The 56,842-nt window shown below is 39.9% G+C and overlaps 2 protein-coding genes across 5 annotated transcripts in view; both read left to right on the top strand.

Annotated features, from left to right (window-relative positions):
• Nucleotides 1-8,837, top strand: part of SGMS2 (sphingomyelin synthase 2) — a 173,020-nt gene extending 164,183 nt beyond the window's left edge. For all 3 annotated transcript variants that reach the window (XM_040476701.1, XM_040476692.1, XM_040476710.1), the window contains 2 exons: nt 2,128-2,294; nt 4,080-8,837. In XM_040476701.1, the coding sequence (XP_040332635.1) occupies nt 2,128-2,294; nt 4,080-4,283 (371 nt within the window). In that variant the 3' untranslated portion in view covers nt 4,284-8,837. The remainder of the gene's footprint in view (nt 1-2,127; nt 2,295-4,079) is intronic.
• A 20,653-nt stretch (nt 8,838-29,490) lies between these two features.
• On the top strand, nt 29,491-54,596 carry CYP2U1 (cytochrome P450 family 2 subfamily U member 1). 2 transcript variants are annotated; one of them, XM_040476648.1, is made up of 6 exons: nt 29,491-30,094; nt 47,656-48,291; nt 50,506-50,667; nt 52,698-52,865; nt 53,311-53,337; nt 53,626-53,741. In XM_040476648.1, exons 1-5 carry the CDS (start codon nt 29,605-29,607, stop codon nt 53,331-53,333), a joined length of 1,479 nt encoding a protein of 492 aa, XP_040332582.1. In that variant the 5' UTR covers nt 29,491-29,604; the 3' UTR covers nt 53,334-53,337; nt 53,626-53,741. The 2 variants fall into 2 exon arrangements, with proteins under 2 accessions (XP_040332582.1, XP_040332576.1); XM_040476642.1 differs by lacking the exon at nt 53,311-53,337 and having other exon boundaries at nt 29,499-30,094; nt 53,626-54,596.
• The last annotated feature ends 2,246 nt before the right edge of the window (nt 54,597-56,842 follow it).

Here is a 56,842-nt window from a genome sequence, read left to right as displayed (position 1 = left end):
CTTCTTTCCTTCCTTCCTTCCTTCCTTCCTTCCTTCCTTCCTTCCTTCCTTCCTTCCTACCATGCTACCACACAAAGTCCATTGTCTGTATGATTCAATGTCTGTAGGGCTTGGGTCCCACACAGGCAGTGGGGGGAATTAATATTTGTGTCATCCTCTTTCAGCCTGATGTTATTAATCCCTATGGTAGAATGGGAAAGCAGAAAAGTTACCATTTTCCCATTTCTGTTTCAAAATTTATATTAAATCTTTTCTTTGGCTCAGCCAGCCAGTGTTCTTAGTTAGTGAGCCGTGGTCCCAATGTGGTAGCATAATTGGGAATACATTTTTATGGAAGAGCAGTGTTAGTATTTCCAGACATTCTTAAAACTTCATTTTCAATTCCACAAGTACTAAATGACCACTCGGCCCATCTCTTTACTCCTTTTATATTTCAGCTTTGCTTCTTGTGGATAAACAAATACAAAATTGTTCTGGTTTGCCCAAACATTTTTAACTTCTAAGGTAATAAGTACCAGATGACCTTATAAGCAAAGGGAACTGAGCTGCTGTGAAGCTTCAGAGAAGGGTGGAGTCTGTGGTTCTGCAGAACGCATATTTCGTGAAATCTCCAGATTTCTAAGAGTTGGTTCAATTTTGAGTACTCTCCACCTAATGGAACAGTTATGGGGCCTGGATGTGGCCACCAGGCTGTAAAGGGTAAGGCTTCTTCCAGCTTTAAAATTCTAGGAGTCTATCCATTGTCTGCTAGAAGTCTGTGCCAGGATGAACCAACTGAGAAGCGATAAGGCGTGCATGCAAAAATTAAACAGCAGACTTCCAAATGCAAACAGGTTTGGGGCGCCTGGGTGGCGCAGTCGGTTAAGCGTCCGACTTCAGCCAGGTCACGATCTCGCGGTCCGTGAGTTCGAGCCCCGTGTCAGGCTCTGGGCTGATGGCTCGGAGCCTGGAGCCTGTTTCCGATTCTGTGTCTCCCTGTCTCTCTGCCCCTCCCCCATTCATGCTCTGTCTCTCTCTGTCCCAAAAATAAATTTAAAAAAACGTGGAAAAAAAATTAAAAAAAAAAACAAAAAACAAATGCAAACAGGTTTATAAACTTCCTGTTATACTTGAAACCAAAAGAGCAACAGCTATTTCACCAAAAAATATTCTTCATTTGAATGATACCTGATTTCATATTTATTTCATCTGGATTTCTGGAAATGGATTCTCTTGGCATTCTACCATTGTGCTGTACTTAGAAATAAATGTCACTATGAATGTAAACACAGTTAAATATGAAATAAATTTGTTAGATTATTAACTTTGTGAGTTAATAAGGCTTTAAAATAGAAAAAAAAAAGACACAGCTATTAAAGAAGAAGAAAAAAGGGAAAGTTATTAGAGATGAACCAGAGGTTGCCGCCTGTGTCCTCATCACTTGTGTGCACAGGCTGTGGGGTGTATGATCGCATTTCACCTGATGAGTGCTCTGGTTCTCTCCTCTAGCTAATCAATATAATGACCTTTTTATTGGACCCACTAGGAGAAGGTTAAAATCCACAAGTGAATGAGCCAGAACCCTAAGCTTTACATCAGGAGTGTTTCATAGTCACGATTAGCAATAACAATATGAAACTGCTGAGAAGCAAAATACTGTTGGCCACAATGCCATTTTTCTCCCCCTGGAGAAATCAAAATATGTTTCTGTAAGACCTGAAATTACTCCTGCTTTCTTACTTTTGCCTACATTTTCATTGACAACTACCCTTTCTTTTGACCCCTACTGCTTTTCTTTCCAGTGGGATCTCTTCTGTGAGCCAATATGAGCCAATTCCAACCAACCTGATAAACAATTCTGTTCTCTTCCTTATTGAACAACTTAGCAGCAGACAAGGCCTAGAATACCTAGGGAGTGACTGTTCCCCGATGAATGACTATGAGAGCTGCCCCCGGTGGGCCCCTCCTTCTCTCTTTGTACCTGAGCAAATCCCGGACTGTTCACAGTGACTCATTTTGGGTTAATCGGTTTTCTTCTTCCAGTGACTTCCTGACCTCAGATTATTCTACTTAAGGTCATTAACATAGACTGTAATCATTAAATTCTTCTCTGGGAATCTTACTAACTATACTTTTCCTCCCGTCTAGATTCGCCTCGTCACTTCTGGTGGTATCATTTAATCTGCTGGCTGCTGAGTGCCGCCGGGATCATCTGCATTCTTGTAGCACATGAACACTACACTGTCGACGTGATCATTGCTTATTATATTACAACACGGCTGTTTTGGTGGTACCATTCAATGGCCAATGAAAAGGTGAGAGCAGTGAAATTATCCTGGGATGATTCTCTTTTCTTTAAATGCAGTGGCCCGGGGCGCCTGGGTGGCGCAGTCGGTTAAGCGTCCGACTTCAGCCAGGTCACGATCTCGCGGTCTGTGAGTTCGAGCCCCGCGTCAGGCTCTGGGCTGAAGGCTCGGAGCCTGGAGCCTGTTTCCGATTCTGTGTCTCCCTCTCTCTCTCTGCCCCTCCCCCGTTCATGCTCTGTCTCTCTCTGTCCCAAAAATAAATAAACGTTGAAAAAAAAAAAAATTAAATGCAGTGGCCCCCTTTTCATGCAGCGGGGGTTCAGGTGGCTTAGTGGGAATAGCTGCTGTCGCCACCCACTTGTGGGGTCTGGGTCAGTTCACTGAAACGTATACCCATTACTGCTTCTTAAATGATGTCACCAATATAAATGACATTTAAGGATAAAAGTGCTGTATAATTATAGAGCATGGTGTTTTACTAACTCAACTAGTCAATACCAGAATTGAAGAACTATAAATGCTAAATTAAAATGCAGGAACCTTCTCTGTAGAAGCGTCATGGGGCAGCCAGGTAAGACATGCTCCCTGCCTTCAAAGAACTGAAATTTTGAGGCAAAGACAGAATCTATTTTAAAAAGGCAAAATAAGCAGTCCATGAATTCCTAGATTTGGTCCGTCTTTCGGTGATACTGTGCTCTCTGGCTTCCCTTCTTGTCCCTTCCTTATTTGTTGCTTGTGCCTTCCATTCCCAGATGACCTTTTCTTCTTCTCCTGTTCATGTCGAAGAGCTAGCTCAAATGCCACGTCTTCTGGGAAGCCTTCCTAACTCCTGCTCTCTTCCTGTCATCCCAAGATGGGAAGACTCCTCCCCTTCTATGTGTTTTCCTAGTCTAGGTGTGTGTGCTTGGTGTAGGAGAGTGAGTCTGCAGGGGCGCCTGGGTGGCTCGGTTGGTTGAGCGTCCGACTTCAGCTCAGGTCATGATCTCACGGTCTGTGGGTTCGCGCCCCATGTTGGGGTCTGTGCTGACAGCTCAGAGCCTGGAGCCTGCTTCGGATTCTGTGTCTCCCTTTCTCTGCCCACCCCCCCCCCTTGCTCTCACTCTGTCTCTCTCAAAAATAAATAAAACATTTTTAAAATTTTTAAAAAAGGAAAGAGCATGCATCTGTGTAGTCTAACTGACCTTTGGATAGTCTTGCCGTATTGTCCAATGCATGTAATTTGTGAGCAGTTGAAATATGCCATTCCCAAAGGGTCTAAATCAATTCTCGTTTAGTGCTGTCCACTGATAGATGCCTCTTTTGGGGTTATTTTGTCTCTAGTTCTACTTCCCATTTTATGAACTTTAATTTCCCCCTTCCTTATACTTCCGTCTAAATGTCTCCTGACAGCACCCCACCAAAACCTTCACCTTTCCTCTTAAATGTGTTCCACCCTGCGAGCTTGCCCTGCACTCTTCCGTCTTCCTCCAGCCTACATCCACCTGCTCACACATCTTTACAACTCTTCCTCCTGGCCCACTCTCACATCCGTTCCTGAATCTGCACTCTTACTGGGACTGCAGGCAGAAGAATTTGCATGAGCTGGAGCAAGGGGGGAAGGGGGCTGGGACCAGAAACATGTCAGAATCAGGGAAAAGGCGCAAAGACAATTACTGCCTTGTGATCCTGATTCTGCTGCTTTCTCTGTTATGGTACAATGAATGACAATTTAATTAAGAAAAAAAAATGGGATGCAAACCATGAAAAATTGGTCTCATTTTCTTTTTTTTTTTTTTTTTCTTTACCTTTTTACAGAACTTGAAGGTCTCTTCACAGACTAATTTCTTGTCTCGAGCATGGTGGTTCCCCATCTTTTATTTTTTCGAGAAAAACGTACAAGGCTCAATTCCTTGCTGCTTCTCGTGGCCACTCTCCTGGCCCCCTGGCTGCTTTAAATCCTCATGCAAAAAGTATTCACGGGTTCAGAAAATCGGTGAAGATAATGAGAAATCTACCTGAGGAGCAAAACAAAGGCATCAGCTCTTACACCAAAAGAGTTAACGCTGTAACCAAAGGTATAGTTTTGGGTTTTTATTTTAGAAGAACTGACTGGTAAAGGAAGAAGTGGACCAAATTTTGTGTAAATGATTAGAAAGATGAACGAAGTATTACCCTTTGACTGCTTTTCTGATTCATCCTGAGAAAGGTATATTCTCCTGCAGCCCTTCATTCATTGGTGACAAGCCCCCCCACTGGGATTTTACTAATGAGCTTCTTAAAGAGGTGCCAAAGAACATACTATTCCTATCCTTATTCTTTCTCCACTAAAGCCCTCTACAGAATTTTTCAGGATTTTTTTTTTCTCCAAGGTCAGAAGAATTTGTTAATGTTTTAAATAAACTATCTGGATATATACAGCTACTGTGTAAATAGAATTACCCGATGTTGAGAGTGGTTTTAGTATTAGGCTTATTAATGAGGGGGAGATCCATGGTTAGGAGTAAACTGGAGGTGAACTTTGTTTCCACTTTGTCATGGGGAAGGTCAGGGTCAGGTCTGGGAATGTGCACTGCTGCTACCACCCCATGCACTATGTATCACTTTTACTTTTTTTAACTGATACTTATACATACACACACACACACGCATGTGTGTGTGTGTGTGTGTGTGTGTATAGATATATATAGATATATATATAGATATATATATAGATATATATATATATAGGAAAGGTGATCTAAGTAAATATGGAAGTATTTGACACATCTCACAGATTTTATGTGTGTGTAAATATTTCCCCTTAGAATCTCTATGGCAGATATACAGGACGCCTGGAGCTGTTTCTGCTAAACAGGTGGTCCTTGAGTACACATGTATATGCTATCTGCCGGGTAGATACGCATCTGGTATCCCTAGGGCAGTCAGCTGCTCCAGCACAGGCTAGAAACACATAGGTGTGTGAGCGGATGGTCATGCCACTTGGGGAACAAGGCTGCATTTCTGTCCTGTCCTACCCTGTGGGAGATCTGTTTTAGAGCTGCTGGTTGGAACTCAAAAATGCAGTTGGCCACATTTCACTGCAGATGATTTCTTCGTAGTTACATTGTACTTTGTGGAAAAACCAAGGAGGAGTCCAAAAGTGTAATGTATCCTTGCCTTTTAGCAAGAGACTCAGCTTCTTATAAACTGGTCCTAAGGACATATGCCACAATTGAGTAATTTTACTTTGATCCTGGACTTACACCACGGTGCTGCACTATAACCTACTGTTGAGATCGGCCTGTTAGACAGTTACAGCTACTCAGTAAAAGGGGGATCATCGTTTCTAAAGTTCTTTGAGGTGGTGCAAAAAGAAGATGGATTTTTAAAAATCGGATCAGATCAATGCTGTCCGAGTTAATCTCTTAAAACTTCTAGTAAGTTTAAAAAAAGATTTATGGTTACAAAATCATCAACACTAGGTCAGAAGACAGAGAGGCCAATGACGCCAGTGAGCGAGCAGTTACATTTATATCAAACGTGAAAATTTCCCTCCACTTAAGAATGAGAAATATCCCGAAATTTATCATTATAAACTGGTTTGCCTTGATTTGATACACAAAATTGACCTTCAGATTGCTTGAGAGAAGCACAGCACACATTTTTCAGAAGAGTCCTTATTTTTGGTGCTAAAATTCTGTTTGTGTATTCAGTATGGCTCTTTCTCAATGTAACAGAAGAATCACTAAAGGAAAGGTAGTCGAATTCAAAGGGAGGAAGAAAGACATTCTTCATCCGATCATTTAAAACAAGAATTGAAATCCTAAATATCCTTGACAGGCTTTGAAATGCAAGGAGTTTTCAGGTGTTTGTTATTAAATGAACCGATAAGAAATATATCTGTAGCTTCCCCGATGTGCTTAGCCATAATTCTGTATAACTTTCTCTTATTAAATATTGACACTTGTGATATATAAGGGGTTGTGCTTGAAAACACAGAGTTTAAATTCCTGCTCCCTGATTATGAGCAAAAGCATGTGACACTGAAGCCTGGGTTTTATGCTCCTTACATTGGAATAGTCCTTGAGCATCTGATTCATAACCTGATATACCTGAGAGCCTTATTTAACAGTGTGTTGGAAAACCTAATTTTCTGCAAATTAAAAAGGGAAAAGTATTTAAGATTTAAAAATCATGGTGTGTGGATTGCCAGAGACCCTTGAAACAGTAAAGCTTGCATTTTAGTCAAGTAATACAGTTTTAAAAAAACACATCACCTTTTAAAGAACTTTAAAAACCTCTCTGACCTCACATGTGGACACTATTGCTCACATGTTCTTTACGTGTATGTCTCATAGATGTCTAGGAGACACTAAGCATGAGGTTTGAAAATAAGGAGGGCAAATAACCAAAGTTTCAAGATGCGAAAAGAAAAGCAGTGAAACTCCATTACATGTAGGAAAGCAAACTTGAGGCTTAACCTAACATGCCACTTAGAAAACTTAAACAATTATGATCCTGCTTTTGAAACAATAAATTTTGGGAGCTCCTTTTCCTTGCTAATTACAGTACAAGATCTTATCCATTATCTTTGTTTTTGTAAACCAGTGCTCCTGTTTGAAGCTTTCCTTGTAATTTGGTCCTTCTGCACAATATCTATAATATATCATTCCTGTAAATTACTCCATATTTTTTCTAAATTCTTTCAAGTCGAAATGGATTCCTCTCAGGTTCGATTTTTTTTTTTTTTTTTTTTTTTTTAGCTCCTCCACAGCTCTGAAAATGAAGCATTGTTCCCAGCTCCACCCAAACTAATTTTAAATTTGTTATTTAATTTTACTGGCATCTTAGGAAACAAGCTTTGCTGAGGAAAGAAGGCTATTTTGAGTGAGCCCAAGCCCCTGGTCTGGTGGAATGATGACATTGTGTAAGGTTCTTTACTGTATACCAGTGCCCCCTTGTGGAAATATGTTATATGACTTGGAACACAAACTTGCCACTTTTTAAAAGTAGATTTTCATGTTTTTAAAAGGCATTTGGTTGGTTGGTTGGTTGGTTTTTTGTTTTGTTTTATTTTTTGCCAATAATCTGAAAACATCATGCAAAAGGAACTTCAAGGTATGTTAAACCTTTCCCCAAGGGAAAATGTGCTGAGATCGCAGAGAGTTGCAGTTCTAATCTTTCATCCATTTGATCAAAGAAAATTTGAACACCATTTTACCTCTCATTGTCACAATCATTAATGTCTCCCTTTATAACTACCTATATACTTTGTTTACTTTGAAACACCAGGTTGGCTTTCTTATTTTTTATTATTATTTTTTACATGCTAGAGCTCATGCAGTTTCTGTTTTAATTAAAAAGTTCACATCTTGTTTCTTTAATATTTTGAACATTTCTTTTTAATTATTTGTTTTTTGTTTTACACTGTAAGACCGATTAAAAATTTAAGCTGGTCTTAACACACTTACTTCTGTAGGAAGTGTGAGAAGGAATTTCTTAATAAATGAGTTTACAAGTTTTAAATGAGCATATGATAAGTAATATGCCATGTGTTGAAGGCTTTTCTATTTGTATGTATAAAGATTTCTGGTATTTTTTTTAATGTCATTGTGTTGCAATAATTTAACTCCTTTGACTTACTTGCTAAAAATATTTCTTCTATTAAGAAGTGCTCTTGACTTCAGTACCTAAACACTGAAAATCATGTCAAAGGTACCCAAAGATAAGTTTTTATACCGATATACACCTTATAAGTTCTCATTTATTTTATTACTCATTAACTATACTGTGTTCTAAATGAATCATGAGTGAGAATAGCTCTTTATCATGGAATTATTTAAAACTGTCCTTTAAAAGAAAAAGAAGAAACTGTAAACATAAGCTAATCTAGTTGCCAAGTTGGAATTCATTATTTAATTTACCTCCTATGCAATGATTAATGCTGCAAAATGTATGGTTATGTTACAGTATATTCACAAAAGATATATTATTACAAGATTTGAGAGGTAGCCAATTGCATTCTTTCGGAAATTTACTGTACTGTTTCAATGTGTTAAGTGCCTTGTTGTAAAGTAAAATTTTAAGTCTAGAATTCATTATTTTCCTGACATATTTTTCATTACGATATATACTGTATGCTATTGTAATAGTTTTATTAAATGCTTATATTTTAATCAAACATGTAAATTTCAGAAGCTCTTTTCTCCTACCCACCAGTACCTTAATCATTGGTCTATCATTTGGGATTTGCATTCAAGTTTTGTTTTGTTTTGTTTTGTCTTTTTAAGAGGAAATTATCTTCGTTTAGAAATGTTTTCCATGCTTGTGCTTTTGTGTCTGTAAAAGACATTTCAGAAGGAACTTAGGAGTGGAACTATAGTTTATACTTCTAAAAATGCCATTTTACATTTACATTTTAAGTGCCTAATTGTTAGTTAAAACTAATTTATGTTTCTATTTTAAAGAGGATATGTGTACTTGGTTTCTAATCTCCTTGGCTTTGCTTTAAAAAAAAAATAGCAAAAAAAAAAAAAAAAGAGCAAGAGCCTACACTTTGTATTTACCCAATAAACCACAGTGACATCAACAGTCTTTTGAAAATTAGTATTACTGTTTCTTTTGGTTTAAAAAAAATTATTTTCTGTAAAGATTTTAAATTTTTGTTTGGTTTTAAGTGCTTATTAAAACCACAAGAGGATTATTTTCTTCAAGCACTATTATTAAAATAAGGTGATAACCTTCAATTAATAGAACTGTAAGTAAACTGGAATGTGTTATTTTTCCCCTGCCCTTGGATTTAAGGTGAAAAATAATTCCAAACAATATAAGGTCATTTATGGGAAGTAAAAAAATCAGCTACACACTCCATGATTCTGATTTACATTGTTCACAAAGGGACAGAATCATTAATTCGTCAAAGAAAACAGTCCTTTCTGTCACTCAATCCTGAAAGAAATGTCATCCTCATGCCTTCACTAATGGGACACTGAGGTGATGTCCTCTAGCAGACTTCAACAGTCACTGCTACCGTTGATTCCATAAGTTGGTTTTGGACCCCCTGATGAAAGATAAAGGCATGACGTCCCAGAACAGATTTAGTAAAAGCAGTTGAGTGGGGCAAGGGGAGTAAGATAATATGGTTCAAAGGTTAAGTTGTCAGATGTAGTTCAGGTTTTTTCTTTAGATTTTCCAGACACAATAGAGTACAGATCGGAATAGTCTTTCTGCCACGTGCACCCAAGCCTTGGATGGAAAGCTTATTTCACTGATGATGCCATCCTCCTGCGTGAAACACTGTGGTCTGCTGGTTGCACTGGGCATATGTTCTAAGACTACCCTCATCTAGAATGCATTACACAAGGAATTGATGTGATACTCGGTAGGCCTTGACATCCAACATTTCCTTTTCTTCTAATAGATAAGATTATCAGAAGCAGGATACTGGATTACTCACTAATGTAAGTTAGAATAGGAATGGATTACGGACAACTCTGTGTCTGTGTAAAGCATATTTAATTCCTGTGTGGCACCTGTAAGGAGGCATAGCATTTTACAGTTTTTATGCTTGACATACATTCTTTAATCTTCATAAAACCCTGTGAAGTAGGTAAGGAAAGATGTGGTGACCCCATTTTGTGAGATGAAAAAGAGTTCGTAAGTGTTAGAGCTGGAACTTGAGTTTTGTTTTCTGTTTTGCTGTCTTCCTGTCATAATTACTGTGGCCGCCATCACCATTTGTGAGAGATTTTGTTGTTTGTTTGTTTGTTTTGAGGGGGAGTTTATTCCCTTATCACTTTATCAGCCAGTTACTTTATTAAGAGGGAAACTGATCCTTGAACAGTTTGGGTTTTTTGTTTGTTTTGTTTTGTTTTGTTTTTTGGTCAAATGCTACTACTTTTTCTTATACTTGCAACACACTACATTTTGGAGGGGACAAAAGTTCATGCTTCTTGTGCAAAATGGCCTTGAATGCAAAAGAATCCCCAAGTGTGTTTGAGCTCACAAATTTGTTAGACTAAAGCAAACTCATTACAAGTGTCACTTCTAGGATAGCGCATTATTATGCACTTCTGTCTGAAACAGGTTAACATAGGGGACAACAAAGTGCATAAGGCTATATCTCCACAAGTGACTGTCTCAGGAATTACTCCCAAAGGAATGCCAAAAGGAGGAGAGAGAGGATGACCTGTTTTCAAAGGACAGCAAAGGTCTGAGGAAATGGAACAGGGTTCTTGGGAGTCATTGTAGTCTGGGTTGAGTTAGGCTCCCCAAAGGACCAAAGTGAAGCCATAGGAATTGCTGGTCCTGCCATCAACTGGCAAGTTCTCTGTACTAAAAATGTGCCCAAGCCAACATGTGTGCTTGCTTCTGGACAAGTTTCTGGGCGCAATTACTTCAGCATTAAGTTGAAACATTCATCTCTTTTTCCAAGTTCCTTAAATGATGTATTTCTTTGGGTAAAGAGGAAAGAAGCCACTACTTACCGGTTAGCTATACCATGTGTCAGGCACCACTAATTGCTTTTACTCGTATTTGACACAACACTCCTTTTATAATCGAGGGAACTCAGAGATAAATATGGGGTAAGGAGCATGGCGATACCAATCCCAGGAATGCGAAAACCCGCAATTTTCCTGTTGCACCAGTGTGACAGGAGACCCATGTGTGAGCAAGCAATTCAGGAGAAGAAGAAAAGCCTCTTCTGGAAATATTTCGACAACCAGATGTTGTGTTGTTGAGAGGAAAGTTGAGGAGTACTTGAGAGTGAGCCGTGTAAGGGTCTTTGACCCACATTTTGACCATTGATGTGGTGATTGGGGCAAAACCCTGTTGCTTCCGTTCCTCTCCTTCCATCGCACACCTGCTTAAGGCAGGGGGGCTCTGGACCTGTATGGAGACACCCCCAGAGCACGCCTGAGACCGCCGGGCACACAGCTCTTTGCTGCGAGGAGATGGCACTTTTGAACATGTTTTGTATTACATCCAGTTTCCTGGCCCGTGTTTGAAGGGAATGTTTGACATCTGGCACTGGGAGAAAGACATTTATTTCCCTGTTGTCTTAGTCTGCTTGGGGTGCTGTAACAAAATACCGTAAACTAGGTGCCTTAAACCATAGACATTTATTTCTGACAGTTCTGGAGGTTGGGAAGTCCAAGATTAGGGTACCAGCATGGTCAGGTTCTGGTGAAGTCCCTCTTCTGGTTTCCCCACATGTTAGGAGTGGGGGAGAGTGTGGAGAGAGAGCACGGTCTCTGTCACCTCTTCTTATAACAACACTAATCCCATCGTGGGGCCCCCACTCTCATGACCTCCTCTAAGCCGAATTACGTCCCAAAGACCTTACCTTCTACCACCATCCTATTGGGGTTAGGGTTTCAACATAAGGATTTGGGGGACATGAACATGTAGTCTGTGGCACCTGGGTTTCTTAAATATATAAACCTATTTTTTTTTTTAATTTTTTTTTCAACATTTATTTATTTTTGGGACAGAGAGAGACAGAGCATGAACGGGGGAGGGGCAGAGAGAGAGGGAGACACAGAATCGGAAACAGGCTCCAGGCTCCGAGCCATCAGCCCAGAGCCCGACGCGGGGCTCGAACTCACGGACCGCGAGATCGTGACCTGGCTGAAGTCGGACGCTTAACCGACTGCGCCACCCAGGCGCCCCTAAACCTATCTTTTTAAAGCAAAATGCACTGCTTAGAGTACAAGGCCTTAAGCGTTTTGGGTCCCGTGGCTTTTCTATCCTGTGAGCCCAGTCCGTGGGTAGCACTTTCCCACACTGTTTCAACAAACAATGCCCTCTGACTGGTTGGGTGCTCCTCCAGTCATCCCCATCCTCTGCTCTGCAGTGCTCAGTCCTACCACGCAATGTGCTCCCCCACCCAGAATATCACCTGCCTTTCACAGAAGGCAGCATGATATGGTGGCCCTCTGCCACCTGGGTTCAAATCTGTTTTTCCAGAACTGGCTGTATGTGGAAGAAGTTAAACAAGTTGCTTACTCTCTGTGCCTCAGTTTATCTGTAGGATGAAAATAGTAATAGTCCAGGTCTCTCTCTCAGAGCTGTTGGAAGGACTCAATGAAAAATAGTTTTGTTAGAAGATGCACATTTAGTAAGTGTTAACGATATTCACTTAACGAGTGTTTTAGGTACCATGACTCTAGCACTAAAATTATTAATGTATATTCAGATCTTGCCTGCCTGAAACTTCAGCTTTATCTTATGTTTCCTTCCTTTAATTTCTCCCTAAAATGCAATACAAGCTAATTGCCAAAATCACTGCTGTAAGGTTTCTTTTTTTTAATATATCTCATTTCTATACCAAATTAAAGTTCCTTGAAAGAAAGGAGTCTTAGTATTCATTTCAATACCTAATAAAGTTCTTATCACAAACCAGATAGTCAGCAAATATTTGTTGAATGAATTTTTTAAAATGTCTTCTTGTGTATTCAGATTATTAACAGAATTCATGAAGATTCATTGAAAAGGAAATTGCCCTTCATGCCACCAAATAATTTGCTATTAAAATAAAAGGGTCATTTACCAAACCACCAAATGTTTCTAACCTGAAAATGTTTCAGTACTATCATATGTATTTTTGTAATATTTTGGCCAAAAATATGGATTGAAAAATAAAGATTGAAGTGGAAAATCTTTGGACTTGACCCCCATGTTTGTTTCCTAAGGCAACTGTTTTCCAGCCATACAACTTTGGGCAAGTTATTTTACCTTTCTGGATCATCATATCCCCTCTAAAAAAGAAGAGTGAAGAAACCTACCTCCTAATGTCACCGTGAGGATTGAAGATAATGTATACAGTAAAGCACTTGATACTTGACTCATTAATATATAATGTCTAATCTGAAAATAAATTCATGGAATTTTTAAATATTTTTAACTTTATTGTGAAGAATATGAGAGTTTTTTAAGTTGTAAGAATTTAAAGATGAAACATTTCCTACTTATTACAAGATACAAATGCTTGTCATGTTGTACAAGCTTTTGGATTTAAACATGAACATGTCAGGTGTTTAAGCTTGTTTCCAAAGGGCACCCTGCCTGCCTTCTTCACATTTTGTGCATTAATCAGGCACATGAGTTGTTTTTTCTATCTCTCCAGAAATATCCAGAAAAGTGAGTGATGAAATTGCTAGGTGGAATTTTTTTTTTCTAATAAAATAATTCAATAAAATAATCTATGGTTCACACTGGCCCTGCTGCCCCTGACCATGAGATTGAGAGTGATCATTTTATCCTAGTCATAAGTAGCTACAACTGGGTCATCCCCGTGGGATCATATGTTTGGTACAATGTTGTACTGCCAATGAAGTTACTAGATTTCACCATTAATCTAGTAAGCTGACTTTTACATGACCTTCCTATATATATCCCAAACAGCCTGGAGATTAAGTTATATTGAAGGGAATTAAACTGGAAATCAGCAAAAGTCGTTAAAGGTTGTTTTGTTATACAAGAGCCTTCCCAGGAGAAATGATGAGAAATCTGCTGCCAGAGCTATTTAAAATGAAATTACTCAAACATAAAAATTCATAAATATATGGAAACCAACCAACACATTCTTAACCAATGGGTCAAATAAGAAATACAAGGAAAATTTGAAAATACCTGAAGACAAATGACAATAAAAATATAGTCTACCAAAATTTATGGGATACAGTGACAGTTTAGAGGGAAATTTATAGCTGTAAATGCATACATTATAAGAGAAGAAAGATCTCAAATCAATAACCTAACTGTAGACCACAAGGAACTATAAAGAGAATAACAAACTAAACCCAAAGCTAGCAAATGGAAAGAGATAAAAAGTGAGACAGGAAGAGAAAAACAGAAATCAATGGAACCAAAAGTTCTTTGAAAAGAGCAACAGAATTGATAAACCTTTAGCTGGAATGACTAAGAAACAGTGAGAAGACTCAAATTACTAAAATCAGAATGAAAGTGGGGACATTACTAGTGATTTTACAGAAATAAAAATTAGAGTACTGTGAGTAATTGCAAATTGGATAATCTATATGAAATGGACAAATTTCCAAAAACATAAACACAACCAGTACTGAATCAGGAAGACACAGAATATCTGAATAGATCTATAACTAAGAAGGAGACTGAATTAGTAATCAAAAACCTCCCAACAAAGAAAAGCCCTGGACCAGATGACTTCCCTGGTGAATTCTGCCAGATATTCAAAGAAGAATTAACACCAGTCTTTCTCAAGATCTTCCAGCAAATTGAAGAGAAGGGAACAACACTTCCTAACTTATTCTATGAGATCAGGATGACTCTGACACCAAATCCAGACCAAAACACTACAAGGAAAAAAACCCTTCAGACCAACATCCTTTATGAATACTCATACAAAAATCCTCAACAAAATACTAGCAAAACTGGATTTTGCAGCATATTAAAAGGGTTATATACCATAACCAAGTGAGATTCATTCCTGGAATGCAAGAGTGGTTTAACCTGAAAATCAACAGAATGAAGGAGAAAAAAACTTGTTTCCATTGATACAGAAAAAGCATTTGACAAAAATTCAACACCTGTTCATGATAAAAACACTCAACAAACTAGGAATGAAAGGACATTATCTCAACATAATAAAGGTCCTATGTGAAAACCCCACAACTAACAGCATATTCAGTGTTTCTCCTCTAAGATCAGAAAGAAGACAAAGATGCCCAGCCTTGCCACTCCTAGTCAATAGCAGTATTAGAGTTTCTATCCTAGCCAGAACAGTTAGGCAAGAAAAAAGAAGTAAAATTAATTCTGTTTACAAATGATATGGCCTTATATGTAGAAAACTCTAAAGATTACACACACACACACACTAAGACTATTAGTTCAACAAATGGTGTTGGGACAACTGGACAGAAACATGCAAAAGAAACTAGACCACTTTCTTACGCTATTCACAAAAACAAATTCAAAATGGGTTAAAGACCTAAATGTGAGACCTGAAACCATAAAAATTCTAGAAATGAACACAGGCAGTAACCTTTTTGACATCAGCCATAGCAACTTTTTTTCTAGATGTATCTACTGAGGCAAGGGAAACAAAAGCAAAAATAAACTATTGGGACTTCATCAAAATAAAAAAAAATTCTGCATAGCAAAGAAAACAATCAAGAAAACTACAAGACAACCTACAGAACGGGAGAAGATATTTGCAAATGACATATCCAAGAAAGGGTAGGTAGTATCCAAAATATATAAAGAACTTATGCAGCTCAATACTAAAAATGGACAAAAGACATGAACAGACATTTCTCCAAATAAGACATCCAAATGGCCAACAGACACATGAAAAGATGTTCATCACCACTCACCATCAGGGAAATGCAAATCAAAATGACAATGAAATAAAACCTCACATCTGTCAGAATGGCTAAAACCAACAACACAAGAAACAACAGATGTTGGTGAGGCTGTGGAGAAAAACCGACCTTTGTGCACTGTTGGTGGGAATGCAAATTGGTACAGCCACTGTGGAAAACAGTATGAAGGTTACTCAAAAGATTAAAAATAGAACTACCCTATGATCCAGCAATCACAGTACAGGGTATTTACCCAAAGAATACAAGAACAGTAATTCAAAGGGATACATGCACTCCTATATTTATAGCACCATTATTTACAATAGCCAAATTATGGAAGCAGCCCAAGTGTCCATCAGTTGATGAATGGATAAAGAAGATGTGGTATGTGCATGTGTATGTGAATGGAATATTATTTAGCCATAAAAAGAATGAAATCTTGCCATTTGCAATGACATAAATGGAGCTACAGAGTTTGCTAAGCAAAAGAAGTCAGAGAAAAATACCATATGATTTCACTCATGTGGAATTTAAGAAACAAAACAAGCAAGCAAAGGGAAAAAAGAGAGACAAACCAAGAAAAAGATTCTTAATTATAGAAGGCAAACTGATGGTTGCCAGAGGGGAGGAGGTGGGGGGATGGATATAAATAGGTGGTGGGGGATTATGGAATGCATTTGGGATGAGCACTGGGTGATGTATGGAATTGAATCACTATATTGTATACCTGAAACTAATATGACACTATGTTAAACTACCTGGAATTAAAAACTTAAAAAAAAAAAAAAAAAACAGGTCTGGAAATTTTTTTTAAATGCAATCAACCAAAAGAGAGATTTGTCTTTTACATATTTGATTCTGAGCTTCGACTAGGAATGATTATTTTCCTTCATCTTCTCAATTATCCTGGGACTGCAAGACCCAAACGCAGTGGGGAGAAAACTGGGGGGGAGCCATTTAATTGAAAGCTCATGTTGAAGGTCAAGAAGAAAAATCCAGGACACTACAGAGGGCCAGGCATAAATGGAAGGTGAAGTCAGAAGGACATTAGAGAGGAGTGACTCAATAAAAGACTTGATAAGAAACTCGAGGAAAATTAGTTTTGCAACAACTTCTAGACTTCATGTACAGACCTTTCTAAAAAGATGTATAAATCATATATGCCATATGTCAGGCATTACCTACTTAGGTGAGACAAGTTCACACAAATGCCAATACTTAGAAGATATACAGGAGCGGAATAAATAGCTATTTGGGAACAAAGATTCTGTTGCATTTTGTACTGTCTTACACATATTATAGACCTTGGGAAGGAGGAAATAGCTTTTTACTAGGAACTCTGTCTTTTTGGAGATGCAGGAATTGCCTAGGAATGGACCTCAGCTCCTAATTGAGTCCCCTTCTTTGAAATGCTAAATGAGTGCCTCCCATATTACTAGAACCAGCCATAGTCTGGTTTAGCTTATTATTGTCTCCTGTCTTGAATTAAGTAAACATGAAAAGACTATTGGATCTAATAAATGAATTCAGCAAAGTTGCAGGATACAAAATCAACACAAAAATCAGTTCCATTTCTATATTTTAACAATCTGAAAAGGAAATTAAGAAAACAGTTCCATTTACAATAGCATAAAAAAGAGTAAAATATGAATAAATTTAGCCAGGGATATGAAAAACTTCTATACTAAAAAGTACTGAATAAATGGGAAGACATCCCATGTTCATGGATCAGAAGATTTATTTTGTTAAGTGACAATACTACTCGGAGCAATTTAAAAATCCAATGCAATCCTTATAAAATTTCACTGGTGTTTTTTACAGAAATAGAAAAATCAATCCAAAGGTTGTATGGAATTTCAAAGGATGAAAACAATAGCAAAATTGCCAATGTAACCAAATTTGCCAAAGTAGCCAAAACAACTTTCAAAAAGAAGAAATAGTTGGAGATCTCACACTTTCTGATTTCAAAAGACTATAAAGATACAGTAGTCAATATGATACGGGCATAAAGATGAACATATACGCCAACCAATAGAATGGAATAGAACCCAGAAATAAAACCTCACATATATGGTCAATTGATTGTCTTTTTTTTTTCTTATTTAAATATTTATTTTTGAGAGAGAGACAGAGTGCAAGTGGGGGAGGGGCAGAGAGAGGGGGACGCACAGAATCCGAAGCAGGCTCCAGGCAAGCTGTCAGCCCAGAGCCCAGTGCGGGGCGTGAACCCACAAACCATGAGATCATGACCTGAGACAAAGTTTGACGCATAACTGACCTAGCCACCCAGGCACCCCAAGGCTAATTGATTTTCAACAAATGTGCCAATACCAATCAATGAGGGAGAGGATAGGGTTTTCAAAATAGTGCTGGGAAAACTGGTTATCCACATGCAAGAGAATGAAGTTGATGTTTTAAACTACATACAAAAATTAACTCAAAAAATGGATCAAAGACCTAAATTTAAGAGCTAAGACTAAAACAAAACACTCTTAGAGGAAAAAAGGTGAAAATCTTCATGACCCTGGAGTAGGCAATCATTTCTTGATATGATTGCCTAATCATGCATGACACCAAAAGCACAGGAAATTTTTAAAAAATAGATAAACTAGACTTACTCAGAATTAAAAACCTTGTGCAAATGATGAGAGTAAAAAGACAATAACAAAATGGGAGAAAATATTTACAAATCATATACCTGATAAGAGATTAGTCCAGAATGTATAAAGAACTACAACTCTGGTCAACTAATCTTCAACAAAGCAGGAAGAAATATCCAATGGAAAAAAGACGGTCTTTTCAACAAATGATGTTGGGAAAACTGGACAGTGACATGCAGAAGAATGATACTGGACCACTTTCTTACATCAGACACAAAAATAAATTCAAAATGGATGAAAGACCTATATGTGAGACTGGAAACTATCCAATCCTAGAGGAGAACATAGGCAGCAACCTCTTTGACCTCGGCCAGAGCAACTTCTTGCTAGACACATCTCTGGAGGCAGGGGAAACAAAAGCAAAAATGAACTATTGGAACTTAATCAAGATAACAAGCTTCTACACAGCAAAGGAAACAATCAAAAAAACTAAAAGGCAACCTATGGAATGGGAGAAGATATTTGCAAATGACATATTGGATACAGGGCTAGTATCCAAAATCTAAAGAACTTATCAAACTCAACACCCAGTAAGTAAATAATCCAGTTAAGAAATGGGCAAAAGACATGAACAGACATTTCTCCAAAGAAGACATACAAATGGCTAACATACATGAAAAGTGTTCAACATCACTCATCACAACTGCACCTCACAACTGCAGAATGGCTAAAATTAACAATACAGGAAACAACAGGTGTTGGCGAGGATGTGGAGAAAGGGGAACTGTCTTACAGTGTTGGTGGGAATACAAACTGGTGCAGCCACTCTGGAAAACAGTATGGAGGTTCCTCAAAAAGTTAAAAATAGAGCTGCTCTACAACTCAGCAATTGCACTACTAGATATTTATCCAAAGGATGCAAAAATACTCAACGGGGCACATGCACCCCAATTTTTATAGCAGCACTATCAACAATAGACAAATTATGCAAAGTGCCCAAATGTCCATCAACTGATGAATGGATAAATGAGATGTAATATGTATACACACACACACACACACACACACACACACACAGGAATATTAACCATCAAAAAGAATGAAATCTTGACATTTGCAATGGCATGGATGGAACTAGAGTGTATTATGCTAAGTGAAATAAGTTAGGGACAGAAAAATACTATATGACTTCACTCAACTGTGGAATTTAAGATACAGAACATGAGGGGCGCCTGGGTGGCGCAGTCGGTTAAGCGTCCGACTTCAGCCAGGTCACGATCTCGCGGTCTGGGAGTTCGAGCCCCGCGTCAGGCCGTCAGGCCGTCAGGCCGTCAGGCTCTGGGCTGATGGCTCAGAGCCTGGAGCCTGTTTCCGATTCTGTGTCTCCCTCTCTCTCTCTGCCCCTCCCCCGTTCATGCTCTGTCTCTCTCTGTCCCAAAAATAAATAAACGTTGAAAAAAAAAAAAACATTTTAAAAAAAGATACAGAACATGAACATAGGGGAAGGAAAGGAAAAATAAAATAATAAGATAAAAACAGAGAGGAAGGCAAACCTTCCAGAGAGGAAGACAAAGCAGCCCAGGGGCCCCAAGAAGAATTTTTTTTAAAAAACTACAACTCAACAACAAACATTCTGATTCACAAGTAGGCAAAGGATTTGAATAGACAGTTTTCTAAAGAATATATGCAAATGCCCAATAAGCACAGAAAAAAAAAAAAGCAGTATCAGTCATCAGAAAAATGTAAATCAGGGGTGCCTGGGTGGCTCAGTCGGTTGAGCATTCAGCTTCAGCTCGGGTCATGATCTCACAGTCTGTGAGTTCGAGCCCCACATCAGGCTCTGTGCTGACAGCTCAGAGCCTGGAGCCTGTTTCAAATTCTGTGTGTCCCTCTCTCTCTCTGCCCCTCCCCCACTCATGCTCGCTCTCTCTCTCTCTCTCTCTCTGTCTCAAAAATAAATAAACATTAAAAAATTTTAGAAAAATGTAAATCAAAACCACAAGGTACCACTTTATACCCACTAGGGTGGCTGTTATGGGGGAAAAAATATGGGTATTATGAAAAGAAAAAGAACAAAAGAAAATAACAATTGTTGATGAGGATGTAGAGAAATTGGGACCCTTGTCACTGCTAGTATTACAGGGATGTAAAATGGCACAGCCTCTGTAGAAAACAGTTTGGTGATTCCTCAAAAAATTGGTGATTCCGGGGCGCCTGGGTGGCGCAGTCGGTTAAGCGTCCGACTTCAGCCAGGTCACGATCTCGCGGTCCGTGAGTTCGAGCCCCGCGTCGGGCTCTGGGCTGATGGCTCGGAGCCTGGAGCCTGTTTCCGATTCTGTGTCTCCCTCTCTCTCTGCCCCTCCCCCGTTCATGCTCTGTCTCTCTCTGTCCCAAAAATAAATAAACGTTGAAAAAAAAAAATTAAAAAAAAAAATTGGTGATTCCTCATATAAAGTTGCTATATGATTCGGCAATTCCACCCCTAGATATGTACCCAAAATAATTGAAAGCAGGGGCTCAACAGATACCTGTACTCTCATGTTCATAGCAGCATTATTCCCAATAGTGCAAAGTGGAAACGACCCAAATGTCCATCAATGGATGAATTGATAAAGGAAATGTAGTATATACACTCAATGGAACATTATTCAGCCATAAAAAGGAAGGATATTTTGATATACAATGTGGATGAACCTTGAAAACATTGTGCTAAGTGAAATAAGCCAGGCACAAAAGGACAAATATTGTATGATTCCACTTACATGACATACCTTGAATAGGCAATTCAGAAGGAAAGTAGAGAAGTTAGTAGGGGCGAGGGGAGATGGAAAGTTATTATTTAATGGGCACAGGGTTTCCATTTGGAATGGTGAAGTCCCGGAAGTAGACAGCAGCGGTAATTACACAACATTGTGAATGTACTTAATGCCACTGAAAAATATGCTTTAAAATTATTACAATGGTAAACTTTATGTAAATCTTACCACAATAAATAAGAAACAATCCCCTCTGATATTTATTCCACCACCATTTTTAATGGAAAGAAACTGGAAATAACCTCAGTGTTCATTAACAAAGGATTTGGCCAATAAAGTGTGACATATTCTATATTGAATTCTTAATGGTCTTGCTTTCTGGTCCTTTACAGAGCAGCCTAAGCCAGATGATGGTATTCCTTCTCAAAAGCACTTCCGTGGTTGACCATCTCACTCAGAGTAAAAGCCAAAGTCTCTACAATGCCCTACAAGCCTACCTCTTTGATGTTATCTCTTTCTACTCTCCACCCTACCTTCTTCACTCTGGCCCTATGGCCTCTTGTTCCTGGAAACCCCCCAGCATACTTTACCTTCAGAGCCTTTGCACTCGCCCTTTCTTCTGTCTGGCATGCTCTTCCCCAGGTACCTACACCCTTCTAGCAGGTGATCAGCTATCTATTCAAAAGAGGTTTCCCTGAATACCTTGTATAAGATAACAATGCCCCCCTTCGCCCCCAGCCACTTATACACACACACACACACACACACACACACACAAAGATAGCAATCCCAGTGCTTTATCTCCTCCATGGTATTTGTCACCCACAGACACTGTACATTTGTTCATCTTTTATCTGTCTTCCTTCCACTAGAAAGTAAGCTCCTTGAAGGGCAAGCACTTTGTTTTGGCCACACAGTGTTCTCAGTGCTGAGAACAATGCATGACACTCAGTGCTCAATAAATATTTACTGAGAGAATAAATCCATTTAATAAAATACCAAACAGCTGTTTAAGAAGAATAAGGCAGATCGATACTCACTGATGTGGCAAGATCCTCAAAATACACCAGCATGTGAAGAGAGCACGTTAGTGAAAAGAGTTAGTATGATGCCAATTATGGAACAGGGGGAGTCTATGTAAGCATATAAAAAATCTGAAAGGATATATTTCTCTTAACAGAGGTTATCTCTGAGAGGAGAAAGACAAAATATATACGTGTGTTGGGGGGAGGTTATTTTGTTTTAGGTAGCAATAGCCTTAGTACCAATTCTATTTCTCGATATTTACCCTACTGAAATAAAGGTGTATATATCAGTTTTGTTCATAATGGCAAAAAACAAAAAACAAACAAAAAACCCCTGATGTCCCCTATGTGTTGACAATAGGGTGTTGGTCAGATAAATTTCAAAATATTCCTAAACAATGGATTTCTTTTTAATCTAGAGATCAGCAAATAATGGCCTTCAGGTTAAGCCCAGCTGCTGTGTGTGTGTGTGTGTGTTTTTTTAAATGGGAAAAGTTTTATTGAAATATAGCCATGCCCATTCATCTACATATCATCTATGGCTGCTTTCCTGCTCCCAGGGCAGAGTAGTATAGCTGTGACAGAGACCATATAGCCTGCAAAGCCCAAAAAATTTACTATTTGGTCCTTTACAGGAAAATGCTGCTGAACCCCTGGACTAAAATAGAGTAATCCAAAGTTATTTGTAGGAAAACAACATGGAAATGTTAATGATATATATTTGTTTACATGTTTATTAAATATGTGAATATTGTAAATAGAAATATTTATAAGGATTTAAAATATCACAGATATATGGGGGGGGGAGACTGGAAAAAAATCACATAGAAATGTTACAAATTACCTAAGCTGAAAAAATTAAAAGGTGATTATTTCCTCCTTAACAGTTTCCTGCATTTTCAAATTTTCTACAAAACCTTGTGTATTACTCTTTTTAAAATCAGAATAGGGGCACCTGGGTGGCTCAGTTGGTTAAGTGTCTGACTTCAGCTCAGTTCATGATTTCATGGTCTGTGGGTTCGAGCCCTGCATCCGGCTCTGCGCTGACAGTTCAGAGCCTGGAGCCTTCTTTGGATTCTGTGTCTCCCTCTCTCTCTGCCCCTCCCCTGCTCTCTCTCTCTCTCTCTCAAAAATAATGAATAAACATTAAAAATTTTTTAAATCAGAATAAAAGACTGACTTCTAAATATCTGGTTTACTGTATGTTCTTGCCTAAAGGAAGGAATAGGTAACTTTTTAAAAAAGCTTTTATTTAAGTAATCTCTACACCCATCGTGGGGCTCAAACTCATGACCCCAACATCAAGAGTCACATGCTTTTCTGACTGAGCCAACCAGATGTCCTGGAGGAGTCAACTTTCAATGTCCTTCCTACAACATATTCTGCATTAGAAATGAAGCTTCGTTATCAGGCTAAGGACCAAGCATGCTACCTGCAGCAGGAAGTGACAACACAGTTTTGTTGAGGTAACTGGCTTATTTACTTTGTAAATACACTTTATTTTTTCAGATTTAATTGACTAAACATGTTGTTATTAACCAGGGCCAAGTTCAAAGTCCCGACAATCTGATTGCGAGGGTGAATGTCAGGGACTGGGGGAACCTTTAGAGGCCTTGTTTTACCACAAGAAGAAAACACGAGTCAGAAGGTTAACAACTTGTCCACGGCAAGCCACTTATGTTTGGGCAGAGCTCTCACATGATTTCCACAGTGACTTCTGCACAATAAATGGAAGGAAATGAGGGAGAAGGAAAGAACAACAGGGATCTGAGCAATTCATCGGCCTACAAAAAACAAACATCAGGAATCCTTAACGATTATAATCAAGCTAACTGAAGTGAGAGAACATTGAATTTTTAAGAAGAATGTCACTCTTTAACACTTTTTCTTCTATTCCTCTCTCTTTTTTTTAAATGTTTATTTATTCTTGAGAGAGAGAGTGTGAGCAGGGGAAGGTGGGAGAGAGAGGGAGACACAGAATCCAAAGCAGGCTCCAGGCTCTGAGCTGTCAGCACAGAGCCCCACACAGGGCTAGAACTCAGGAACTACAAGATCATGACCACAGCCAAAGTCAGACACTTAACCAACTGAGCCACCCAGGCGCCCCTCTTCTATTCCTCTTTATTTACGTACTACATCACTGTTCGCTGCTATACCAACAATGTATCATGTAGCTGTTACTGCTAGCATTCACAGTTGTAGCTAAGTCTTCTTACTTCACCATGTCTTTTTCTCCCAAGATACTGGATTTTTTTAAAAAAACGTGTCCTACTGAGATATAATTTACCTACAGTGAAATACACAGTTCGGTTTTGACAAAGACATGCACGCAAGTAACCAACACTCCGATCAAGATATAGAACATTCCCATCACCCCAGAAAAATTTCTCATGTCCCTTCTCAGTCAATCCAACCCCTGGTCTGATTTCTTCACCATGGCTTAGTTATGCCTGCTCTAAAACTTCGTATAAATGCAACTATTCAGCACTCATTCTGTAGAGAACAAGATGGAGTCACTCATGTCAAGCAGGGGCCTGTGTCAAGCAATGACACAAGCAATTAAGGGTACTACAGCTATAAGATATCACCACGAACAGCATCAGCTGACACCCTAGAACTGATAAGCAGAAGCATTGGAGGTCTGCAGGGCCCCAAGACTGATTAAATCCCTTTATAAAGGGAAGGATTTCAGACATGACCCCTCTATGACTGATCACTTGAACAAGGCAGCTGCCTCCCAAGGCTCTGCCAGATTGATCTCCAAACAGAACTGAGCTCCTTGACAGTTTGAACAGAATAAGCAGTAAGTGCCGCAAGCTGACCCGGATAAACTGAAGCCTTATCTCAACTGTACGCACACAGACTGACTTTGCATTTGGTTCATTAACTTCCTACATCCTTCTGTTGGCTGTTCTCTGTGTACTGCGTAAGAAGCCAAGTTAATCACACGGCAAAATGTCATTGAGTTTGGAACCCTGTACCTGCTTTATAATTATGTTAATCTTGCTTTATGATGGAATAAAACTGACATTGTGAAAAGACACAACTCGCGTGTACACCTTCATAGCATGCTACTGACACACTATCGTGTCTGGCTTTTTCATAATGGTTTTTGAGAACTCTTGTGGGTGTATCATAACTTATTCTTTTTTTTTAATTTGAGGGAGGGAGAGGCAGAGAGAGAGAAAGAAAGAAAGAAAGAAAGAAAGAAAGAAAGAAAGAGAGAGAGAGAGAATATCCCAAACAGGCTCCATACTCAGTGCAGAGCCCAATGCGGAGCTCGATCCCACAACCCTGGGATCATGAGTCAAAACCAAGAATGGGATGCTCAACCAACCGAGCCACCCAGGAGCCCCAACTTATTCCTTTTTTATTGCTGAATAGTAGTCTTTCAAAAATACCCCATAGTTTTTCTCTTCCTCTCTTTTGTTGAAGGACATCTGACAATTTCCAGGTCTGGCATTAAACAAAAAAAATTTGTTCCAGTCCTGGGACCAGTTTATCCAAACAAAAAGAAGTTTGGGGGACTGGATTTTGTTACTTTTGAGATTCTGCCTTTCACTGATATTGAGGTTTTTCAAGGACCTCCCCTGCTTTATCCCTCTGCAGGAAAATCAGAGTACATACGTGCAACAGGAGAGGAATGAAGTAGGCTACATAGAAGATTCGCACGTTTATTTATTCACACAAGGCATAAAGGCTGAATACAGAAAACAAGTTACTATTCTGTCCAGTCTCACAATCCAATTTTGAAAAGGGTAGTAAATGCTGTAAAGGGTGATAAAAGGGCAGTAACAGTCCCAGCCTATACAGTTTAAAGCATTATCAGGGTCCTGATGATAATTCTTACAAGTATAGCTTATACTTATCAAGTTTTAACTAAATGCTAGACATTGTGCCAATTATTTCATCTAATTCTTACGCTTCCGGTAGGTACATTTATTATCCCAATTTCATGCAGAGCATATAGATGTTCACAAAGCACATAAAGAAGTCCATTAACACTATACAATAGAATTCACTCAAATGGGTGTAGAGACTCACAGAAACCTAACGGAAATAAAGTGGTTAATTTTTATGATTTACTTCATATATATCCATTTGGGTGTCTTCTATGTATAGTGCCATGTGGATTTGTGCAACTAAATAGTATAAATAGCATTGCTACTTTGTCTTTTCATTAGCAGTTTGCAAACTCTTCTTAAACCATGAGCTCTCTCTGTTCATGCTCACTGACTCGGGATGGGTGTAAGGTGTAGCATTTACTTCCCAGGGAATTACAAACCAGCTGCGCAACTGCGGTTTTACAAATAGAGTAATTTAACACCACTCTTGATAACAAAATAGTAAGTACTTAGATATTTTAGATACACTGTCACCAACACTTCTGGCCAAAATTCATGTATAACAAGAAGAATTTCAGTGGGAAAGTGACTGGTTTAAAATTATCTTTGGGGATTCAATAAAAAAAATGATTTCTTTTCCCCTTAACACTCTTCTTGTCTTCCTTCCCGCTCTGTCCCTACCCCAAATATCTTTTCGTATTCTTTTCCTTTACTGCGACTGATTATTATTTTATTCACCTATTTAACGAATGGAGCAGAAACGATTCCTTTCTCTGGCAGCAAAGCCCTGAATATGATTTGGAGAAATTTATCCCTAAGAAGCACTGGATGAGCTATGTGGTTTCGATATTGAAAATAGTTTATCCAGGGTCACCTGGGTGGCTCGGTTGGTTGAGCGTCTGACGTGGCCGGCTCAGGTCATGATCTCACGGTTTGTGAGTTTGAGCCCTGCATCGAACTCTGTCCTGACAGCTTGGAGCCTGGGGCCTGCATTGGATTCTGTGTCTCTCTCCCTCTCTGCCCCTCCCCTGCTCAAGCTGTCTCTCTCTCTCCCTCAAAAATAAGCATTAGAAAAATGAAATAAAATAGTTTATCCAAGGGCTCCTGGCTGACTCAGTCAGTAAAGCATGCAGCTGTTGATCTCAGGGTTGTAAGTTAGAGCCCCACGTTGGGTGTAGAAATTACTTAAAAATAAAATCTTAAAAAAAAAAAAAAGTTTATCTGGGGCACCTGAGTGGCTCAGTCAGTTAAGCGGTGGGCTCTAGATTTCAACTCAGGTCATGATCTCAAGGTTTGGGAGATCGAGCCCCACATCGGCTCCATGTTGACAGTGTGAGGAGGCCAGTTCTGATTCTCTCTCTCCCTCTCTCTCTGCCCCTCCTCCCCCACACTCGCTCTCTCTCAAAATAAATAAACTTTTAAAAAGTTAAAAAAAAAAGTTTACCCATGGTATTGTGAACAATATAGCTTCCTGTATTAGGTTGTGAGGGCTGCCAAAACAAAGAGCTACACACGGGGTATGTAAACCACAGAAACATATTGTCTCATACTTCTAGAGGCTACAAGTCCAAGATCAAGGTGTTAGCAGCGTTGGTCCCTTCTGAGGCCTCTCTTCTTGACTTCAGGTACTCATCTTCTCTCCATGTTTTCACGTGGTCTTCCTCCTGTGTCTGTGTCCTAATCTCTTAGCAAAGGACACCAGTCTTAGTGGATTAGGGTCCACTCATATGACCTTATTTTATCTTCATTGCCTCTGTAAAAACCCTGTTTCAAATACAGTCACATTCTGAGGGGCTGGAGTTTAGGATTTCAACATACGAATTCTGAGGGAACACAGTTCAGCCCATAACACTTCCTATGTGCAACACAGAGTTGTTAACCTAACAAAATTTGAGAATATTTAGGAAAATGCTGTAAATGCAGTTATATCCTGTGCAAGACGGTGTTTGTTAGGGTTGTTAAATTAACCACATTTCAACTATTTTAAAATCACTTGTGAACTTAAGTTGGTTGTATGGAAAGATGTTAGTGGCTACTATTTCAGAGAGCAAGGCTATGAAAGAATCAGGACACGCTGAAGATCATATCTTACAAACAAGTAGTTTAATTTTTTTAAATTCTCTAAATTCAAAAAATGAGAAATCGAATCTAACAATGGGAAATTACAGAGCATATAAGGTGTAGGGTTTGTTGTTACTAAGTTTAAAATAACTTATGAAGTGCATGGCAAAAATGGTATTAGAACAGAGTAGACTTGAAATTTAGCATATCCTGCTGTCATCTCTTGCCTATAGAAAAATTAGAATGGGTCATAGAATGAATAAGGAGGACTCACTACGTTTTGGTCACACTTTTATAAGTACAGCATGGTGTTCAAACTTTTACTGTGGGGGGGGGGGAGAATTTAAAAGATCCAAAATTGAGAAAAGAACAGATTGTTGGTTATGATCATTCAAGTTGATTCATAAGATACTGACCTTTTAGTAGATAAAACAGGGTCCAATATTGACAGTTCTATATGTCAACCTAACATTAAAGAGAAACCAGAGGAGTCAGCCTATGGAAGATGGAAAGATAAGCTCCTAGGAGCCATTATCACAGAAGATTAAAGGACTTTATCTTAAAAGTATTATAGATTCAGGGGCGCCTGGGTGGCCCAGTCAGTTGAGCTCCAGACTTCCTCTCAGGTCACCATCTTGCAGTTTGTGAGCTCGAGCCCCCCGTTGGGCTCTGTGCTAACAAACAGCTCAGACTGCTTCGGATTCTGGGTCTCCCTCTCTCCTCCTCCTCTGCTCATGCTCTGTCTCTCTCTCTCAAAAATAAATAAATGTTCAAAAAAAATTTTAAGTATGATACAATTCATACTTAATATCTCAACGTCAGCATTTCCGGTTTGGTTTAATACCAATAATAATATTGTCATTCCTCCTCACCGCTTCCTTTTTATACTATTAGCTATGCTAATCTTCCAAGTCTATTCTTTTTTTTTTTTTTTTAATCTATTCCTGGATTAGGCTTGCTGCTTTACCCAGGCTACGCGCTGATATAAATGCTGAGCTTTCACTCCCCGCATAAAAAGGTTTTCCTGCCAGTGGCAAGTTCTGAGAGCTTTACTCCGCCGCGGCGCCCCCCCCCCCCCCTTAGGCCACCCCTGCCCCTCCTTCCCGCAGCGATAGCCTCCTGCACTGGCAAATTCTGCACTTTGCTTTCCTATCATCCTCTTGTCTCTGAGGGCAGGAATGAGTCCCTTCCTCCGAATCCCATCTTTTTGCTGCGGAGGTGGGGCGGGGACCCCACTCTCCCACCTTAGGGTAGGGGTGCTGGTGTTGAGGGTGAGTGATCAAGGGCCCGTTCACCAGGCAGGTTTATACACTCAAATGGCACGTGAGCGACCCGAGGAAATCCGACAGCCAATCAGGACGCAAGCGTGGTACCGCAAGCATCTTTGGTCCGGGACAGTAAATGCCCAGCCCGACCCGGAGAAAAGGCTCAACAGGACCCGGGGTCAAACTTTCAGAGCGCTCGCCCCGCCCATCCGTGGACCGCTTTTACAGCGGGGCGAGCGCGACCCCGTTTCTGCTCGGGCGTCGCTGATTGGAGACGAGGGCGGGGAAGGCGGTGGGCGCAGCCAATCCGGGCCGCCCTTCGCCGCTCTCCTCCCTGCCCCTCCTCCTTCCCGTGGAGTTAGTCTTCCGCAGGAGGCGTCTCCGGCCGGTGTCTGCTTGCGCTCTCCCAGGGGTCAGCCCCGGGTGAGACGGTGCAGTCGAGGCTGGGGACGCTGGCGCTCAGGCCATGGCCTCTCCCGGGCTGCCGCAGCCCCCGGCCGAGGTCTCGCCCTGGCCTCTGCGTCTGCTGCACGCGCCTTCCGGGCTGCTGCGGCTGGACTCCACCGGCGGAGCGCTGCTGCTGCTCGGCCTCGCGGCGCTCCTCGGCTGGAGCTGGCTGTGGCGGCACCGGGCGCGGGGCATCCCCCCCGGACCCACGCCCTGGCCCGTGTTGGGCAATTTCGGCTTCGTGCTGCTGCCACCGTTCCTCCGACGGAAGAGCTGGCTGCAGCGTCGGGCGAGGGCCGCAGGAGTGGAGCCCTCGGCCCTGGGCCCGCAGTTGTACCTGGCCGACCTGGCCCGCGTATACGGCAACGTCTTCAGCTTTTTCATCGGCCACTACCTGGTGGTGGTCCTCAGCGACTTCCAAAGCGTGCGCGAGGCGCTGGTGCAACAGGCCGAGATCTTCAGCGACCGCCCGCGGGTGCCGCTCGTCTCCCTCGTAACCAAGGAGAAGGGTGAGCCGCTTCTCGGCCGCCGGAGCCTTGAGGGTCGCGGGCCGTGTGAACGCGCGATGTGGCGCATGGGGCGCCAGGTACCGGGCTGTGGTTCCTGTGTCCTTTGCAGCCGCGCGCACCCAGCCCGGCTCACCGTAGGCAGCCCCAAAGTAGGAGGGCGGCGGCAACGCCTCCTTTTCCTGGTGCCTTTAAGATCGTATCGAGCTGTGATGGATGAGGGACTCGTTCTTATTCCAAGATAAGAAGTGGGAAACCCACTGGAAAGTTGAGGAAGGGAAATGGGGACGGGGGCGCGGGTGGAGACGTGTGAAAGCCAGGCTCTATCTTTCCTGTCTGTCCTTTCCAGAACAAGGCCTTTGGCTGTGTTAGATGGAGGCAGGGATATTCATTACACCTTCTGTGTTCTGAATGAAATCGTTTAAGAAGATAGTTCCCCGTAAGATAGAAAGTCCAGAAAACGTGTTAGGAGCCTATTGGCAAATCTAGTTTACTGGGTTTGCAACCTCTGCGATTTCTGCTTATGGAAGTCCAAGTTGGGCAGTTTTGATGGTTGGGAAACATACTATCCACATTTACCCTCTCCCTAACCCAATCCTCCCACCTCCTTTGTTTATCAGTCTTACCCTTTGTCTTACTGGCTGGCATAGGTCCCAGACTTTTTTGTCTGAGTTCATATGTTAATTTAATTGCCTTTCATCAGTCTTTCCTTCTGGAAGCTTTTTGTCACTCCCTCTCCAAGTTAGCTCCCTTTTGGAACCAGTTTCTTTGCACAAGTACTTTTTTCACTGCCCTTATCACAACTGGGGCTACAGAATTTTGCAATCTTGGGCCTGGAAGCAGGTCTTTACCACGAAACTGACATCTAGGAGAATGTGGACTGCAACATAAAAAGATTCAGGCTTTTAAGAATCTGATTAAGCCAGAGTTTTCCCTCAGAATTTTAATGAATAGCAGTGATGATCATAATATTTTAAATGTCCCACTGAAGAACATGTCACAGTTCGTAACCCATGGTCTCCATGCCGTCACACGTGCTGCTGCTTCTACCTAGAATTCTCTTCCAGCCTCATGGCTGCCTGGAAAACTCCTGTTTTCTCTTCTTTTCTTTTCTCTCTTTTAAACACATCGTGGTGAAATACACATAAAATTTGCCATCTTAACCATTTTTAAGTTCAGTGACATTAGGTCATTTACATTGTTATGAAACCATTACCACTATCTCCAGAATACTTTTCATCTTGCAAAACTGAAACTGTGTACCATTAAACAAACTTTAAAAAAAACCCTCCTTGAGGCAGGCACCTGGATGGCTCAGTTCGTAGAGCATGTGACTCTTGATCCTGGGGTTGTAGGTTTGAGCCCCACGTTGGGTGTAGAGATTACTTAGAATTTAAAATTAAAAATTTAAAAGAAAAAATAGAAAAAACCCTCCTTCCTCTTTCTATCCCCTGGCAACCACTGTTCTATTTTCTGACTCTATGGATGTGACTATTCTAGGTACTTGATATGATTGGTATCATCTAATATTTATTCTTTTGTAACTGACACTTTCACTTAGCCCCATGTTTTAAGCTTTTTCAATGTTGTAGCATGTGTGAGAATTGCTTGCCTTTTTAAGTCTGAATACTATTCAGTTGAATGTATATAACACATTTTGTTTATCCCCTGATGGATGCTTGGATACTTCTGCCATTTCACTATTATGAAAAATGCTGCTATGAACACGGTACATATACAAATATCCATTCAAGTCCTTCCTTTCAATTCTTCTGAGTAGTTACCCAGAGGTGGAATTGCTTGATAATATGGCAATTCTGTATTTCATTTTTTGGGTAACTACCCTACTGTTTTCCACAGTGTCTGCACCATTTTACATTCCCACCAGCAACGAACGAGGTTCCAATCTTCCCACGTCATCTTTGCTATTTTCTGTTTCTCAAACCTGCTTAAATGTCACCTCTTTGAGAATGTGTTCCCCAACACACCTCTCTCTGCCAGGGAGAGGGGAGCTACCCTTTCTCTATGACACCACTGTTTGGGCTGAAGCCCCTCCCCCTCCCACCCCCTGCCAGTCAGTCAGCAGGTCTTGTCAATTCTGCAGAGACAGTTCTGTATCCATCCACTTGTTTCGATCTCCATTGTCAGCACCTTCATGCCAGGTACCATCATTTTCATTTGATACTTGAAGCCACTTCCCTAGCCTACTTGCTTCTACTCCAGTTTTATTTTATTTTATTTTATTTTATTTTATTTTATTTTATTTTATTTTATTTTATTTTATTTTATTTTATTTTATTTATTTAATTTTTTTAATGTTTATTTTGAGAGAGAGAGCGTGTGTGTGTGTGTGTGTGTGTGTGTGTGTGTGTCAGCAGGGAAGGGACAGAGTGAGGGAGACACAGAATCCGAAGCAGGCTCCAGGCTCTGAGCTGCCAGCACAGAGCCTGACATGAAGCTCGAACCCACGAACCGCATGATCATGACCTGAGCCAAAGTCAGACGTTTAACTGACTGAGCCACCCAGGTGTCCCATCGAGTTTTTTATCTACACATCAGCCAAAGGGATCTCTTTTAAAAACCAAGAATCACAGGTGCCTGGGTGGCTCAGATGTTGAGCTTCTGACTTCATCTTAGATCATGATCTCAGGGTTCAAGGGCTTAAGGCCCACATTGGGCTATGGGCTGGCAGTGCAGAGCCTATTTGGGATTCTCTTTCTCTTCCTCTCTCTCTGCCACTGCCCCACTTGCACTCTCTATCTCTCCTCTCTCTCACTCTGAAAATAAATAAATAAACTTAAACAAAACAAAACAAAAAAACCCATGAATCAAACCATGTTGCTCCCCAGCTGAAACCAGTTGCCTCCAACTCCATCCTGGACCTACTGTGCCTGGAAGAATCTGGGCCCTGCCTGCCTTTCTCACTTTCTCTCTCTCTCCATTCTGCCTTGACTCATACATTTCAACCTGGTCTAGAAAAATTAAGCAGATTCCTGGCAAGCTTGTGACTGCCTCAGTCTACTGGGTTTGTTGTCCTTGGGCCTAGAATAACTTTTCATATGACTGACTCCTTATCCTCTCTCAGGCTAATTGTCACCTTTCAGTCCTATTTTAGACACTGCTCAATATCACAACTTATTTTATCTCTTTCATATTTCACTCATTAAACACTTTGAAAATATTTAGCCTATTACCAGCCCCACCTACCAATGGAATATAAACTCTGTGAGGGCAAAGGTTTGGTTCATGTTGTTACCCACTGTATCCCCACTAGTTGGCACAGAATAGGTAATCAAAAAATGAATGAATCTATGCATACAAACATCTGTTGATGCATGTAACACATTATACTGTAATTTTCTTGCATGTCTTTTCCTCTAGATATTTTTAAGGTGTGAATTAGATTTTCTTCTTTGAGGTCCTTCTTGGTGAATATATGGTTTGCTCAAAAATCTGTAATAAGGCAGTTTCTTTTTTATTTTGAGGGAGAGAGAGTGCGAGTGCATGTGTGCATGAGCGTGTGTATGTGGGGGAGGGCCAGAATGAGGGGGAGGGAAAGAATCTTAAGCAGGCTCCATGCTCACCGTGGATCTTGACTTGGGATTGATCTCAGGACCTTGAGATCATTACCTGAGCCAACGCTTCACTAACTGAGCCACCTCGCTGCCCCTATGATAAGACAGTTTCTAAGTATTAGTTGAATCACAGCTTATTATTAGATCTTTATGTAGGAAAGGCCTGGGAGCCTGGGGTAACTGGGTGTTTCAGCATCTCAACCAAAGCATTCATTCTCCCAAGAGACAGTTAGGGTTCTTTAGGTGATGCTGGTCTGGTATTGTAATGGGTGTGTGTTGGGAAGTGTGCTGTGAGCTGAGAAAAGTTGCTGTGGTGGAGGCAGTTGACAAGAGAAGGTAAAGGAAGAACCATAGGTCACAAAGGAGATGCTTGTGGGGCTAACTTAGAGTAGAGAACAGGTCATCTGAATAGGAAAATGGAGACAGCTGAGGAATTTTTTTAATGGAAATTGTTCAAAGGTGAAGAATAAAAGGGGAGAATATGAGCTTATTTCAAGATGCCCATCAAAGGATGAGGGACCAGACAAATTCTGAGTAGATGTCACAAATCGAGAAATGGATAGCCTGAAGTTATCAGCCTCAAGGAGAGGCCATGAGAGCTAGAGGCTGAGCAGCTCAGCACTACTTGAGGAGTGTTCACGCAGTTTGGCTACTGTTTCCAATGGCGGAATTAGAAAATGTGAAATTGTCTAGAAGAGAAATGTGTATAGGAGAAAGAGAAACAGTATTAGGAATTAGAGGTCAATAGCATTATTAAATATTTAGTACAAGATATTTTTAGGGTCACCTGGGTGGTTCAGTCGGTTGAGTATCCAACTCACGGTGGTAAGATCGAGCCCTGGGTCTGGCTCTGCACTGGCCGTGGAGCCTGCTTGCGATTCCCTCTTCCTCTCCCTCTGCCCTTCCTCCACTCACACACTTGCGCACACATGCTCTCTCCCTCAAAAAATTTAAAAAATAATTTAAAAGATTTTTAAAGAACATTGGTACTAAAGTTGGTGAGACTAGCAGAGAAAGGAATGTTTTATAAACAGTGATGTTCAGAGACAGGCTGGAAATACTTGACTTAACACATTGCCAAAAAGTTCTAGAATGTGGGGAAGTTATTATATTTGAATTTTTCAAAATATGCTTGGGCAAGTTGATGTTCTTTTTAAGCCAATAAAAACTCTAGTAAGCTAGATATGCCATAAAGGTATTTTACATTAGCTATGCCCATCATTCTCATCAGTCTACCTGATTCTTTCCTGAGCAGGAATAGAAAATAAAGCTACAAAGTCAGAGTCAAGGCTACCAAAAGTGCTTTACCCTAGGTGTGGTCTATTTCTTCTAAAAGGTTTGTGTACATCACATTTTTATTATAAAACATTTCAAATATAAAGTTCAGAGAGCATATAAATTTCTTTATCTACCATTCAGATTTGCTTCACATTCATAAACAATACATAGTTTTATTCGGTATGTTTTTTAAAAACTTATATATGTCATATATTTAAAGTACCATTTCTATTCCAGCTGTTATTAGTTGATTTATCTATTTCTCTGTTGATAGAAATTAGATTTTTTTTTTTTTTTAATTTTAGAGACAGCATGAGCAGGGGCAAGGAGCAGAGGAGAGAAAAAGAATCCTAAGCAGGCCCCATGCTTGGCTCAGAGTCCAATTCAGGGCTTGAACCCATGACCCTGGGATCATGGCCTGAGCTGAAATTGAGAGTCTGACGCTCAACTGACTGAGCCACCCAGGCGCCCCAGAAATTACATTATTTCTAATTTTAAGAGATTGCTAGAAACTTGGAGCAAGAGTGAAAGCAAATTGCAGAGCCATAAAAAAAATGGAACATAAAAGGAAATTTGGAAGAAATTTAAGAGCAGAGTATAGATCAGTCGGTACTGACTACTTTAAAGGGGAACAAGATGCAAAATGAAATTAGGAGATGAAGATAGAAAATGAAAGTTCATCTGGGGAATTTAAAAATGAATGAGGGGGTGCCTGGGTGGCTCAGTCGGTTAAGTGTCCGACTTCAGCTCAGGTCACAGTCTCGCGGTCCATGAGTTCGGGCCCCGCGTCGGCTCTGGGCTGATGGCTCAGAGCCTGGAGCCTGCTTCCGATTCTGTGTCTCCCTCTCTCTCTGCCCCTCCCCCGTTCATGCTCTGTCTCTGTCTGTCTCAAAAATAAATAAATGTTAAAAAAAAAAATTAAAAAAAAAAATGAATGAGGAGGGGAGCCTGGGTGGCTCGGTTGGTCGGTTGAGTGTCTGACTCTTGATTTTGGCTTGGGTCATGATCTCAGGGTCGTCTGCTCTGGGTGTGGAGCCTACTTAAGATTCTTTCTCTCCCTCTCCCTCTGTCCCTTCCCTGCTTGTGTGCGTTGTCTCTCTTTCTCAAAACTAAACTAAACTAAAATAAGAAAAACAGGATAACCAAATCTTGTAGTAAGTGCAGTAAAATAGGTATTTGAAATAGTTATGTACTCGTAGCAAGAGGGCCTGAACTCCCACTAAAAGGAACACTTCTATGACTCCGTGGAAGGAAAGGGCAAGTGTAATCACTGGGTAGATAGCACCTTCTCTATGTCAGGAGGAAGAAAACTTACATGTGATGGATGTAAATTGCATCAAATTTAATGTATTTAAGTACTTTTACTTCATGTTTATTATTGTAAAACATGTGGAAGAGGAAAAAAAAAAAAAAAGAATTCCTTTCAATTCTTTCCAAAAAGAATTGAAAGCCATTTGGGATCATTGTTATTCTGAGACAGCCATTATTGGTATTTTTATGTACTGCCTTTGTCTTTAGCCCTACTAAAGAATGAATGGGTCAACCAGGCAATTAGAGAAGAAATTTATAAAAAATATGGAAACAAATGAAGATGAAAGTACAATAATCCAAATGCTTTGGGATGCAGTAAAGGCAGTCCTGAGAGGAAAATACATTGCAATCCAGGCCTATCTCAAGAAACAAGAAAAATCCCAAATACAAAATCTAACAGCACACCTAAAGGAAATAGAAGCAGAACACAAAGACACCCCAAACCCAGCAGAAGAAGAGAAATAATAAAGATCAGAGCAGAAATAAACAATATAGAATCTAAAAAATACTGTAGAGCAGATCAATGAAACCAAGAGTTGTTTTTTTGAAAAAATAAACAAAATTGATAAACCTCTAGCCAGGCTTGTCAAAAAGAAAAGGGAGATGACCCAAATAAAATCATGAATGAAAATGGAATTATTACAACCAATCCCTCAGAAATACAAGCAATTATCAGGGAATACTGTGAAAAATTATATGTCAACAAACTGGACAACCTGGAAGAAATGGACAAATTGCTAAGCACCCACACACTTCCAAAACTCAAACAGGAAGAAATAGAAAACTTGAACAGACCCAAAACCAGCGAAGAAATTGAATCCGTTATCAAAAATCTCCAACAAATAAGAGTCCAGGACCAGATGGCTTCCCTGGTGAATTCTACCAGACATTTAGAGCAGAGATAATACCTATCCTTCTCAAGCTGTTCCAAAAAATAGAAAGGGAAGGAAGACTTCCAGACTCATTCTATGAAGCCAGCATTACTTTGATTCCTAAACCAGGCAGAGACCCAGCAAAAAAAGAGAACTACAGGCCAATATCCCTGATGAATATGGATGCCAAAATTCTCAATAAGATACTAGCAAATCGAATTCAACAGCATATAAAAAGAATTATTCACCATGATCAAGTGGGATTCATTCCTGAGCTGCAGGGCTGGTTCAACATTAGCAAATCAATGTGATACATTCACATTAATAAAAGAAAAGAAAAGAACCATATGATCCTGTCAATCGATGCAGAAAAAGCATTTGACTAAATTCAGCATCCTTTCTTAATAAAAACCCTCAAGAAAGTCGGGATAGAAGGGACATACTTAAACATCATAAAAGCCATTTATGAAAAGCCCACAGCTAATATCATCCTCAATGGGGAAAAACTGAGAGCTTTCCCCCTGAGATCAGGAACACGACAGGGATGTCCACTCTCACCGCTATTGTTTAACATAGTGTTGGCAGTGCTAGCATCAGCAAACAGACAACAAAAGGAAATCAAAGGCATCAATATTGGCAAAGATGAAGTCAAGGTTTCACCTTTTGCAGATGGCATGATACTATACATGGAAAACTCGATAGACTCCACCAAAAGTCTGTTAGAACTGATACATGAATTTAGCAAAGTTGCAGGATACAAAATCAATATACAGAAATCAGTTGCATTCTTATACACTAATAATGAAGCAACAGAAAGACAAAGAAACTGATCCCACTCACAATTGTACCAAGAAGCATAAAATACCTAGGAGTAAACCTGACCAAAGATGTAAAAGATCTGTATGCTGAAAACTATAGAAAGTTTATGAAGGAAATTGAAGAAGATACAAAGAAATGGAAAAACATTCCATGCTCATGGATTGGAAGAATAAATATTGTTAAAATGTCAATACTACCCAAAGCTATCTACACATTCAATGCAATCCCAATCAAAATTGCACCAGCATTCTTCTCGAAGCTAGAACACAATCCTAAAATTTGAATGGAACCACAAAAGACCCCGAAGAGCCAAAGTAATTTTGAAGAAGATGACCAAAGCGGGAGGCATCACAATCCCAGACTTTAGCCTCTACTACAAAGCTGTAATCATCAGGACAGCATGGTATTGGCACAAAAACAGACACATAGACCAATGGAATAGAATAGAAACCCCAGAACTAGACCCACAGCCAACTAATCTTTGACAAAGCAGGAAAGAACATCCAATGGAAAAAAGACAGTCTCTTTAACAAATGGTGCTGGGAGAACTGGACAGCAACATGCAGAAGGATGAAACTAGACCACTTTCTCACACCATTCACAAAAATAAACTCAAAATGGATAAAGGACCTGAATGTGAGACAGGAAACCATCAAAACCCTAGAGGAGAAAGCAGAAAAAACCTCTCTGACCTCAGCCACAGCAATTTCTTACTTGACACATCCCCAAAGGCAAGGGAATTAAAAGCAAAAATGTGCATGCATTTTTAAAGTGTATTTGCTTCTTTAAAATGGAATTGTATTCACACCCTTTAAAATTGTTTTCAGAATTGTTTAAAATTGTTGTCACTTAAATTTGCTGAACATGTTTCTGCATTATTAATTATTCTCCTGCAAAGATCCTAAGAGCTGTACAACATTCCTTTGTGAGAATCTATCACAGTCGGTTTAGCTTATGCTGTGTTTGGTTTGAAGTGGATTTTGGTTTCAACTGTGTGCCACCTGTTCCTCTGTAGAAGAATCCCTTTTGAGGAGCTCTTCGTCCTCGCCACTCACTTGTACCCACTAACTGTGGTTGGAACGTGAGATGTCATGTCTTTATATGAAGTCCCTTCTCTGACAGCAGTGATTAGGCAAGGATTAGAACCCTGATCAAAGGTGACTTGATCAGAATATCTTACCTCTGTACCAGTGGCTAGTTTGTAGGCTGGGCACCGAACTCAAGAATTTATGTTCATGGCATGGTCTGGAAACTTCAAGTCACAAAATAAACTTAAGGTGTTCCAAATTGGTATCACCAGGGGATACCTGACTGAAGCATTTGAATCCTCCCCCAGCATTTTTTTTAAGTCAGATCTGAAGAATAGAGGCCTTTTCTCTCTGGTGGGGAAAATGGGAGATTAGGCATCTGAAGATAGCTCCTGATGCTTGGAAAAGCTAGTTTGCAGTGGGAAAAAGTGAAGTCAGGCAGAAAACATTTGAAAATGGGTGCAGTGAGAAAGAGATGTGTGGCATTTAGTCTTCTCTGAGGTGATGACCCCTAGCTCTTCCTGGTTTGTTTGTTTGTTTTTGGTTGCGCAGCCTAATCGGCCTCTTTGCCAAACCTACTTAAGGATATATTTTTGTCATTCCCACCCAAGAGTCCTCATTTTTGCTTTGGAGGCATTTTTATTTTTTAGTGTTATTATCCTCCTTGAAGTGAAGTCTTTGTACACATCCACAGATACCATTGCTTTTCAGGGCTAAGAATGGAGATGTTAACAACTGTAGGATGTGCCTGAACCTCTTTCAGACGCTCCTAGGACCATAAGCCATTCTGGCTCCAAAACATGAGTGTTTTGTAAAGTTCAAAGCCTTGGGCCATTAATTCTGTCCATGCCTCTCATTCTAGCATTCTCAGGCAGTCTCTTTGGTCACCTCTTTTGTCTTGCACTTCACACCTGTCAACCTGTTGTCACATATCCCAGTCTTCAAACATTAGCCTCTTCTGAGAAGGTTCTCTCCATTTCCTTGCCTTATCTAAACCTGATTTCCCTCTAAAGATAATTTAGCCCTTCTTCACTTGTTGGGCTGAACACTGAGTGTTATACTTAAGTGATGAATCACTGCAGTCTACTCCTAAAGCCAAGACTACACTGTATGTTAGCTAACTTGAGAAAGAAAAAATAATAATAATTTAGCCCTTCTTGATACAGCCTCTTTAACTTTGCTCAAGTTGTTTTTCGAAAACGTACCTTCATACACATCTTTAATTTTCTTAATTTTTTTAAAATTTATTTTTGAGAGAGAGAGAGTGCGCATGTATGCACACGAGCTGGGGATGGGCAGAGAGAGAGAGGGAGACAGAGCATCTGAAGCAGGCTCTGCACTGACAAGCAGAGAACCTGATTCGGGACTCAAACTCACAAACTGTGAGATCATGACTGGAGCTGAAGTCAGATGCTTAACCGACTGAGCCACCCAGGCACCCCTATGCACATCTTTATTTACAAATGCAGCCATCAGTTCAGGTGTCCTTTCTTCTGAGAAGTGCTGCCTTTCCTCAGCTGACACGGCGCTCCTTCCTTTGTCTACACTGCAACTTCAGTCCACCTCTGACATACAACATTGAATCAGTGCATCCCAACAATGCAACATTCAATACAGTCCAACATAAAACATTCAATACTGTACATTCCAACTATGCAGCCAAAGTACAGTCCAACATACAGCATTCAATACAATATGTAACTTCAATACGATCTAACATACAACAGTGTATTGGATTGTTGGTTAAGTTCCCATAACGACTAACATCTTAGAGAGACGATGGCTCTTTTAAATCAATATGCCCTAAGTAACTTGTATATAGGGGACTCTGAATAAATATTGGAAAAGCCGATAGTAAAGGGGTGTTTTACTAGATAAAATATTTCTAAAATATATATGTGTAGTTTAAAAGATGGTGAGTAGATCATAAAGACTGAGAACCTAGTAACAGAAAAATAAAGTTCCTTAAGAAATAGAGCAAAGCAGAGATGTCGTATGTGATATCTTAAATTAGACGACAGTTAAAATTGGTATCAAATCCTGAAATTAGAGTGAGAGACTGGATCTTTCTAAGGAAAAAGAAGGGGGCCTAACAATGCTTAGCCTCTGAATGCTGAAAGCAGCAAGAGTTGGCCATGGTTAAATGCAGGAAGAGTGACTAAGCTGTGGTTGCCTAGGAAATAGTTTACAGGGCTTTATTAAAGGGATTGTTCTAGTTTCAGGAATGGTTAAGACATTTCCATTTCTTTTTTGTCTTGATAATCACAGACCAAACCAGAGGGACTTTTTAAAATTTAATTTATTTTTTTAATTTACATCCAAATTAGTTAGCATATAGTACAACAATGATTTCAGGAGTAGATTCCTTAATGCCCCATATCCAATCAGCCCATCAACCCTCCCTCAACCCCTCCAGTAACCCTTTGTTCTCCAAATTTAAGAGTCTTATGTTTTGTCCCCCTCCCTGTTTTTATATTATTTTTGCTTCCCTTCCCTTGTGTTCATCTGTTCTGTGTCTTAGAGTCCTCATATGAGTGAAGTCATATGATATTTGTCTTTCTCTGACTGACTAATTTCACTTAGCATAATACCCTCCAGTTCCATCCACATAGTTGCAAATGGCAAGATTTCATTCTTTTTGATTGCCGAGTAATACTCCATTGTATATATATACCACATCTTCTTGTCCACTCATCCATCAATGACATTTGGGTTCTTTCCATACTTTAGCTATTGTTAATAGTGCAGCTATAAACATTGGGGAGCATGTGTCCCTTCAAAACAGCACATCTGTATCCTTTGGGTAAATACCTAGTAGTACAATTGCTGGGTCAGGGGGTAGTTCTGTTTTTAATATTTTGAGGAATCTCCATACTGTTTTCCAGAGTGGCTGCACCAGTTTGCATTCCCACCAGCAGTACAAAGAGATATTCTTTCTCTGCATCCTCACCAACATCTGTCGTTGCCTGAGTTGTTAATGTTAGCCATTCTGACAGGAGGTGTGAGGTGGTATCTCATTGTGGCTTTGACTTGTATTTCCCTGATGATGAGTGATGTTGAGCATTTTTTCATGTGTTGGTTTGCCATCTCAAACCAGAGAGACTTTTAACAGAGGCACACACTCCACCCAGGATGAAATGGATCTACAGTTCTGTGCCACAACATTGGAAGACAAAAAGTAGACATCGGATTGGCAAATGACTTCATAGAGTGGAGGATGACCACCCCTAATTGGTCTACACTGGGGGCAGGTACTAGTGGAGTGTGAGACAGTTTATCCTGCAGAACCCCAGAAAGTCTCAGGAATTGGAGATACCAGTGGTAACTAACAGGAGATGGGTATGAGCCAGTGGGCTGGAACAGTGATTGTTTGAAATGCATACAAAATATAGTTAGACTGTCCCTTTTCACCATACCCACCCCTTCAAAAAACAGAAAGTAGGTGCCCTGAACAACCTTGGGTTTAAATGACTTCTTGGCCAGGGATGTGAAGTGGGTGGAGTGAGGGCAGAGATCTATGATCTTGCATCACACAAGATGAAAAGTTGCTGTAGACAGAAGACTCTTGAAGAGCTTCCCTTTGAGTGTGAGATTGAGTTTGACAAGGAACACCCAACAAACCTGGCCACTAGCAAAAGAAAATAAGGAGAATTGTCTGTCTTGGCCTGGACTCTGGCAGAGAAAGTGTTCTCTGCTACTTCCAATCCCTGTTGCAAGTACCCTGCCATTTTAGTACAAAAGCAGCCATGGACTATATGTGAATGAATTATAGTGGCTCATTAACTCCTGTGTTCTAGTAGCCTTTATTTATAAACCCTGAAATTTGAATTTCATATTTTTTCATATATCATGAAATGGTGTTTTGATTTTTTCCCCAACCATTTAAAAATGCAAAAATTCATCTTTGCTGACTGGCCATATAAAAAGAGACAGCAGGCTGGATTTGACCTGTGGGCTAAAGCTTGCTGATCATTATTCTGGACTTTAAGTAACTGTGTTAAAAATTTAAGGGTGAGTATTCACTTTGTTTCTCTAATGCAAAAGAAGGCAAGAAAGGAAGGAGAAAAAAGAATAGATACAGCCAGGTAAAGTTCAAAATAATGTATTAGAAATAAATTCATAATTATATTAAATATAAATGAACTAAATTGGCTAAAGGATAGATTGCTAGAATGGATTTTTTAAAAATTCAAATGTATGTTATTTTAATTTTTTTTAACAGTTATTCATTTTTGAGAGACAGAATATGAGCAGGAAAGGGGCAGAGAGAGAGGGAGACACAGAATCCAAAGCTCCAGGCTCTGAGCTGTCAGCAAAGAGCCCAACGTGGGGCTTGAACTCATGAACTGCAAGATCATGACCTGAGCTGAAGTTGGACGCTCAGCGGACTGAGCCACCCAGGTGTCCCCAAATGTATGTCATTTTAAAAGAGACATACCCTCCCTCCAAAAAGAGAAATACCCCAAACATAAGTGTACGTTAAAATTCAAAGTGAAAGAAAGGAAAATGTTATACCAAGATAATACTTTAAAAAGAAAAGCTGTTGAGATACCTGGGTGGCTCAGTTGGTTAAGCATCTGACTTCAGCTCAGGTCATGATCTTGAGGTTCGTGAGTTCGAGCCCCACCTCGGGCTCTGTGCTGACAGTTAAGAGCTTGGAGCCTGCTTCAGATTCTGTGTCTCCCTCTCTCTCTGCCCCTCCCCCACTCACTCTGTCTCTCAAAAATAAATAAACATTAAAAAAATATTTTTAAAAGAAAAGCTGATGTCTTTTTGACAATATATACTTTAAGTCAAACTTTATTATTAAGAATTAGTGAATTATATGATGAGAACAGGAAGAGGAAGATATAATAATTTGGAACTTGCATATACCTAACAGTGTTCTCTAGCATATATAGGTATCTGACAGCAAAGATAAGTTAACAGATATAAGCAGCTACATTGCAAAATTCTATAGCAAAACTTACAGAACTGCAAAGAGAAATCAATAAATGTACCATTATAGCAAAATATTTTAACATAAGCATTTGAATAACAGAGAGCAGGAAGATCAAATTTGCTAAGGATACAAAATTTGATTTTGTACCTTTGTACAAATATACCATTTGATTCCAATGGTTATCAGGTTTTTTGTATTGGACATATAGAGAACCCTGTACCCCACAATTGAGTCTATAAAAATTCTCTGAATTTTATTGGAAATTGTATTAAAATCGATCACATACTAGGCTAAAAAGCAAGCCTCATTAACGCCAAAACTCAGTAGAAGACAAATTAATTTAGGTGGCAAAAAATCATAATAGAAAAAAATTTTAACTTAAGATTATAATGAAAATACTTGCAAACAGTACTTCTGGACTGCAGCTAATGCGGTACCCAGAGGCAAATGTAGCTCCCTAAGTTATGTATTAGGATAAAAGTCTGAAAAGTAATAAGTTAGATGGCCAACTTTATGTATCTGGAAAAGAATAAAAGCATAAACTCAAAAGAAAAAAGAAGGAACATAATTTTACACAAATTCTTCCAGAGAGAAACAATATACCCTGGATTAGTTTAGAAGGCCAGTATAATCCAGACAAGTACATTATGAGAAAAAAGAAATTTATTGGCCATTTCATTTATGAATATGAATTTAAGAAAACATACAAGAAACCAAATCCATCGATTAAAAAAAAAACATAAAAACACTATTTAACCAAAATTGGATTTATTTTTTATTGCAAGCAGTTTCAATTATCAGAAGGAAGACAGTTTCAAATCTATAAATTAAATGCAATTCCAATGAAAACCTCAAAGTTTTTTTTAATAGAGTTTGACAAGCTGACTCTAAAATTTTATAAAAGAGTGAAGAGCCAAGAATAATTTAAAAAGCAATGTTGAAAGAGAATAAGGAGAGGGGACTTCCCTATTAGGTGTTAAGACTCACTGTGAAGTCTATTTCTGTCTTATAAAGTAACAGTAATTAAGACAATGTGCTCTAAGCACTTTGGAGAGTAATTTGGCAAGTCTAGTCATATTGACAAAGTACGTGTTTGATGACTTACCAAACCACTCTTAGCAATGTCTTCAAAATTCTGAGGAAGTAGGAAAGGTAGAATAAACACATTTTCTAAAAAAATCTTTCGAAATTTGCTGCCCATGCATTTTTGCTTTAGCAAAAGAAGGGAAGGAAACAAGAAAGAGGAAGAAGTAGAATCCTGGAAATGGGTTCAGCACAGGAGAATCTAAAATAATTCCTTAATGATGCCCCACAGAGGTCGTCACACATCTGAATAGAAGGCCTAGAAGCAGCAGATTTGAGCAGATGTGTGGCAGAGTCCAAGGATAAAAGCAGAGCTGATAAATCGCCTGATTCATTTGACCACACAGATGTTTACATTGAGAGGCATTTTGTAAAGGTATTAAATATTGTGATAAGATTTAACCACAGAGAAAGGTCTGTATTTCATCCTCAGCTGGATTCACAGCATCCCGGTCCCTGGCACTGACTCAATATTCAGAAATATTTGTTAAATAAGTGATACTCAAAGATAGCAGAAATGAAGTAGATTAAAAATGGCAAAGAAGGAGAACCAGCTGGAACAATAAAGGGCACCATGGAAAATAAAAGGGTGAAAGAGGTGACAGGAAATAAGGAATATTTGAAAACAAATTGATACATCTGGGAACAATTCTGTTGGGTTTGATGGTGGGAGATGTATAACATAAGTGAGAATCAAATGAGGTATAGTTGTGGACGACTTTTGAGTTCAGATGTTCTTAAATTAGGGCTGTTGCTGACAACAGACATTTTAGATTACCCGCCAGCTATTCAGTTCCAAACTGATGGTGAGTGTTATAGTCCAGTGGGACTGTTGATTTATTTGGCTAATATTTGACAAGCTCCTCCTGTATACTCAGAATGATGCCAGATGCTGGGATTTTAATAGTCAGCACAATCAGGTATTGTCCCTGCCTCCTTCTATTCAGAATCTTTAGAATATGGGTATGTCCAGCCTGAATTTTTTTTTTTTTAATATTTGTTTAGTTTTGAGAGAGACAGACAGGGTACAAGTGGGGGAGACAGAATCTGAAGCAGGCTCCAGGCCCTGAGCTGTCGGCACAGAGCCCCATGCAGGGATTGAGCCCACAAACTACAAGATCATGACCTGAGCCAGATGCTTAACCGACTAAGCCACCCAGACGCCCCCAGCCTGAAATATTTTTTAAGCCTGGATTTACTCTTATGAAACATAAGATTCAGAAATTTACACTAAAGAAAGAGGAACCCTTTTGCACTGCTGATAAGAATGCAAACTGGTGCAGCCACTCTGGAAAACAGTATGGAGGTTCCTCAAAATATTAAAAATAGAACTACCCTGTGACCCAAGAATTGCACTACTAGGTATTTATCTAAAGGATACAGGAGTGCTGATTCGAAGGGGCACATGCACCCCAATGTTTATAGTGGTGCTATTGACAATAGCAAAGTATGGAAAGAGCCCAGATGTCCATCGACTGATGAATGGATAAAAAAAGATGTGGTTTATGTATACAATGGAATATTACTAAGTGATCAAAAAGAATGAAATCTTGCCATTTGCAGCAATGTGGATGGAACTAGAAGGTATTATGCTAAGCGAAATAAGTCAGAGAAAAACAAATACCATAGGACTTCACTCATATGTGGAATTTAAGATACAAGACAGATGAACATAAAGGAAGGGAAGCGGGGCGCCTGGGTGGCGCAGTCGGTTGGGCGTCCGACTTCAGCCAGGTCACGATCTCGCGGTCCGGGAGTTCGAGCCCCGCGTCGGGCTCTGGGCTGATGGCTCAGAGCCTGGAGCCTGTTTCCGATTCTGTGTCTCCCTCTCTCTCTGCCCCTCCCCCATTCATGCTCTGTCTCTCTCTGTCCCCAAAATAAATAAAAGTTGAAAAAAAAATTAAAAAAAAAAAAAAAAAAGGAAGGGAAGCAAAAATAAGTTAAAAACAGGGAGGGAGACAAACCATAAGAGACTCTTAAATACAGAAAACAAAACCGAGGAGTGCTGGAGGGATTTGGGGTGGGGGGATGGGCTAAATGGGCAAAGGGGCATTAAGAGGGACATTTGTTGAGATGAGCACTGGGTGTTACATGTAAGTGGTGAATCACTAAATTCTATTCCTGAAATAATTATCACACTATATGTTAACTAACTTGGATGTAAATTAAATAATAATGAATGAATAAATAAAATACGTAGAACAAACTGCTGGGGGGGGTAGGTGATGGCCATTAAGGAGGGCACTTACTGGGATGAGCACTGGTGTTGTATGTAAGTGATAAATCACTCAGTTCTACTCCTGAAACCAATACTACACTATATGTTAACTAACTTGAATTTAAATAAATTAAAAAAAAATTTAAGACTAAAATAAATAAAAAGAAATGTACACTAACTCTAAAAATTGAAATTCATTGCTTTTCATTTCACTGGGGGTTCCTATCTATAAGCTATATTGTATAGGATTTTTATTATTAGAAACATATGCTATCTTGATAATTTCGCTAATCATTCTTCTCGGCTGGTGATCTCTACCTGTATGTAGATGAACTTTGCACACGTGACTTGACAAATACAAGACACACTTCATTGTAAGTCCTTTTAAGTGTTATCAGGCATCGCTCTTTCTTACCTTTTCTTGGTGTCCTTTTGCAGGGATTGTATTTGCACATTATGGTCCAGTCTGGAGACAACAGAGGAAGTTCTCTCATTCAACTCTTCGTCATTTTGGCTTGGGAAAACTTAGCTTGGAACCCAAGATTATTGAGGAGTTTAAATATATAAAAGAGGAAATGCAGAAGCATGGAGAAGTCCCCTTCAACCCTTTCCCCATTCTCAACAATGCTGTCTCTAACATCATTTGCTCCCTGTGCTTTGGCCAGCGTTTTGATTATACCAATAGTGAGTTTAAGAAAATGCTCAATCTTATGTCACGAGCGTTAGAAATCTGTCTCAACACCCAGCTCCTCCTGGTCAACATATGCTCCTGGCTTTATTATCTTCCCTTTGGACCATTTAAAGAATTAAGACAGATTGAAAAGGATATTACCACTTTCCTTAAAAAAATCATCAAAGACCATCGAGAGTCTCTGGATGTGGAGAATCCTCAGGATTTCATAGACATGTACCTTCTCCACGTGGACGAGGAGAGAAAAAATAATAGCAATAGTAGCTTTAATGAAGATTATTTATTTTATATCATTGGGGATCTCTTCATTGCTGGAACTGATACCACAACTAACTCCTTGCTTTGGTGCCTTCTTTATATGTCACTGAACCCCGACATACAAGGTAATTAACAGATGTCTCCTTTATTCAGGCAAAGCCAGGCTATTTAATTTTTTTTTTCATGTTTGTTTATTTTTGAGAGACAGAGAGGGAGCAGAGGAGGGGCAGAGAGAGAGGAAGAGAGAACCCGAAGCGGGCTCCAGGCTCTGAGCTGTCAGCAGGGAACCTGACACGGGGCTCAAACTCATGACCCAAGAGATCATGACCTGAGCCAAAGTCGGATGCTTAACTGACTGAGCCACCCAGGCTCCCCAAAGCCAGACTATTTAAATCAGTATCAGCAACTTTGGTGATGCTGTAGCTTCTAGCTCTAAGCAATGTCTTCAGGCTGGGAAACAAAATGGAAATCCTTGAACCTCATAGGGAGTTGGTAAGGTATTAACAGAAAAACTCCCAGTGGGACTAATGTCATACTTGCTTGCCCCTGCTTTAAATCTCTACAGGTCTGATTCTGTGTGAAATCTATAGAGAGGAAGAATTTTATATATTTTTTATTTTTTTATTTTTAATTTTTTTTTCATCGTTTATTTATTTTTGGGACAGAGAGAGACAGAGCATGAACGGGGGAGGGGCAGAGAGAGAGGGAGACACAGAATCGGAAACAGGCTCCAGGCTCTGAGCCATCAGCCCAGAGCCCGACGCGGGGCTCGAACTCCCGGACCGCGAGATCGTGACCTGGCTGAAGTCGGACGCTTAACTGACTGCGCCACCCAGGTGCCCCCAAGAGAGGAAGAATTTTAGAGAAGAAGGACAATTTAGAGCTGAAGGGAATCATAATGATTGTCTGAACCCAGTCATCTTGTTTTGAAACTGGAGAACGAAGACCCAGAGAAGTTCTGTGACTTTCACAGAGTGTCTGGCAGTTCATAATGGAAGAATACAAAAGAGGACAGTATATATTACTTTTCTACTGCTTCTATAACAAATAACCACAAACTTAGTGACTTAAATCAACACAAGTTTGTTATCTTAAACTTCTGGGTCTCTTTGGGCTAAAATGAAGATGTTGGCAAGGCTGCCTTCCTTTCTGAAGACTCTAGAGGAGAATCCATTTCCAGCTGCCTTGGCTCCTGGCCCCGCTTGTCCATCGTCAGACCCAGCGATGTTGAAGCACTGTGATCATTTTCTTTTAGTCACATCTCCCTCTAACGTTAAACTCAACTGGGGAAAGTTCTCCAATTTTAAAACCCAAGTAATTAGTGCACACCCAGAAAATCCAGGGTAATCCTCCCTACTCAAGGCCCTTAATCTGATCACAGCTGTGAGGTCTTTTTTGCCACATAAAGGAGCATATTCATAGGTTCCAGGGGGTTAGGGTGTGGACATCTTTGAGGGGCCATTTTTTGTGTACTATAAATGAGATTATGCCTTCTGCATTATTGTTCACTATTGACTAACAAATTATCCCAACATTTAGCATCTAAAAACAACCACCATTTTACGATCTTACATAGTTTCTGAGGATCAGGAATCCAGGAGCAGCTTAGCCTGGCTGGTTTAGGATTCCTCATGAAGTTATAGTCAAGATGTTGGCTGAAGCTGCAGTCATCTGCAAGATTGACTGAGACTGAAGGATCCACTTCCAAGATGACTCATGCACTTGACTATTGGCTGCAGGCCTCACCGCTTGGACTTTTCCACAAGGCTGCTTGACTTGGCAGCTGCCTTCCCCCAGAATGAGTGACCCAAGAGAGAACAAGTATCAAGACAGGAGCCACAGTGTTTTTTATAACCTAAGCTCAGAACTGACATGGTGTCACTTCTCCTTTACTCTGTTGGTCACACAGATCAACTTAGTACAGAGTGGAGGGGGACTGTACAAGGACGTGAACACCAAGGGGCAGGGATCACTGGGGGCCCTGTTGGGATAACTCACGTTGTCACATACAAGCTTAGAGAGTCAAAACAAGTGTCCATATGAAAGAATGATTGAGAGTACTCCTGAATCCAGAATGCTTTCTCCTTTACCCTTCTATCTGTTCTGCTATCCTTCAAAGTCACAGGGTGGTACAGGGTCCCTGGGACTAACTGCCTCTACCTGGAATATATGACCAATGCTTTATGCTCTGAGGCTGAGTCAGGTCCAAACTGCCAACTTATTGCTTGTGTGTATGACACACATATGGGAAGTATGCATAAGAAGGCAGTCTCAACTCTTCTAGCTTATCTTATGGTTTATTCTTTGTTATTCTTTCCTTTTTTAATTCTTTTTAATAGAAAAGGTTCAGGAAGAAATTGAAAGGGTCATTGGTGCTGACAGAGTCCCTTCCCTCACTGACAAGGCCCAGATGCCCTACACAGAAGCCACCATCATGGAGGTGCAGAGGCTGACTGTGGTGGTGCCACTTGCCATTCCTCATATGACCTCAGAGAAAACAGGCAAGTCCAGTGTCTTTCTCCTTTGAATGCCCTTGAGGGAATCCCAGCCTTCCAGTCCAAAGAATTTTAGGTGAGGGCGTGATGACCATTGCCCAGCTTGATTCTCCTGAGGGTGTAACGTTGTATTGTGGATAATTAAATGTCCAGTGGATACTTCAGCCCTCAGTTGACCATTTTTCACATCCTGGTATTCCAGCACAGCTTGTTTTATAAATAGCTCTCTAGACTTCAGAGCATGCACACTTACATTGTCAGACAAATTACGCTGCCATTTAAGATGGCTGTATTGGCAGAAAAAACTCCAGAATTAACAAAGGCACCTACCTCTCAGTCTTCTTGGAGGTCAGAAGAGCTAGCCTAAAATGAAATTAAGCATTTTAACTGGGAATTATCCTACCTTACCTCTTAGAGTTCTACAACTGAAGCATAAATATTAAAGAATTAGAAGAGCCCATCTGATTCTAAAGGCACCTGTGTCAACTTCACATCTACATTGAAATGTGTCCATTTGTGGTCATGTCTTTGACATGTAAGCACTCAGACTTTATGTAAAATTCCTTAGAGCAAGGAACTTCCCTCCTCTGAAGATAGCCCATGATGTAATGAGCTTAACTATGGTTATAAGACAGTTGTAAGAGGCAAGAACTTATAAATGACATTGGATCACTTCATGGTTTTTCTTGTGCTAGTTAGATGCACTGTGTGTGCAGTATCTTGGGTGTTGTTGAAGGTGCACATGAACTTGTCAGTGGTAAAAGCAGTGTTGACTTCCCTGTACAGTTGACCCTTGGACAACATGGATTTGAACTACAGTGGGTCCACTTACACATGGACTTTTCTCAATAAATGTATTGGGAAAAGTTTTAGAGTTTTGCAGTAGTTTGAAAAAATTCATGAATGAACTGTATAGCCTAGAAATATGGAAGAAATTAAGAAAAAGTTAGGTATATCTTGAATGCATAAAAAATATATATATACTCATTATTTTATCATTTACTACCATAAAATACAGTTGACTCATGAGGTTTGAACTGCATGGGTCCTTTTATAGGCCAATTTTTTACAGTGCAATACTGTAAATGTATTTTATGATTTTTGTTTTAAAGCAAAGTTTTTATTTTTTAATTTTTTATTTTAAGGACTTTTATTTTATTTTATTTTTAATTTTTTTTTCAACGTTTATTTATTTTTGGGACAGAGAGAGACAGAGCATGAACGGGGGAGGGGCAGAGAGAGAGGGAGACACAGAATCGGAAACAGGCTCCAGGCTCTGAGCCATCAGCCCAGAGCCTGACGCGGGGCTCGAACTCACGGACCGCGAGATCGTGACCTGGCTGAAGTCGGACGCTTAACCGACTGCGCCACCCAGGCGCCCCAAAGGACTTTTATTTTTAAGTAATATCTCTACCCAATGTGAGATTCGAAGTCACAACCCGGAGATCAAGAGTCATATGCTCTACTGACTGAGTCAGACAGGCACCCCTCTCTTGTGACTTTTTACTAACATTTTCTTTTTTCTAGCTTTATTTATTATAAAAATACAGTAAATAATACAAAAATATTTGTTAATCACCTATGTTATTGGTAAGGCTTCAGTCAACAGTAGGCTATTAGGAGTTAAGTTTTGGGGAATCAAAAGTTATATGCAGATTTTTACCTATGCAGGGGCTCAGTGCCCCTAACCCCCACATGGCTCAAGGGTCAACTATGTTAGGAATTTGTAATTCTTTGGGAAGTTTACCTGGAATGTCCTATGATTTCTGTTTCAGTGTTTTCTCTTAATTATAATGTTTTAATGGTTTGATTTGATTCATTAACTCTGTGTCTATTAAAGCAGTTCCTGTGCCTCGTCTCAGGCTGGGGTCCTGAGATGGTGTTGATAGCATCTTGTCCCAACCCTCAAGTACCTCAGTGCTTAGTCTCCACAAATGAATTAGCTAGATATGTGACCGGATTTTTTTTTTTTTTCAGATAGTGATGTTTACCGCGAACTATTAGTTGAATGACACTGGTTTTTTTGTTTGTTTTAGTGCTCCAAGGATATACCATTCCTAAAGGCACAATGATATTACCCAACTTGTGGTCAGTACACAGAGACCCAGCCATTTGGGAGAAACCGGATGATTTCTACCCTAATCGATTTCTGGATGATCAGGGACAACTTATTAAAAAAGAAACATTTATTCCTTTTGGGATAGGTCAGTTAAACTTTTATTTTCTAAATGACATAACTGAAGAGGGAAGACTAAAAGAATCTTTTATTATTTCATGATAAAACTGTTTTAAAAACATTTCCATCTTGACAAGCAAACAGAAGAGAAGAGGTAAATAATTGAGATTAAATGCAGCCCCCTGCATTTATTTCAGATTTTAAAAACAAAATGAAAGCAGTTGGTTTTAAATCCCGAGATATGACTAGAAATCTTCCTTTCTGAGCTGCCCAAGTGATTGTTTGAGTCCCAGGAAATTGTTGGAGTTAAGAGCAACTTGTGACCTTTTGCTGTGCTGGTGGCTGAGAGGCTGGGTTTGCTAATCTCACCAGTCCCTCTTTTAGAAACCTGTATGAGCACATGTAGGGTTCTGTCTACAGAAAGGAATGCTCCAAACATTGTCTTCTGACTCATTCTCTCTTTAATCTTCCAGTTGAGACCAAAGGAAAGCCATAAGAAGGTATGGAGGAGACAGGGTTGCCTAGATCTGTCTCTAGTTCCTGTCTAGAATGAGGATAAGTTTTCATGAGTAGGAGTTAAAATGTGAACTTAGTGTGTAGAAATTCGGACCAGCATATACTTTGGGAGGCCATGAGGTATATATGACCATTTTGTTTTAAAACTCTCTATATCTGCATTTAAAACACTTAATTGAGATATTTCACATACCATTGCCAATTGCCCTTCTTGAGATAGGAAACAGGGTGGTATTTATAGTGTCAACTTTCTTTTCTGATCTCATTTTTAGGGAAGCGCGTGTGTATGGGAGAACAGCTGGCAAAGATGGAATTATTTCTGATGTTTGTGAGCCTAATGCAGAGTTTCACATTTGCTTTACCGAAGGATTCTAAGAAGCCCATCCTGACTGGAAGATATGGTCTAACTTTAGCCCCACATCCATTTAATATAATCATTTCAAAGAGATAAAGAACGTGCCCAAGAAGAGAGTGTAAATACATCTCCTTCTGACCAGATTCTTCCTCTGCAGTTGACAGCAGACCCAGCAACGCAGTGGGTCCGGGTCAGGCTCAGATGAGAGGGAGACCGGAAAGAGGGTGGAGTTTGATTCTTCAACAGGATGTGTCTGTCATTTTAGTAATGTGCATCTGTGACTTACGGAGTGGGGACCAAAGTGCTGGATCAGGAAGAAGAGATCTGGAGTTTATGGAGTTTATTGGAGCTCCCACCAATGAACATTCCTTCTCATCTTTCAGTGCCTCAGTCATTCTGTGTGTAAAATGAGGTTAAGAAAATTCTCCTTCTCTATGTTTCAGCACTAAAGAAGGGCAAATACCCCGTATCTTTTCTTTTCTGACCTCACCAAAACACTGTTAGTTTCTGGAGAACAAATTCAGAAGTAGAAGGAAGTTCTGCCAGTTTAAGACCTGTGACAACACGAAAGTAGTGTTCAGACTTGAATACTTTGTCAGAGAAGGATGTGGGTTTAGGCAATGATGAGTTAGAGCTTTTCTCTGAACAGATCTTATGTCGGTTTGGTGTAAGGGCTTTGTTCTGTTACTGTTATCTTTTTTGTTTGCGATGTAGTTTTTACGTTTTGTAGACATGGACTCAAGTGCCCTTGTCCAGTGTGTAGCGGAAAGGTTATTGTTTGAATTTATATGTCTACCTTCTTTTTTTTTTTTTAAGTTTATTTATTTTGAGAGAGAGAGGATGCGTTGCATGTGCTCACGTGAGCGGGGGAGGGGCAGAGAGAGAAGAAGAGAGAATCCGAAGCAGGCGTCAGTGTGCAGCCCGATCCCGTGAACCTCAAGATCACGACTTGAGCTGAAATCAAGAGTTGGACACCACCCAGTGCCCCGTACGTCTACCTTCTATTTCAACTTTAGAAACTGTGAGCCTGGCTGAAGAGGTGGCTTCAAGGCAGAGCTCCTTTCTGCTCAGCTACTTGCAGAGATGTAGCTCTGCCTTTTGACTTGAGCCCTGAATAGTGAGTGAGCTTGGGCATTTTGATACTGGGATTCATCAGGGAAAGATTCAAACTGTGCTGAACATCCCTTTTGTGTTCTCTCTTCCACTAGGCTTAATATGTCTCATCTTTGAGTACTCTCAAAGACAAAGAGTCATTCTTTTTTTTTTTTTTACTTTATTTTTGAGAGAGAGAGAGAGTGTGTGTACACACGCTCACTAGTGGCGGGGGGTGGGAGGTAGAGAGAGAGGGAGAGAGAGAATCCCAAGCAGGCTTGGTGCCGCCAGCACAGAGCCCGATGCGGAACTCAATCTCATGAACCACAAGATCGTGACCTGAGCTGAAACCAAGAGTTGGTCACTTAACCAACTGAGCCACCCAGGTGCCCCAAGAACTACATTGCTTCTTAATAAAGATGGTCCCTCTAGAATAGCAGTTCTCAAAAAAGGTAATGACTCCTTCCAGGGCATGTTTGGAAATGTATAAGTGCATGTTTGGGTGTCACAATGATGAGGGTGCTATTGGCCTTGCCATGTGGCCAGGATGCTAAATGTCTGAGCAGACCTGTACAATGAGGAATAATCCTGCCTAGTATGCCAGGTAGTTCCCCCATTGAGGATATGCTCCAAAGAATGACCAGCCCTTTCCTTGATTCTTCCATAGTACTCCTTATATAGAAGCAATCATGATAAGAATATGAACAACCACCGTTTGGAACCTTTCCTCATGCTGGCCCCATACTTACTTCATGCTTTACTGGCATGCTTACATAATTCTTAAAGAAACTCTGTTAAGAAGATGTTATTTTATAGGTGATAGAGCTGAAAGTCGGAGAAGTTAAGGTACATAGCTAGAAAGTAACCTTGTTCATTTCAAACCTACCAGTCCCTAGGACCAGAGGGTTCTTTCTGAACCATTTCTCTGTACTGCACCACTTGATCCCGTGAGAGCCTACTCTGCGTTTTCAATACAGATGGGTGAAAGGCAGGCAAATCTCTAGGTGCCTTGAGGATTTTTATCAACTAAAAAAGAAAAACTAATTAACTAAATGCCCCAGAATTGTGAGCAAATGGAGTGGTTGTTGTGTAGATTTTTGATGAGACGATGCATGTATGGTTAACGCACTTTGAACAGGACAATTTGTCTCTGATCTGGAATTTTATATGCTTTTGAATTGCACTAATAATGTCACATTAGCAAGTTTATTACTCCTTAGTTGATAAATACATTTTCAACATTCCTAACCAGTTTGTAGCTTATTTGAAACAAAACAAAACTGTTCTGTGAGATTATGTTGGAATCATATGCTCATTAAACTTTTAAATATAATGCCTCAGACTGTAGCACTTTAAATACCTCTTTATATGGTAAGTCACTGAAAGGACTGTTAATGCTTTCCTTGTATATATTGACATTTTATGATTTTGTACTTTATGATTTATTTGAAATGTAAAAATAATGGTATTTTGTTTTATATATCTTCTTAATGTCTAATTTTTAGTCCTCTTTTTTAGCATAATTTTTGGTGCTCTTATTAAACTTTTAATTTTAATGGAAATTAACTTTAATGGAAATTAAAATTAGTATCATGTCTGGGTTTTTTTTTTTTTTCTTCTTCTTGTTTTAACTGCTAAACAAAAATTTTTTTAAACCAGATGTCAGGTTAGGAAATGGAAGAGGCAGCAGACTTCCAAAGAGAGAGGGATGGCCACACAGAAGCGTGGCTGGAGACTGCTCAAAGCACAGTAACTCTCAGGGCGGTATCACAGCTCATGTCTCTGATTTCTCACACCCAAATCCAGCATTATTTGCGGGAGAATGGATCTATCTACGCAAGCCCCTTGTGGCAAAGTGTTGAGTGCTTGTCTCTCTTCCACTTATCAGCTCTGAGGGAAGAGTTTCTTTTAATACCGCAACCTATGAATTTTGCCTACAGATGAGCCCCCTGCCAGCTTCTTCCATGGCCCATTCTCTCTCCTACTGTCACAGCTCAGAGTGACCTAAAGTGGCCCTTCTGAAAAACTCCCTGCTATAGACT

This window comes from Herpailurus yagouaroundi, unplaced genomic scaffold, assembly GCF_014898765.1.
Source record: "Herpailurus yagouaroundi ecotype Mexico unplaced genomic scaffold, PumYag 28, whole genome shotgun sequence".
NCBI classification, from domain to species: Eukaryota; Metazoa; Chordata; class Mammalia; order Carnivora; family Felidae; genus Herpailurus; species Herpailurus yagouaroundi.
The sequence above is the reverse complement of the archived record's forward strand: the minus strand, read 5'-3'. Positions and strand labels throughout refer to the sequence as shown.

Bases quoted from the DNA above. Each gene is read 5' to 3' on its own strand.
- CYP2U1 (XM_040476642.1), top strand. From the start codon at position 29,605: ATGGCCTCTCCCGGGCTGCCGCAGCCCCCGGCCGAGGTCTCGCCCTGG. The intron at 48,292-50,505 runs GTAATTAACAGA...TCTTTTTAATAG, and splicing joins ACTGAACCCCGACATACAAG to AAAAGGTTCAGGAAGAAATT. The intron at 52,866-53,625 runs GTCAGTTAAACT...TCTCATTTTTAG, and splicing joins ATTTATTCCTTTTGGGATAG to GGAAGCGCGTGTGTATGGGA.